Genomic DNA, 71,716 nt, shown 5'->3' on the forward strand with positions numbered 1-71,716 from the left:
CCACACTCTCACTCCTTCTCCCTCCTGGCGGGCCAACAATCGTGCTTCTCTCGGCAACCGAGAGTGACGCACAGCTCGTTGATGCAGTCGCCTACGGCCGAGGCTTGTCGTCGCTGCCCTCGTCATGCCAACAATAAGACGATCTCTTTCCTAGCGCCTACATTCCTCTTCCCCGCCACGAGCCGCCTTCTCGGTCGGTTGCTCTAATTTCCGAAGGTGAGCCGCTGTGTGAGAATGTTGGTGACGCGCACCTCCGCTGACGTCCGCATCTCCCTGACCTCAACAACTGCCATGTCGCCGGCCATGCCGTCCTCGGCGCGACGGTTGCTACCGTAGGGGTACACAACAGTAAGTTTAATTGATTTAGGTTGTAATTATTTGATTAATGGGTTAATTAAATTATTAACTTGATTTGATCATCAATTAAGTTTAATGGATTGATTAATTGTGGATGGATAAGGTTGATGAATGTTGATTAATTGATTTGGTCATTACCGCTAATTAATTTATTTGGGTTATTATTTTAATTAATAGATTATTTAATTAGTTAAGAGGGGTTAAATGATTATATTGATTAATAAATTAAGTAACAGGTTGATTAATTAATTAATAGAAATGATTAACATGTTAGAGACACTTAGATATTCTTTGTAACTTTATATGTAGATTCAAGTTCGAGACAAATCCTTACCTTGAGTTGAAGACAGTAGGCACGATCTAAATATCAGGTGGGTAGATCCTAGTTGTCTTTTTGAAAGCTTTGATTATAGTGCATGATTGATTACTGTCATATTTTAATTAGGTCGCAGTTACTCATTTACCTTAAATCTGTTCTATATTGCCCTTGAATTTAATACCTTATTATTTATCATTATATTTTAATCTATTATTGATAGCTATACCATCTTAAAAAAATGTGGAACCGCCACATCAGTGGCCCCCCTAGAGCCGGTCCCACGGATATGGAGGGAGGTAAATGCAGGTACACAGGTAGAAAGTGCATAGCGGAGACGTTAACCCCAGGCAGTGACACCCCGGGGATCGACCCCTGGGCCTTTCAGCCACAGAACCATGCACTCCCCATCTGTGCTACGCCCTGGGGACGATAGCTATATCATCTTAGTTGTTATTCATGATTGAGTTTATATATATATATATATATATATATATATATATATATATGCATGATATTACCATAGTCTAGTTGTAAGTTTATGTTCGTACATTTATAGCATAGTTATATACTTAGGTTTGTGCCTATAGGGTATTGATATTACATGTAGTATAGTTGTATACTTATGAGGGTATATATATTAGTGAGATTGTGCTGACCTATACTTGATGGAAATCACTCCCTAGTAGAGAGGTACCATATTCCTTTAGGCTTTTCCCTTCGGATCAACTCCTAGGATTACTTGATCTTGACCCTGTTGTTTATTATATGTGTGATGATAACATGAAATTAATTGAGACATTAATACTAGATGACTAGTATTCTCTCGATGAGATTGAGTGACTAGTATTTTGCGGACCTGATTGTCTATTTTTTACCTATATATTAGTAGGATTATATCGTATTATAGGATACCAAGTATCCTAGTAGACTCTTACTTATTATATTGGCTCATGCCTATATATTAGTAAGATTATACCTTAGTGTAGTATTTTGAGTATCCTATTAGACCTTTGGTTGTTATATCCTGTCGACTATTATTTCTCATTCGTAGTTGAAAGAGTCGTCAGCGACCAATAGTATATATTGTCGACCATTGTCTTCCATTAGTGGTTGAGAGAAACGTCAGCGATTGTTAGTATATCCTGTCGACCATTGTCTCCCATTCATGGTTGAGAGAGTCGCAGCGATCATGATGTATATATCTGGACTACTCATAGGATCCATTTACGATAGAGCGTTTCTCCCACAGACAAAGACCTTGATATTTTGGACTGTCCACGAGACCATTCGTGATAGAGCGTTTCTCCCACAGTTTGTCTTGCTCATTTGTATTTCTTGTGGTAGAATGATTACTCCTATGTAAGATGATTGATTTTTGTTACTTTCATGTGTACACGATTATAATGTGCAGAATTTATATGTACCCTCGATTTAACGGTCTTACCTCGAGGCACAGGTTAGTAAATGAGTATGTAGTTAGTTATGCATAGTTAGTGGTTGCTTATATTGACTCTCTTACTGTTATAGTAAGTACTTCACCTGAGACTGCATCCTTTGATCTCCTGACGATATATTATTCATGCACTATATTATTCTACCCACTGAGTTATTGTACTCACTACCATTTGCTTTTCCTTTGACTTTCAGATTAGCAGATAGAGGAGGTGTTGTGTCACTTCGAGGTCCTGGTTGTTAGTCCCGCTCGAGTTGGATTTATATTGAGTTGCTTCGTTTATTGTTTTCGTTGCTTATGGTTATAGTTTCTTTTTGTTCTGGATTTTTGAGTGTGTTCACATGTATATGCATATATATACGCATTATTAATTTTAGCTTGTTGTGTTGTCTTTAAGTGATTCGATATCAATAATTTCATATATTGTCATTAAGGGTACCACCCATTTTAGATGACAAGTATACCATTGGGGCGTGACAGAGCCCCTCAACCCCACCACTTAATATTCTTTTTTGGCATCTCATGTCACGGAAGACAGAAAATATTCTATATGCAAGATGTGCATTAGAAGTTTCTTCTCTGCTAAACGCAGAGATTGCAGGTCTATTTTAGGAAGAGTGTTAGAATATCTTTATGCTCTGTCCTTTTTTAGAAATGCTTTGAGATTCATATATAAACAGTAACGTTATAAAAAGGAGTCTCCCTCTATAGGCGCAGGTATACGATCTTACACAATTTTACATGCTCATAATTACTATTCATAATTCACTTTATTGTTCATTGCTCTTGATCCAATTATTAACTTAAGTGTTGGAGTATCCGCACAAGAGATCTTTTCTTTAGCCCAATTATTAACATTCTTTTTTACATACAGGATCACTCAGAGTCACCTTTTTTGATAATAAAAAATCTTTATTTGGTCAAAATCAAAATTATCTTTCACAGCCTATCATCTTCTTCATTTTCAAACAATATCACAACACATTGTACCATAAACTTTAATCCTTTAAAGTTTTTACTTCTGATGGACCTGTTCATCATTAGTTGATCATTTAATTTGCATGATTTTACTGGCACGTTCTATTATAATTACATGTCAGTCATCAATGAAGTTAAAATCCTAGATCATCTTACTGAAACCATCGTAACATGGAAGAGGTGTCCCATCGTAAAAATTAAAGAACAGTGTACCAATGTTGGAGAATACTTATGTAGATTATAGTTACACTTGATTTTTGATCTTAATTCAATTTGTTAAGTTAAGGTTATCCCCTGGACTGTGGAATGGCTTGCTTGCTCAAGGTCTCTCTACCTGTTGATGTAATAATTAAAGATCATTTTGTAAAATGCTTAATTATGGCATTAATTTGTCCGTTAATTGTACTAAACTCCCCATGGAAAATTTTAACTTTATCTTCCGTCCATATATCACAAAATATTTGTTTTAATTCCTTAATCTATACCAATTCATCTAATTGACTAGCTATGCATAATTTTATATAATTATACCTAATTAAACTATATATATACTCGATTTTAAATATTTTATATTTAATAAAATGGATTATATATCTACATATATACTACATATTCATACGTACTTTTTGTACTTATATTTTTACGTACTTAAAAATTATATATATATATATAGTGTACTAAATTTGAGTTTAAATGATGTTAAATTTAAGAAGAATTATATCTTATTTTAGATGAATGATATCTTATTTTAGATTTTTTTTTTTATCTATATTTTGTAACAGTTTTTTAAAATGTGTGTACAGATAATAAATTAAGTGAATTAGTAAGCTGTAGGAAGTTAAAATAAATATTCTTTATATAAGGATGGACGGCAAAGTTAAAATTTTACAAGGGGATTTTAAGATAATTTGCCCTTAATTTGTTTGCTTTTGATATTTATTGAACTTTTTCAGGTTCACGTAAATTTGATAACAGAGAACAGCTATCTTTTAAAATTCAGCAATTTATAAAAGGTACTTAAACTTTGAAAAATAACACCCCCAATTTTTATATTTATACAAGTATAAATCTATTTCCTAAAATACCTATATCCATATCAATGCAAAATTGTCACCAACTACCGTGCCTACTGACGGTCACAAGGGTTACGTGTGATGGTCAATCAAAGCCTTGGGCCGCAAAATTAAGACTAAGCCACAATCAACTTCTTAGTTAAGAAATTATGACTAAGTAGACGGTTCGATATTATTTGATTTATCATTTTAAAAAATTATGATTAAATTATGATTGACCTACAGGCTGTAAAATTACATTCAAGAGTCTGATTTAACTTTTAAGATGATTTAATTGGAGATTATCCTTGATAATTTTGATTATCCATCTAAGGTTATCAATAAAAACCCTGTTTAATTTAGGTAATTGATAATTCTTGAGTAATGTTTCATGCCCGACACGTCAGCAAAAGAGACATACAACCAGAAATCGAAAAACCTAGAAAAACTGAAGTTTTTCTTGATTCCTGAGTTATCAAATTTTTTTTATCCAAAATATCCTCCGATAAAAGAAAAATGTGAAAAAAAAAGTAAAATATAAAGAAAAAAATAAAAAAAACATAAAAAAAATTTAAAAAAATAAAAAATCATTAATAAATAATAAAAAAAATAAAAAATGGTAAAAAAAACTTTTAAAAAATTATAAAAATAAAAAAAATTAAAAATTAAAAAAACAAAAAAAACATTAAAAATTTTAAAAAAATAGAAAAAACGTAAAAAAATTTAAAAAGTAAAAAAAAAATAAAAAATGTTAAAAAACATTAAATAAATTTAAAAATAAAAAAATGTAAAAACCCTAAAAAATAAAAAAACTTTAAAAAATAAAAAAAATATAAACATAAAAAAAAACAATATAAAAAAATATATATAAATAAAAAAAACGTGAGAATATAGTAAAATAGAATAGAGTTTAAATAATAATAATAATAATAATATTATTATTATTATTATTATTATTATTATTATTATTATTATGTATAGTTGGTTTTGTAACTAAGGGTAATCTAGTAAAATACTAAACTAGGTTATTCATTAAAATCTTCAAACAAACATGTTTTTGTTGTATTAACTAAATTGAACAAAATAATATTTGGTTATGTTTTATTCCTCATAACTTTGGTTATGTGATTACCTGATAATTACATAACTAAGATTATACATGATAACTTGAACCAAACGCACCCTTAATTTCATGACTATGAGATAGGTTGTAGATTAGCTGTTATTGTAAAACGTGAAAATACTCATGCCAAACGTCATTCATCATCACCTGTTCCACGGTGAGATGAAGAGAATATTGAGCAACTCTCTAAGTGGGAGAATTATTTATTATAGCCACGACTCAAATCCATAACTATTGATACAAATTTACTACTTAGATTACGACCAGTGTTGAGAAAATCAGACCGGACCGGCCAGTCCGACCGGTTGAACCGCGAACCGGCCCTTGATCCGGTCAAGCCCACCATTAAAGCCGAAAAATACAAAAAAACTGGTAAAAACCGATCAAACTCGTTGAAAACCGGTCAAACCCGCTTAAACCCGGTCAAAACCGCTCGAAATCGATTAAAATCGTAGGTTTAATTAGGATTGAAGCATGATTTTTAATTATTGAAGCATGATATATATATATATATATATATATATATATATATATATATATATATATATATAACGGTTGAACCATTGATTCGACCGATCAAATTTTTAAAATTTCAATCCGATCAACACACCGATTTAGTGATCGATCCGATTTTCAAAACATTGGTTACGACCTGGTGATTGTAACTTAACTGTGATTTTACGGCTGGAGGTTGACTGTGGCTTGACCATGATTTTGCAATCAAAGGCTGCGATCAAGCATTGTGGCCGCTATAGCAGCTGTTAGCGGCAATTTGGCACCGATATCTATAGTCAGTATTTATATGATTTTATAATATTTTAAAAAGAGAATACTATTTTGAAAAAAAAAATACGTCTTTCCATAAATATAAAAATTGGAATATTTTTTATAAGTTAAATTTACTGTTCCACAAGTTGCCGATAAAACATGCCCCCCGTTATTATAACTCCTAATTTTCACGTGAAATAAATGGTAATTATAGAAATTGACGTTAAAGGAAAAATAGTCATTTTGATTTTGATAAATTTCAAAAGTGATTAAAAAAATAAAAAGCACAGGATCTTATATAATTAATTATAAAAAAAATAAATCCTAAATTGAAAAGATAAAAGAGTAAAAGATTAAATTATCCTCAAGACTATAAATAAATAATTCTAATAAATTATATATCTAACACTCCCTCAAACTCATGATGCTATAATTAGAAGCATTGAAAATTTGTCAGATAAAAATTGAAAGTGTGAATCGGAATGAGTCTTGGTAAACATATCAACTATCTACAATGAGGAAGGAATAAAAGATAGTGTGATAGTGGCAAGTTGTAGATGATGACGAGTGAAATGACAATCTATTTCAATATACTTCGTTCTTTCATGAAAAATTGTGTTGCGTGCAATCTGAATGATACTCTGATTGTCACAATGAAGAATAGTAGGTTTCTAAAGAAAAATTCTCATATATGCAATTAACCAACGTAGCTAAAGAATCTCACAAGTGGTGGTAGTTATGGCACGATACTTAGTTTCTGTGGAAGATCTGAAAATAACATCGTGTTTCTTTCTTTTCTAAGAGATAAGAGAATCTCCAAGAAAAATACAGAAGTCGGTGGTCGACTTACGATCCGTAAGGTCACCCGCCCAATCAATATCAAAGTATGCACAAAGCTCTAACGAGGACGTAGAAGAGAATAAGCGACTCTGAAACTGAGTTCCCTGAAGATACCGAAGAATGAGAAGAACAACAGTCCAATGAACTATGGTCGGTGCAGTGACAAACTGACTAACCACATGTACAACATACGCAATATCAGGATAAGTCACAGTGAGATAAACCAAGCTTCCTACAACTGTACGGTAGAGGTTAGGATCTTGCAAAGAAGAACCATCTGATGGAGAGTACCTAGCATTAGTCTCAAGGGGAGTATCAACTACCTTGTTGTCAGTGAGACGTGCACACTCAAATAGATCAATTATGTACTTTGACTGAGACAAGAGTTAACCTTTAGGTGAAGAGGCGATTTCGATCCCTAGAAAATAGCGTAGTAAACCCAAGTTTTTCATAGCGAAACAACGAGCTAATTCAAACTTCAAAGACTCAATTCCATCAAAATCATCATCAGTAATTATCATGTCATCCACATATAAAGATAAAAGTATATGACCTGCACGTGTACTCTTGACAAATAAAGTTGAATCATGATTACTGAGATGAAAGCCAAGCGAGGTAAATATTGTGGAGAACTTCGCAAACCAAGCACGTGGTATTTGTTTGAGTCCATAGAGAGCTTTGCGAAGCCTACAAACTTCATCGGATCGGTGAATAACTCCAGGAGGAGGCACCATATACACTTCTTCTTGAAGATCACTATTCAAGAAAGCATTTTGACATCCATTTGAGATATTTTCCATTAACGAACAAGGCAACGACAACTAACAGACAAACAATGGTCATTTTAGCAACAGGGGTAAAAGTTTCCTCATAATCCATGTCATACTCCTGAGAATAACCTTTAACAACAAGACGAGCTTTGTATCATTCGATAAAACCATCAGATTTAGTTTTGATCTTATAGACCCAACGCGAACCAATGGTGTGTTTCCCTGGTGGCAGAGGTACCAAATCCCAAGTATGAGTATGATGCAGGGCAGTTAATTTCTCGTCCATAGCATTCTGCCAAAAAGGATTACCGATAGCTTATCTATAGGACAAAGGCTCAGAAAGATGATGAACAGAGATAACAAAAGAAGGAAAGGAAGTAGAATAACAAGAATAAGTAAAATCAAGTAGTTTAGTAGACTTACGAGGATGTGTAGACCGACGAATAGGATTGTCCGCAATCTCTAGAGGCAATGAAATAGTCACGAGAGGAGGAGGGGGAGGTGGAGGAGATATCTCGAGAATACAAGATTTAGTGAAGCCGTCATGTGGAAGAGTAGTCATGGGGGAGGCTTCGTCGATTTTAATATTGAAGAAATCAATGCGAATAAGATCTGCATGAGTCATGCCATGCGGTAGAAGATGTATGGAAAAGAAAGGAATATGCTCAAGAAACATAACATGACGAGAGATATACAATTTGTTACTGACTGGATCAAAACAACGATATCCCTTTTGACCAACACCATAACCATGGAAGACGCACAAAACAGACTTAGAGGACAACTTATCACGCTCAACGTGTGATCGGAGAACAAAACAGGTACAACCAAAAACACGTAAAGAGGAATAATCAGGAACATGACCATATAGTTTTTGAAAATGAGATAAACCTGAATTGTGAGAAGTTGGAATCCTATTAATTACATGAGTAGCAGTAAGAATTGCTTCTCCCCAAAAAATACTAGGAACATATACAGACAATAAGAATGAATGAGCTATCTCAACAAGATGTCTATACTTTCCCTTTGCAACCCCATTATGTTCAGGTATTTCTCGACATGAGGTTTGATGTATAGTACCTTCTGATGCAAGTAAATGAGAAAAATTATTGGAAGTGTATTTGCCCCCCCCCCCCCCCCCAAATCATAATGAAAACACTTGATAACTGCTAAATGTTGAGTTTTGACAAGAGCTTTAGAGTTATTGAAGATAGTATACTACAAGAAATTTTGGATTTAACCACACCTATTAGACAATGATTTTTTGAGAAATTGTTGTCTTTTTACCATTTAACAATAATTTTATTGAAAACCGTTGTTGTTCACCATAATTTTTTTTTAAATGGCAATGATTTTTTAAAAAATTATTGTCTAATATATGTCAAAGACAATGATTTAAAAAAACTGTTGTCTTTTAGTGTTGCTTACATAATAATATACAGCAATTTTATTAAACTATTGGCTATTGAATGTTGTTGAATCCCAAAAAAATAATAATTTTGTTTAACTTCATAGAAAAAAAACTCACGAACAAAAACCTAAAACCCACTTCTCCGGGACTCTTCCATGAACAAAAACGAAGCTCCGACACATCGCTCTCCCCGCTTTGCTTGTAAAGTGTTAGTGCATCGATAAGAAATTTGAGATTCAACCACACTCAATAGACAATAGTTTTTCAAAAAACTATTGTCTTATTTCATTTAACAATGATTTTATTGAAAACTATTGTTATTGGCCTTTTTTTAAAGACAATGGTTTTTAAAAAATTGTTGTCTTATGTATGTCAAAGACAACGATTTTTTAAAATCATTTCGTTGTCTCATCTATAAGAATCCAAGGACAACAACTTATTCCTCATGTCATCGTATACAGCTTAAATGGCAATCATTGTTTATGTAATTTCAAACTATGTCTGCTTTACTTGTAACCGTTTGCTGGCCATATATTGGATGGCCTTCAAATCATCGTGTGCCTTGATAATTAGCATTTTGATACATTATTTTGGCTCTTAGATTTAACATTTTTTTTTACCTTCTCGTCTATTTAATTTTGTATTTATATTATGTCGTGTGAGTAGGATCTATTTTTGGACTTAATTATAAATTTTTTACAAATGTTGGAATTTAATCTCATGTTTTTATGTGATTTTGTAGGAAATTCAAAGAGCCATGAATTACGTTCTGATCGGATCGAATTTGGCTTGATTGGAGATCAAACGGAGGGGATACAGCTGAATCAATATGAACCGTTGATCCAGATCAATAGAGATCTTTCCCCTTCATTTAGATTTAAGTCATCTCTAACCCTCCATCCAAATTTGAAGCTATGTGGTCCGTCAAATTTAAAGAGAAAATCAATCTCAATTTAATCTCAAGAGATCTGAACCATTCATCTTAAGATTGGACGGTCAAATCTTAAGTTTATTCATCTCAAGTATGGATGGACCAGATTAAAATAGAGAAAATCCTCTCTTAAGCTCTCATGTGATGGTACAGTGCTTCTATCTCTTGGGAGGATCGTGTTTCTTCTTCTAAGGTTAGGGCTAACGACACATCCCACCTATCGCCTTCTCCCCTTCTCCTTCCTCCTTCACCAACAGTCAACGGCCAACTCTACTCATCCATCGCCGCCATCCGGCCATCCTTAACCCCCATCTCCTCTCCCATCGACAAACTTCATTTCATTTGCATCCCTCAACTCATGGACAGAGGCCCTCACGCGAACAACTTCTCTTGGACTCACATCAACCCCAACATCATCTTCTCATTGCCTTCAGCCACTGTTGCTCCGTCCAGTCATCTTCGATCATCTTTCTATTCAGGTTAGAAGAGGGAGATCCGACCCAGTAGCCTCCATCTGAAGCCATTCCGATGTGTTGGGTTGTTTCCTTTCTTTAGAGTTGTTTTGCACTGATTGTTAGTTATTTCTTTGAGTTGAGTTGATGTGTTTCAATTGTGTGTTGAATAAAAAATGTGGAACCGCCACATCAGCGGCCCCCTAGAGCCGGTCCCACGGATATGGAGGGAGGTAAATGCAGGTACACAGTTCAATTGTGTGTTGAATGGTTGTACTACTTGATGATCTCCAATGCTCAATTTGCACGTACTTTGCTTAGTTTGCTTAATGCTTTGTGCTTTGTGCTGATTGTTAGTTATTTCTTTGAGTTGAGTTGATGTATTTCAATTGTGTGTTGAATGATTATATTACTTGATGATCTTCAATGCTCAATTTGCACGTACTTTGCTTAGTTTACTTAATGCTCACCAAGTGTTCGCTGAAATGCCCCAACTGTCTTTGTCATCCTAGTTTTGCATTTTCTTAACTTAGACTCTTGTAATGCTTTGTTAATTGAATGTTTCATGGTTCTCTTATGTTTATGTCTTCATTTAATTGCAATTAGGTAAGGTTAGATTACGTTTCATGCTTAATTTCATTATTTGCTTACTTTATATTGTCTTTAATTTCCTTACAATCATAGTTTAAGTTAGACTAGGTTTTCTTACTTGCATTATTTTTCATTAATTATGATTAGATTTCAAAATCCAAACCCCCCATTTTTATATCAAAAACCCCGAAAGCAATAATCAATCCTAAGAACTATCATCCTATCGTTACATTCATTGGGAGACGACTTGAATTATTTCTATACTGCATTAGTATAGTTAAAAGGGGTTCAGAACTTAAATTCTTTTGATATTGTTTCACGACACAAAAAGAAACTCTATCATGCCTCCTTTTTAGAGTATTTACATTTTTATGTTGTATTTCTTTGATGGTCAAGGTTAATAATTACATTACAAATGCTTGTATCCCGTGACATTTACTGCTTATTCATATATTTCTCAAGGAATGAATTGCCCATGGTCAACATCTAGAATGAGTCCAACTGTGCCTTTGGTTAGTAGCAGAATACGTGGATTTGGATATAGACATCCAGGTATGTTATGGATGGCAATTATCATCCTTGAGGCCATAATAATGATCATGAATTCAGTGAGCTAGAAACCCAAGGGTAGTCTGCTCGAAGAATTAGAAGGTTGCTATGCATGTTCCAGTGATTTCTAGTGAGAGTCAGAACCTCTCTTCATTTCGGAATGAGAACCCTAGAGTACCGCTGGACAGGGAACAGTACAACTAGCTAGACTTCTCTGACAAATACTCTAATGCAAAGTTCTTTATCATAAAATCATACAGTGAGGATGATATTCACAAAAATATAAAGTACAATATATGGTCCAACACCCCTAATGGAAATGTGAGTTTATATATGCTTTTTGTTATGCATTTAATTTAGTCATAAAACACTCATATATCATCCATGTTGAATGTATATATGAAGGGTATTAAGATTGTTTAATTCTGAACAAAGGAAGGAAAGGAAGAAAGCTTGTACAATGAGAAGTGATCAAGGTATCTTGACTTCTACTTGACATGGTTCAGATCATGTGTGTTCTAGCTTAATGTTTCTGTAGGCATATGACTACTCCTATGTGACAAATGATCATCTTTACTTTACAATCCATATGCTTTTAAAGCTCATGATTTTCTACAATTTCTTAGGTCGAATGTATGCAGCTACATGATTTTCTACAATTACTTGATTTGCAGTTATTCTTTATTTGTAGTTATTTTCCTCATACTTTACATTTCTAATAAATAAATGGCTGACTACTAGTATATGATTATCTACTAATATGTGTTGGGATCTTAGATGGCTAGAGGGAGGGGGGGGGGGGGTGAATAGCCTCTTTGAAAACTTAAACACAATCTTTCTTAAAGAAAAACTTGTTAGCACAGCACAGCGGAAGTAGAAAACTAAAACGAAGGAAAACAAACACACACAGCAGACACAAGGATATACGAGGTTCGGGGATAACTTGCCCCTACTCCTCGGCGTGTCCGTAAGGAGGACGACTCCTTGATCTTTCGGTAGATCACACCCCGGACAAGATCCGGCTAAAGATGTCTCCTTCTCGGTGGAGCAACCTCTCAACAAAGTCTCAGTTGATTATAGATTTAAGCACAAGACTTACAGTGGCTGAGAAGAATAATCAGATGAACTTACAGCCACGCGGAGAAGAAAACAGAGCAGAGAGCGCACAATAACCTTCTCAGCAAAGAGCTCACAGCTTCACCAACTTGCTTTCTCAAAGGATTGATCACAAAAGACAGAGAATTCAGAATTGCTTTCTGAACTTCTCTTCTTCCTTCTTATGTCTCTCTGCTTTACTAGCTCGAATCACCGCCGCCTGCAGAATCGCTGCTGCCAACAAGGCGTAGCCAATCACCTCTCCTCCTCATCTGGTTCTCTGAACCCATGCCAATGGAAATCACTGGCGTCTCTGGATACGAACCAATAGGTAGAGGTCAAACTGAGCGCAGCCCAATCGCAATCAGATTCGCCAGTGAACGTTGATGTCTCAAATGCATCTGTTGCAGCAAGTCACAGTGAAAAGAGTACTTGTCTTTCTTCTCTTAATGAAGCTTAATTTGAATTCAACCATGAGAGTGTGACCTGCAACCTGCAAACTAAAAAGACTCACAGCAGATGGTTAAAAACAGATGGGTGAAAACAAATACGGCAATCAGAAAAAGTGCATGCAAAACAAACAATACCGTGGGTCGGTGCGGGCCGATCCATGCTTCGATATCGCTGATCGGTGCGGACCGATCAGCATTAATCTGATCGGTCCCGGACCGATCAGATGTTGCTCTTTCCAAACGCGCACGGCTTCGGTCTGCGGACCGATCGAGCACTAATCTGATCGGTCCCGAGACCGATCAGATGTCTCTCTTCCCAAGCGCTTACGGCCTCGATCGGTCTCCGCACCGATCGGTAAAATCCTGATGACTATTGATCGATTTCGATCGGTGCCCGATCGATAATCGCCGCAGCCATCGATCGATTCTGATCGGTCGCCGGACCGATCAGGTGTCCAAGGTTTCACCGGACCGGTGCCGATCGATCCGACTTCTTGACTCGATCCGGGTCGAGCCCTCTCGACCTAGTCCGAGAAACGAGCTCCCACCCTCTCCGACTTCATCGGTCCTAGAGAACGAGCTCGAGCCCTCTCGACTTCGCATGCCAAGCTTCCTTCTTGGACTTTTCAACACCGGATGTCCGATCACCCTTGATCCATCCGGATTTTCCCTTGCTTCACTCACCGGGACTTGCACCTAGCTTCACTCACTAGGGTTTTCACCGCTTCACTCACCAGATTTCCAATCTCGGCTTCACTCACGGGACTTTCCAACTGCCTAACATCCCAGTTAGGACTTTCTCAATCAGGTCAACCTAGTCAACCTAGATTAGTAATTAATCTGAGTTAAATATCTGATACAAACTTAAATCAGTGTCAACAGCAAAACAACATCCAGTCAGACTGTATCAACAATCTCCCCCTTTTTGTTGTTTGACAATACGATTTAAGTTTAGATCAGAAATGCTCATATACTCATAATTTTAGGGAAATCAGGATCCTCCCCTAGACGGATATACCTTAGTTATCTTCTCCCCCTTTTTCATATCGACTCGATGAAGTCAATTCATCACTTAACTTAGTCGAATAGGTGTGAATTAGGTAAGAGGATTCAAAAAGACTCAAAGTCATCCTCTCCCCTTAAATCAACCTTTCATTCATTACTAAACTTAGTTATCTTCTCCCCCTTTGTCAAACACCGAAAAGGAGTGAACAAGGTGAGATAACTTAAAGAGCTCCCCCTTAATCCATACTGTCCTCTGCTTAATCCCCCTAGAGTTCCTTCTAAGTGTATTTTAGGACAGTAAATGAATAAAGAAATAAAAGACATATGAAGAGTATAGTAACAACCAAGAAAAGAACAGCAAATATATAAAGAAGAATGAGTAGCATAACAGGAAGTAGCATACAACCAGGTCAGACATAAGTATCTAGCAACCATCATCCAAAACATACAATCAATATGATATCATAGAACAGTGTGTCTCAGTCAGCCTCCTCATCATGAGGAGCATCAGCAATATCAGCGGGAGGAAAGGATCCCTGAGGTGTCAAGCCGCTGCTCGAAGATGGATAGCCCGGGAAATCCTGCGGAGGTGGATATCTGGCCATCCAGTCCATAATCGTCTGATGGGTCGCCAGCTGCTGACTGCGCAAATCATCGTAGCGCTGGTCAATCCGGACGCGTAGCCCATCGAACTCAGCAGCCATCATCTCCTCGTGGCGATCAAATCGGCTCTCCAACTCAGCGATCTGCCAGCGCAGATCTGGATCCGCCTCGCCATATGCAGCAGCAGCAGCAACCTGTCGTCGAGGTAACTCACCTAGTGTCCTCCCATCCTTCCACCTAACCGCCCCAGCCTGTCCTAAGATTCCAGACTTGGAAAACGCACGTTTCCCAAGTCGACAATCCTGCCTAACCATCTTTACTATCCTCCCCCTAGAGACGTTAATACCCAGGGTTTCAAGCAATCAGTAATTACATGCCCATAAGGCATATAGATGGTATAACCGCTTGGCTCGCTATGGGATATGATAGAAGTATAGACACTTGACATGATATCAAAGTCAAGACGCCTACGCAACCCATAAAGCATTAGACAATGATACGGTCGAATCTCTGCCAATGGTTTAGAAGTAATAGGTAGAAGCCAGTTTGTGACAATTTTGAAAAGAATGTAATCAGGAGCAGAAAGGCAAAGGGCTGCAAATATAGGAAAATCGACATCTAACTCATCTAATCCATCCGGTCTCGGATGTCCAAAGAAGTACTCATAAATCGAGTCAGATGACACATCAAGAGGATGAGGCACGGGTTCAGGCAAAGCAGGATAGAATGAGAACATCGTCCCCGAACACATACGACAGCCTAAATAACCAAAGAAGGCAATTAAGCTGAAATCAACGGTTTGCTTAGCCACTCTTGATCTATAACTACCATCAATAGTCTGATGAAGGTTGTTATAGAATTCAGAAACTAGGTCAAGGTTGATATCCCTCTCTAAATATACCAAGGAATCAAGTTTATAGTAGGCTATGGTCTCCGTAATCGCCGGACAAAACTCATTCATGAATTTTTTATCGACTGATCTACATGGGAGCAACTTGAAGGTCCTTTCCTTAAAGGATTGTTCAAACTGTTGGTTGGGAAATCTTCCCGAACTGGATGGTTGAGGTCGGGAGGTTTCTTTGGATTTGGATTTATCTTTGGACTTGGAAGTACCCTCACCTACTGGTTTCTTCCTAAGGGGTTAGGAACATGACACAGATGAAGCAAAGGAGCACAACCCGAGCACCACCCCAAATCACTGAATCAGTGAGAAATGAAACCAATGAAGTACTAACGAGAAATAGAGCTGATGAAGTTACCTTGGAGCCATTTCTCTGGTTTTCGGAGAAAGAAAGAAATGCTGAGGCGGGAGGGAGTCGTCTAGGGTTCGGCGATCAAGGGGAAGAAGAAACGGGGGAAAAGAGAGTCGGCTAGGGCTTCGTAGGTAATGGGAAAGGAGGGAGTCGGGAGGAGTTAAAGCCAGGATCGATCTATTCCCTGATCGGACGGCTGTTCGATCAGGAGAAATCCTGAACGATCAGATTCACCCGAGTGAATCGGCGACACCTGATCGGTCAGTGGACCGATCAGGGATCATCCTGATCGGTGCCCGGACCGATCAGGGGGCTTTCTTCGTGCGCTGATCGGTCACTGGACCGATCAGATACCAAACAGAGAGTTTGGCTTCGTTCTGGATCGGTCGACAGACCGATCCAGACTTTCCTGATCGGTTTGTGGACCGATCAGTGTCTGATAACCCGATTTCAGTAATTTCAGTAACTGAAATACTGAGCCATGAAGTCTGAAGAATCCGGAACTCAAGAATTCATAACTTCCCTAAGACATACCCTAGAACTTAGGAATCACCAAACACTAATATATTCGAAATATGATTTCTTATGGCCTGAACTTGTTCATAATCCAAAAGTTTCAGACTCTTATCAAACAAAACCTCACACTAACTCCAACCATATGGAGTTCTGTCTTCTTGGTCCTTAGAAGTTCAAAACATATTTTTGCTAAACTCATCTCTATGATCAGGTTCAAATTTGTCAAAATATAAACAACTTGTCCTAATTTTTCAATCAAGGCATGAAAGCTGAAATTTTTGATCCTTGTTATGTTTAGTTTCAAGTTTGTCAAAATATATCCAAGTTGCTATTATTTCCTTTAACAACCTATAGTTTTATCAATCAAAGTCATGAAATGAACCAAACAACAATACCAATCAACACATCAACCATCAACCATAATTAGATAATTTCTAGGCAAAAGTCCAACCAAGATTCCTTGGTTGGAATATATGAGTAAGATCTAGGAGCCAAATACACATGAATTATGTAATGGCCTTCCCCATACTCAATTAATGTCTCTTCAACCTAATTATTCAAGGGATGCATGATACATTTTGAATAATTTGGTTGATCCTAGCATCTCACCCCATATTTAGCAAACAAAAACAATTTGTTAAACCTTATAGTTTGTGTGAGATGTCCCCAAGTTGCCCAAATTAATTCCCCAATTTTTCTTGTCATTTTAATGGTCCTTATTGATCATGATGTGGTCAACATGACTTATTGAGCCAAACACATTCCCAATTCCCTCCTTAAATGATTAAATTCATTTTCCGGAAGGGGTTTTGTGAAAATGTCGGCTAAGTTTGACTTTGACTCAACATATGTGAGTGCAATGTCTCCCCTAGCTACGTGATCTCTAATGAAGTGATGACGCACTTCAATGTGTTTGGTCCTTGAATGATGGACTGGATTTTTAGTTAGGTTGATCGTGCTAATGTTGTCACATAGCACTTGTACACCCTTATAAGAAAGTCCATAATCCTCTAGGGTGTGTATCATCCACAACAACTGTGATACACTCTCTCCCATGGAAATATATTCGGCATCGGTCGTGGAGAGAGCAACACAATGTTGCTTCCGACTTGACTAACTAACTAAAGATGAACCTAAAAATTGGCAGCCCCCACTAATACTTTTCCGATCCAATTTGCACCCAGCATAATCGGAGTCGGTATAACCTATCAAGTCAAAAGACTCAGTACGTGGGTACCAAAGACCTACTCTAATTGTGCCTTTAAGGTATCTCAGAATTCTCTTAACTGCAATTAATTGAGATTCCTTGGCACAGACTTGATACCTAGCGCACATGCCCACAGCAAAGAGTATGTCCGGTCGACTAGCTGTGAGATATAGAAGACTACCAATCATGCTTCTATATTGCGTTAGATCAATTGGTTTTCCACTCTCATCATTGTCAAGGCGAGTGTTTGTCGCCATTGGAGTGGACACTTCCTTAGAGTCACTCATATTGAATTTTCTAAGCATCTCTTGAGTGTATTTCGTCTGATGGACATAAATTCCATCTCGAGTTTGTTTGATTTCAAGTCCGAGGAAGAATGTCAACTCTCCTACTAGACTCATCTCAAACTCACTTTCCATGTGTGAAATGAATTCATTCAAATAGCCATTGTTATTTGAGCCATAAATTATGTCATCGACATACACTTGGGCTACAAAAATATTTTCACCATCTCTACGCAGAAATAGTGTTGGGTCTATTTGGCCTCTTACAAAGCCCTTTTCTAATAGGTGAGTTGACAACCTTTCGTACCATGCTCGAGGTGCTTGTTTAAGCCCATAAAGAGCTTTCTTGAGCTTGTACACGTGGTTTGGAACTTCGGTATTCACAAACCCCGGTGGTTGTTCAACATAGACCTCTTCTTTGATGAATCCGTTTAAGAAGGCTGATTTAACGTCCATTTGATAGAGCTTGAAACCTCTATGTGCAGCAAAAGCTAGCATCAAACGAATGGACTCTAATCGGGCCACGGGAGCATATGTCTCATCATAATCAAGACCTTCGACTTGGTTATAGTCTTTGGCTACAAGTCTTGCCTTGTTTCTTACAACTTCACCCTTTTGATTTAATTTATTTTTGAAGACCCATTTGGTTCCAATAATGGTGGTCTTCCTAGGTCTAGAAACTAAATCTCATACTTGGCTCCTTTCAAATTGACCTAATTCGTCTTGCATAGCTATGATCCAATCAGGATCGTGCAATGCTTCATCAACTAGTCTTGGTTCAATTTCTGAGATTAAGGCAACCTCATTGGACTCATTTCTAAAGAATGATCTAGTCCTAACCCCTTGTTGGATGTCTCCCACAATTTGGTCTTGGGGATGACTAGAGGCTAACGTAGACTGCCTTGGTGTTGGCGGTGCCTCATGAGTGGTCTCACTCGGCACAGGCGAGGACTCAGTATCAGGCAACGGGTCCGCCTGAGTTCTTTGTTGCCCTTGCTCATCATCATCAGAGTCAATTTCGACTCTTTCCATGTTTGGATCATTCAAACCTAGCCTTCTAAGTTCGAATTGAACTTCTTCTACATTCCTTGATTGATTATCAGGGATTTCTTCGAAAGCTACATCCGAGGACTCTTCAATCAATTTAGTCCTCTCATTGTAGACTCGATAGGTTTTGCTGGTAAGAGAGTACACGACCAGTATCCCTTGATCAGCCTTAGTCGTGAACTTCCCAAGATGATCCTTGGTGTTCAAGATAAACACCTTATAACCAAACACCCTAAGATGTTTAATTGTAGGCGGTTTCCCAAACCAAAGTTCATGGGGAGTCTTTCCTAAAAACCTATGTATTAAAACTCGATTTTGCACATAGCAAGCTGTATTCACAGCTTCAGCCCATAAGTAGCTCGGTAGTGAGTACTCATTGAGCATGCTTCGTGCAGCCTCTTGTAGGACTCAGTTCTTTCTCTCCACAACCCCATTTTACTGTGGGGTCCTTGGAGTAGAGAACTCATGCCTATATCCCCTTTCTTGACAAAACTCTAAAAACCTATGATTTTGAAATTCCCCACCATGATCACTTCTAATGGTTTTAATTGTTGTCGATTTTTTATTTTCAGTTCTTCTACAAAAAGAAATAAAAATATCTATAGTTTGGTCCTTATGTTTCAAGAAGAAAGTCCATGTGTATCTAGTAAAATCATCAACGATTACCAAGCAATATCTACTTCCATTCAATGATATTACACTACTGCAATCAAATAGGTCCATGTGCAATAAATCTAAAGCAGTAGATATACTTACAGTGCTTTTACCTTTATGAACAACTTTTGTTTGCTTACCCTTTTGACATGCATCACATAATTTGGTCTTGTGGTACTTGATGCTGGGTAAGTCTCGCACTAATCCTTGGTTGGCCAACTTCCGGATGTTCTTCATGTTTACATGTGCCAACCTTCTATGCCATAGCCAAGACTCTTCTTCTTTCGACATGAAACACTTAATCAAAGTATTAGTAACACTTTTAAACGATACTTGATAAATATTATCAACCCTTGTGTCTACTAGTACCGTGTCAAGTGTGTCAATGTGTTTAACCAAACATTGACTTGAATGAAATTCAATTGTGTAACCCGTATCACACAATTGACTGACACTTAGGAGATTAAAAGTCATCCCCTTGACTAGAAGGACATTCTTGATATGGAGACATTCGGATATATGAATGTCTCCAACTCCTACAACCTTAAGGCTACCATTATTACCAAAAGACACATTACCTCTACTTTTGTTTTGAATGGTTGTAAAGAGTGATTTGTCCCGGTCATGTGCTTGGAGCATCCACTATCAACAAACCAAGTTGATAGATGCTCCCCCACCAATGCCTACAAGACACGGAAGATAGAGGTTTTAGGTACCCAAATCTTGGGACCTAATGCTTCTACAACAAAAGACCTAGGAACCCATGCCTTGGTCATACCTTTCCTAGTTCCATGAGCCCTAGAAACATGTGATCTACTATTTTGAGTTCTAGACATTAGAGAAATGAAACTCGACTCCTTGGGTTGATACCCTAGCCCGACCTTGTTGTAGACTGCCCTTTGGGCATTTAGAATCATGTCTAGAGTCTTAGAGCTAGTTGAGAACTTCACAAGCATTTTCTTGAGTTTCTCAACCTCACCCTTTAAAGCCTTGTTCTCATCCTCAAGGACTTCTAGATGTAGGTCATCGACCTCATCTTCCCTAAGGGTCCTTAAGGTTTTTACTTCTTCTTTTAACAATTTATTTTCTGTTTTTGACTTTTTAAGCAATGAAGATAAGTGAGTGATAGTCTTATAACACTTTTCTATATGAGAAGAGGTTACCTCTTCATCATCCGACGATGATGAAGCCGCGGTTGAAGCGTCGCTCGAATCTCCCTCACTTCCGGAGTCCGAAACCTCCCTTGCCATGAGTGCTAATTGTCGTGTGCTCTTTTCCATCTTCTCTTCTTCCTCCGATGAGCTTGATGAGGACTCATCCCAAGTGGTCTTGAGAGCCTTCTTCTTCTTGGCTCTTTCCTCCTTCTTTTTGGCTCGTTCCTCCTTCCTCTTTAATTTCGGACACTCGCTTTGAATGTGTCCTTTCTTGCTACACTCATAACATATAACATTAGATTTATCAAAATTTTGATCATTAGTTTTACCTTTTCCTTTGTATCTTCGGCTTCTTCTCATAATCCTTCTTACGAAGTTCGCCATCTCACTTGATGATGATCCACTTTCATCATCGGATTCGGAGGAAGAGGTGGATGAGGAAATCTCCTTTTCCTTCTTCTTTTCCTTCTTCCTTCTTCCATCCTTGCTCTTTGGTCCTGCAAATAAAGCAATACCCTTCTCTTTTTGACCTTTGTTAGCAAGCTCATGAAGTTCCATCTCACAGAAAAATTCATCTAGTTTAACAATGGAAAGATCCTTGGATATCTTGTAGGCATCTACCATAGATGACCACAAGGCATTCCTAGGAAAAGATTTAAGAGCGTACCTTACTAGATCGCGATTCTCCACTCGTTCGTCCACAGAGTGTAGATCGTTGATGATCTCCTTGAATCTCCCATGAAGTTCACTTACCGTTTCATTGTCCTTCATGGTTAGATTTTGGAGCTGATTCAAGAATAGGTCCCTCTTGGCAATCCGAGAATCTCGAGTTCCCTCTTGGAGCTCGATGAGTTTGTTCCATAGGTCTCTTGCACTCGAGAACGGACCTACCTTGACGAGTTGGTCCTTGGCGATTCCACATTGCAAGGTGACCATGGCCTTGGCATCGGCTTGTGCTTTGCGGAGTTGTTCGGTAGACCACCTTGACGAATCGAGTTCCTTACCTTCTTCATCCTTTGGTGGTGTGAAACCTTCCTTGACTGAGAACCACATGACAATGTCGGTCTTGAGGTAATACTCCATGCAGCCCTTCCAATATTGAAAATCTGCTCCTTCGAAGTAGGGTGGTCGATTTGTGCTAAAGCCTTCCTTCATAGCCATCCTTGTTTGCTCTTTTGGGTGTTAATCCGAATCAAAGAGCCCCTTGCTCTGATACCACTTGTTGGGATCTTAGATGGCTAGAGGGGGGGGGGTGAATAGCCTCTTTGAAAACTTAAACACAATCTTTCTTAAAGAAAAACTTGTTAGCACAGCACAGCGGAAGTAGAAAACTAAAACGAAGGAAAACAAACACACACAGCAGACACAAGGATATACGAGGTTCGGGGATAACTTGCCCCTACTCCTCGGCGTGTCCGTAAGGAGGACGACTTCTTGATCTTTCGGTAGATCACACCCCGGACAAGATCCGGCTAAAGATGTCTCCTTCTCGGTGGAGCAACCTCTCAACAAAGTCTCAGTTGATTATAGATTTAAGCACAAGACTTACAGTGGCTGAGAAGAATAATCAGATGAGCTTACAGCCACGCGGAGAAGAAAACAGAGCAGAGAGTGCACAACAACCTTCTCAGCAAAGAGCTCACAGCTTCACCAACTTGCTTTCTCAAAGGATTGATCACAAAAGACAGAGAATTCAGAATTGCTTTATGAACTTCTCTTCTTCCTTCTTATGTCTCTTTGCTTTACTGGCTCGAATCACCGCCGCCTGCAGAATCGCTGTTGCCAACAAGGCGTAGCCAATCACCTCTCCTCCTCATCTGGTTCTCTGAACCCATGCCAATGGAAATCACTGGCGTCTCTGGATACGAACCAATAGGTAGAGGTCAAACTGAGCGCAGCCCAATCGCAATCAGATTCGCCAGTGAACGTTGATGCCTCAAATGCATCTGTTGCAGCAAGTCATAGTGAAAAGAGCACTTGTCTTCTTCTCTTAATGAAGCTTAATTTGAATTCAACCATGAGAGTGTGACCTGCAACCTGCAAACTAAAAAGACTCACAGCAGATGGTTAAAAACAGATGGGTGAAAACAAATACGGCAATCAGAAAAAGTGCATGCAAAACAAACAATACCGTGGGTCGGTGCGAGACCGATCCATGCTTCGATCATCGGTCTGCGGACCGATCAGCACTAATCTGATCGGTCCCGGACCGATCAGATGTCGCTCAGCGATACGTGCCGGTCTGCGGACCGATCAGCACTAATCTGATCGGTCCCAGACCGATCGGATGTCTCTTCCCAAGCGCTACGACCTCGATCGATCTCCGCCGATCGGTAAAATCTGATGAACTCGATCGATTTACGATCGGTGCGGCCGATCGATGTCGCTCGAGCCATCGATCGATTCTGATCGGCCGGACCGATCAGTGTCCAGTTTCCGGATCGGTGCCGACCGATCCACTTCTGACTCATCGGGTCGAGCCCTCTCTGACCTAGTCCGGAGAAACGAGCTCCCCAGCCCTCTCCGACTTCATCTGGTCCTAGAGAACGAGCTACCGAGCCCTCTCTGACTTCGCATGCCAAGCTTCCTTCTTGGACTTTTCAACACCAGATGTCCGATCACCCTTGATCCATCTGGATTTTCCCTTGCCTGACTTCACTCACCAGGACTTGCACCTAGCTTCACTCACTAGGGTTTTCACCTGGCTTCACTCACCAGGATTTCCAATCTGCCTGACTTCACTCACCAGGACTTTCCAACTGCCTAACATCCCAGTTAGGACTTTCTCAATCAGGTCAACCTAGTCAACCTAGATTAGTAATTAATCTGAGTTAAATATCTGATACAAACTTAAATCAGTGTCAACAGCAAAACAACATCCAGGTCAGACTGTATCAACAATATGTACATTTCCTATTGAATTGTTATGGCAATTTGATTATTAATATGATGCATTATTAATGAATTAAGTCTACTTTATGAGATTTCAGATTTTTTTATTATTCATAGGTATTTAGTTCAGATAAAGTAACCTTTCTTTATCTTCTTCTTAAAGGTGGAGTTTGAATGATCCACTTCGATCCAAGTACAATGCAAGCGTGGCAAGGATGAAGAAGATGAAGGATTATGAGAATTAAGAAACAGTTTTTTTTGTTACTCTTCTAATATTGTACATGGAAAAGTACTTTGAATTATCCAACTCTTCAAAACTGGATAACAGGATTAGGATGTTGTGTTGCTCTACTTTTGTTTTAATAGTGTCGTTAGTTGTCATTTTATTAGTTGTTTATGAAATTTTTTCAGAGTATTGTAAATATTATTTTCGAATATTAAAAAATTATATATTAACTTTTATTTTCAGAATTCGTATTTTGAAAGGTTGATAATATTAGAAAATTATATATTAAATTTTAATATATTTTTTTATTTTTATCTGAAAAAAGATAATGATTTTTCACCATTATTGTAGATAGTTTAAAACTGTTGTTGAATGTCCTGTTGTTAAACACACATGCTCAAAGACAACGGTGAAAAACTTTTGTGTTTGAAGGAAAAGACAACGATTTTTTACTATTGTAAAATTATTATCTTTGCCTTCAAAGACAACGGTTAAAAATCGTTGTCTTTGAGCACCCCCTTTAACAACATGACATTTAACAACAGTTCTAAAGGGGTTACGACAATGATTAAAAATTGTTGTTGTTAGGCTTTTTTTCTTGTAGTGGTAAGATAATCAGATATGTGTTTCATAAGATAAACTCAAGTATAGCGAGTGTAATCATCAATAAAAGAAACATAATATCTTAATGCCCTTTTGTAGTAACAGGAGAAGACCCCACACATTAGAATGAACAAGATCAAAAGGATTAGGGGAAAAAGAAAGACTTTTATAAAAGGGTAATGTAGAAAATTTTGCCAATTTACAATCACAATAATTTGAAATATCATGACTTTTTAAAGTTCCTGATACTTCAGACGATGCTAAAAATTATAAACGAGAGACTGAAACATGATCTAGACGAGTATGCCACAAATAAAAAAAAATCAGAAGAACAAGTCAATCGGAAAGATGACAAATTAACACTATAAGCTGCAACATCTGGTACTTGAAGCATATCCAAGACATAGAGTCCCCTTTACCTACGACCTATCCCAATTATCTTTTGAGATCGTGAATCCTGCACATAAACAGAAATTAAATATTCAGACTCAAACAATTAACTAACAGAAACAAGATTAAGTATGAGACTAGGAATATAATAGATATCAGGAAGAGATAAGCAAATTGTAACAACAGAGCCAACACGTAATAATGACATTGAAGTACCATCAGCTGTCATAATTGATAAAGATGAATTAGAAGATAAGGAAATAAAAGATGACAAGTTAGATGACATATGATGAGAGACTCCAGAATCTAAGATCCATAAAGATTAAGATATACATGATGTACCAGAGGATGACAAACTTATATGAGAAGAAGCAGACATGACAGAGGGCTGTGAAGTAAAGAATTGTTGAAACTGCTTAAGTATATGCAGATCTAAAGATGTGCCAACTATTGTATTACTAGATTGAGATAGTCCATTTGACAACTGTTATAGTTGATTATCAGATTTCCATGAAGCATTCTGATATAACAATATTGATTGTTGCTGTTGATATTATTGTTATGGTGGTCATTTTTATTGTTGCGGTAGTTTACCTTTATTCAACAATAATGGACACTGAGACTTTCAATGTTCTTTTTTTTTTTGCAATAAGCACACTCACCACTAGAAACCTTCGAAGTCGACCTATTTTGATTATGCGACATAGATCGTTGTGGTACTGCAAAAACAGATGGCGTAGATGGTGCAACAGTCCTCTTATCAACCCGAGACTTAAGATGAATCTCCTCAGCTAGCAATTCATGTACTACTGAATCAATAGAAGAGAGAAGACTACGATGCAAAATTACTTCACGCAATTCTTCAAAGTCATCACGAAGAGCCATTAAAAATTGGACCAGATGTTGTTCTTTTCTACGAGTGACATAAGCTGGGAATGCTCTCAATTCTGAAGATTTTGTGAGTGTTAATTGGTCTCATAGTTTTGACATGGTAGAATAAAAATCTTGGATACTCATATCTTACTATTGAAGTATACGGATATCTATTTTCAATTGATATTATTTGGATGATGCAAAACTCACCTCCTCTTGCCCTTGCCTTTCTCTTTAGAATGAGCTTCGAGTATTCGCCCAGCTTATCCGCTGCTTTGAGTTTGAAGCCGTGCCTTTCTCTTTGGAATTCACCTATTTGTCCGCAGCTAGAGCATCATTGATAAGATCGGCATAAAGTGATGGATTCTCGATCGCCTCATTCTCAGTGAATCCTCAACCTCTGTTTGGAAGTAGAGGAGGTCGACAAACTACTCTGATGGTTCATTCAAATTAACCTTTTTCTCAATGAAAATCTTGCTTAGCAAATACACGTAGCGCATGGTTACCGGCTAAGGTTGTCACGTTAAGGTGGTCCCCAGTTTTCCACAAATGAAATAAACAAACTCTCGGCTGGCGCCCAGCGCCTCCATCACAATGTTTCTCCAGTTTCGGCCTCACACCGTCCACTGAAGTGTCACTGCCCCACCTACCTTTTAATTTTAACTCCTTATCTCGACTCAACCCGACAGCTTGGAAGAGAGCGAGAGCGAGAGCCAACGGTCCATGGATACTCTGAAGCGCCAATGCCTCACGGGCTTCCTCGTCGACGCCAGGTTCGCCTCCCAACTCGCTTCTCCACCGTCGAGTGGGAGGGGTCGCATTTGGATTCCCTTTCACACGCAAAAGCTCGGCGGCGGCTTCTCTGTCACCCTTCGGAGGCTGCCGCCCATGATCCTTCCAGGCGCTTCTTCCTTGTCTTTTCCCTCCGATGCAGGATCTTCTGAGGTCACCCTTTGCCTTTTTCTTCTTTGAGTTTCGTGGTAGTTTTGGCCTTCGTAGTTTTTACCTTTTTGCTGGCTCTTGTCTGTAATCTTTCTCAATTTTTTGGGGTGCTCTTTTGATATTGTTCTCTGCTTTCGCTCGTCTTATTCGGAACTAGTAGCTTCTTTCCGGAAGCTTTATTCTCGACGCTTCTTTTTATTTTTCTGTGTGTTTTTCATTAGATTTTTCAGAGGATCCCAATTATTCATATAACAGCAGGACAAGTTGAGCCCCTTTGTGATTCCATGGCAATGGACAGCACCTATTAATAATCACTCGTTTTTAATTAGTTTGCGGCAACTTCTTGTTTAATTAATGTCTGAGGCCGGTTAGAGGATGAAACACATTACTGAGTTTGTTATTTGAAGCTTGATTTGAACTCGTTGGACTCTCGCAGGTGGAAGCAGACGAGATAACTCCTGATTCTCCTATTGAGACGACAGGTGAACCTTTGATCACTTGTTCTAATCTCTTGATTTTATTTACCTTATCATACAATTGCTATTTGTTAGATTCCTCCAAAACCGTCCGCGTAAGGTTTGTTCTGCAGAAGGAATGCCCCTTCGGCCAGCAATTTTTTATTGTTGGCGATCACCCTGTGTTTGGCCTATGGGATCCCACAAACGCTGTTCCTTTGGAGTGGTCTACTGGACATGCATGGACAACTGAGCTGGTGAGACAAGGATGTGCAAATTTACTTTGTGATCCTAAATACAATAGTTCCGATTTTACTCAAACTGAAATATATTTGTAAATCAGAACTTGCCTGCTGGGAAGATGATTCAATTCAAATTTATACTCAGAGGTCTCGCAGGGGGTATCTGTTGGCAGCCTGGTCCTAACAGATGCTTGCAAACATGGGAAACCACCAAGACCATTATTGTTGCTGAAGACTGGGACAATGTGGATAACCAGAAGATTACTGAGGAACAGCCAGCGCTCATCATGGTCGACAAACCGCTGTCCCTCGAGGCTCCAGCTCCTGAGGCTCAAGATACTGAAGGTGATGGAGATCTTCTTTTAGTCCCTGGTTCGGAACCAATTCCTGCATCTGGGAGTGCTTCAGGTTCCTCACAGGAAACAATAATGGAAGCAAATGTTCCTGATGCCGATGAATCTGAGCACTGCAACTTTGCCCAGGTAAATGTTTGATGAGAATTAAGTAGAGCTACATGATGCTTTAATAATGAGAAATAGGCTTATGCTTTCTTGTCTCAACTTCTGAAACTGCAAATGTTGTATTTCCTATCTCAAAGCTTCCCGAGGATCAGCAAGCGCTCATCATGGTGTCCCAGTACGCATTTACAGAACATCTTACTTTGCTCTGGAAAATCCTTTACGCATTTACAGAACGCATTTACAGAACATCTTTCTGAAAACATCTTGACAGGGAAGAGGTGTCCCAGTACCAAAAAATAAAGAACAATGCGCCAATGTTTGAGAATAATGTTTTCCCTGCTTGTAGATTATAGCCACAATAGATTTTTGCTTTTAATTTAAAATTTCAAGTTAAGGTGGTCCCTTGCACTGTGGAATGGGCGGCTTGCTGCATTCTATCCTGGTCTTTAGTGTTTACGTAATAATTAAAGCTCATGTTGTAAAATGCTTGGTGGCATTGATGTGTTTACTTTTGATATGTATTACTTTATCAAGTTCATGTAAATTTGATTACAGGAGTAACTATCTTTTAGCAAAGTTGAATAGTATTTTGTAAAAATATATATATATATACACCTTTATATAAATATAAAAGGAAGTGTAGATGGCTAGAATATTTTTTTTTTCTTATTTTTAAGGTTATTAAGTAATATCATATTTTACTAGTTAATTATATCTTTTCTCATATGTTTTCATATTTATTTTTTTTTTAAATTATCTTGATTAATTGTATTTCTAAAATGGTATCCATTGATTAAATCTTTAAAATTCATTTTCTAGCATATCAAATTACGACCTTTTAGATTTATCGATATAAAAATTAGATGAGCTGTTCAATATTCTATAAGTTAAATGTATTGTTCCGTATCGATAAAAATTACGTCCGACTATTATGACCCTCTACTTCTACTTTAAATTAAGTAGTAATAACCGACCAAACTTAAAAGTTACCAGATTGGAAGTCAGAGAACGACTATATTATTAGTTGAATTTGGTGTCATGGAACTTTCAGATGATACGTGGGGATATGCTAATTCATATGTCACATTGTCCAGTTAAAGATCTTGGTGGAGGTCAAAGTGGTCACTGACTCCTCTAATTCTTTTAATTCAGTCATTCGATTCTTTTCGGTCAGTCACTTTACTTCTCCAACTCGATCAGATCATTCAACTCCTTTAACTCTGGTCATCTAACTCTTTCAGCTTAGTCATCTGACTTATTCACCTCAGTTGCTCGACTTCATCCATTTAAGTCGCTCGACTCCTATAACTTAGATTACTCGACTCCTTCAGTTCAGTCACTTGACTCTTTTAAAGTAGTCATCAGACTCCTTTAATTCAATCATCCACGCATTCTATTGGAATCTATATTCTACATGGATAGTTGCATCATTTTTCTCAAAGAATATGGATAAAACATAGTCGTTTTCTCCCGGGATACATGAACAATATATCCATTTATCTTATGAAAATGTGGGAAATGTAAAGGCACAAAGGTAATCTTATATATAGTCGACCTCCCCGGGGTGTAAATATGAGCACACAATCATATGCTCTTCTACGGCTTCAATTTCTACTTCTCCTAGCCCATGTACTAACTTAAATGTTGGGGTGGTCATGCCGAATCTAACCTCGACGTCCATTCTTATCACTCGTTAATTATTTATATGAATATTGTGAGTCACCTCATCATCTCATCTACTACCTTCTCCACGATAATTACTTCTCGCCGACTAGATCACGATCTCAGAAAGGAACAATAATTTGAATGGATGAAAAACTCACCCTCCTGCTGCCTTTGCCTTCCTCATTAGAATCTTGTTAGCTTCGAGTATTTCTCAAGCTTATCCTCTGTATTGAGTTTGAAGCCTTGTCTTTCTCTTAGGATTTCACCCTATTTGTCCGCAGCGAGAGCATCATTGACAGGATGCATAAAGTGATGGATTCTTTATCGCTTCATTCCGACGAAGCCTTTGGATTCTTTTGCCACGCGAAACACTACTGTCTCAGTGAATCCCTCAGCCTTTGTTGGGAAGTAGAGGAGGTTGACAAACTTGTCTTCGATGGTTCATTCAAATCAACATTTTTCTTCAATGAAAATCTTGCTTAGCATTAAATACACGTAGCGCACGGTTACCGGCTGAGGTTGTCACGTTACGGTGGGCCCCAGTTTTCCCCGAAATAAACAAACTCACAGGTGTCGTCCAGCGCTCTTATCACTTTGATTTCCGTTTTGAGAATCTCAGTCGGCGAATCTCGACCGCCAACCGTAGTCCCCTCGCCTGCCCTCTCCATCTGTGCCGTCGATTTCTGCGTCACGGTCTCGGCCAACTAATCCCCGTCCACTGAAGTGTCACTGTCCCCACCTCCTTTTTAAGTTAACTCCTTATCTCGGCGCAAGCCCACACCTGGGAGGCTGTGAAGCGAGAGAGAGAGAGAGAGAGAGAGAGAGAGAGAGAGCGACGAGAGAGAGAAAGAGGGGAAGCGAAAAGTTCGAGGAGGATCGGCGATATCGGTCGATGGATGCTCTGGAGCGCCAATGCATCACGGGCTTTCTCGTCGACGGCAGGTTCGCACCTCATCTCGCTTCTCCACCGTCGAGGAGCAGGAGCAGCATTTGGATTCCCTTTCGCACGCAAAAGCTCGGCGGCGGCTTCTCTGCGACCCTTCGGAGACCGTCCGTGATCCTTCAAGGCGTTTCTTCCTCGACTTTTCCTTCCGATGCAAGATCTTCTGAGGTCCTTCGTTGGCTTTTTCTTATTTAAGTTTCGTGGTTCTTTTGGGCTTCGTAGCTTTTTACCTTTTCGCTGGTTTTCGTCTGCTATTTTTGGGGTGCTCTTTTGAGATTGTTCTCTGCTTTTGGTCGTCTTATTCGGAACTAGCAACTTCTTTCCGGAAGATCTCTGGCGTCTTTTCGTTCTTGATTCTTGCTAGTTCTTTTTATTTTTCTCTGTGTTTTTCATTAGATTTTTCAGAGGATTCCAATTAGCCATATAACAGCAGGACAAGTTGACGCCCTTTGTGATTCCATGGTAATGGAGAGCGCCTATTAAGAATCTCTCGTTTTTAAATAGTTTGTGGCAACTTCTTGTTTAATTAATATCTGAGGTCGGTTAGAGGATGAAACACATTACTGCGTTTGTTATTTGATGCTTGATTTGAACTCGTTGGACTCTCACAGGTGGAAACAGACAAGATAACTCCTGATTCTCCTATAGAGACGACAGGTGAACCTTTGATCACTTGTTTTAATCTCTTTATTCTATTTACCTTATCAAGCTAACAATCTGCTGTTACAATTGCTCTTTGTTAGATTCCTCCAAAACCGTCCACGTAAGGTTTGTTCTGCAGAAGGAATGCTCTTTCGGCCAGCAAATTTTCATTGTTGGCGATCACCCTATGTTTGGCCTATGGGATCCCACAAACGCTGTTCCTTTGGAATGGTCTACTGGCCATGTATGGACAACTGAGCTGGTGAGACAAGGATGTGCAAATTTGTTTTGTGAACCTAATTACAATGGTTCTGATTTTACTCAAACTGAAATATATTTGTAAATCAGAACTTGCCTGCTGGGAAGATGATTCCGTTCAAATTTATACTCAGAGGTCTGGCAGGCGATATCAGTTGGCAGCCTGGTCCTAACAGATGCTTTCAAACATGGGAAACCACCAAGACCATTATTGTTTCTGAAGACTGGGGCAATGCAGAGAACCAAAAGATTACCGAGGAACTGCAAGCACTCAGCATGGTCGACGAACCACTGGACCAGGCTCCCGCTCTTGAGGCTCAGGATGATGTTAGCCAGACTTTAGTTACTGAAAGTGATGGAGATCTTCTATTAGTCCCTGGCTTGGAGCCAATTCCTGCATCTGGGAGTGCTTCAGCTTCCTCACAGGAAACAATGGAAGCAAATGTTCTTGATGCTGATAAAGCTGAGCACAGCAACTTGGCCCAGGTAAATGTTTGATAAGAATTAAGTAAATCTACACTATGCTTTAATAATGAGAAAGAGGCCTATGCTTTCTTGTCTCATCTTCTGAAACTGCAAATGTTGTATTTCCTATCGCAAAGGTTACTGAGGAACAGCAAGCGCTGATCGACAAACCGCTGTCAGTTGAGGTCAATTTCGGTGGTAACAACCGAGTGGTAATGGACCAAGCTCCATCTATTGAGGCTCAGGAAAATGTTAGCCAGACTTTAGCCACTGAAGGTGATGGAGATCTTCTTTTAGTCCCTGGCTCGGCACCAATTCCTGAATCTGGGAATGCTTCAGGTTCCTCACAGGAAACAATTGAGGCAAATGTTCCTGATGCTTCTTTCGAATCAGATGAAGCTGAGCACTGCAACTCAGCCCAGGTAAATGTTTGATGTGAAGTAGATCTACACTATGCTTTAATAATGAGAAAGAGGCCTATGCTTTCTTGTCTCAACTTCTGAAACTGCAAATGCTGTATGTCCTATTTCATGGAAGTCCAAGATCTTTGTACTCTTTTCATTAGCTGCGAATAAATTTTCATGAGTCGGATGTACTGCTTTCTAGTTAACAATACTACGAAGAATGTGAAATACAATTTTGCTTGTTTCTCGCACCATTGGATGTGGGTCGAACCTTTGTTAACTTTACAAATCTGTTTCCATATGTTGCATGGTGTTATGGATCAGTCCTCCGGAGAGGGAGATAAATCGGAGGGGTCATATAGAGATCAAATTCAAGAAGAGGCAAATGATGTTGAAACTGAACAAGTAGAGAATATTGATGGGGTGATGAATGGAGACAAAAATCTTCCTAAAGAAGCTGACTATGATAATGGCATACGATGGGGTCGTAGAGCCATAAAACAGTTTCTCATGGTCCTGGGAATCATTTTACCCTAAAAGAAATTTCATGATAATCATGTGTAGTTTCTTGCGTCATGTTTTTGTTCGTGGTAGTGTGTGGTTAAGGATATGACTTTTAGCATTATAGCAGCTATTATTATTGCAAACTAGAAGCAGCGAAAGTTTTCACGGAGACAACTGTTGTTGGTGCACGTGAGAATAGCGTATTGTTGTGTTTTCTTCACTAAATTGTAAACGAACATTGTAAGATGCAGGACAGTATCTATCCATTTCCAATGTTGTAAGCCCTTACTATTATTTTTTCCCAGTTTTCTTGTGAGGTTGGTAAGCCACGGTCTTTACAGGCAAAAATAAAAAAAAAAATACTCCCTGTACTTTTATTATGCTACAAGTGCTTCACATTTTATATTTCTGAATTTTTCAAAATTATTGCCAAATATTTATGAGTTTTACATAATTATATTTCACTAAATAAGACGCCATATAGAACATGGAACCCCAAAAAATCCAATTTATATTACTACTATCATTTGTATTATTTTAAAAAAGATAAATTAGAATTTTGTTTTGAAGCTTATATGAAATTTTATATGACATGGGTAAAACCTGGGCAAGGGCATTTTAATGGCGACAGAGGATGAGGATAGGAGGGGGGAAGCCTCGCCTCATGTTCACAAACCAGAGGTCCCCAAACAAGATGACATAACATCAACTTCTCCGATCTGACCGGCGCCATGGATGCCGCTCGCCTTCTCAACCCCTCCTGCTTATTCTCTCCCGTTCCGTCCCCTCCGCGGCTCTCTCGCTCCCCCGCCTACTGGGTTCAGAGGCGACGACGCGCGTCCCGCGCCTCTTTCGTAGCCTGCCGTCGGCTGAAACCCTGCCTCGCCTGTGGCGCCGACACTCTGGTCGCTCGATCGGAACGGAGCTCGCAGACCCTCCCCTCCGACAAGATTAGGGCGGAGGGTGCGGACCTGAAGTCTTGGCTGCACCAGCATGGGTTACCGACATGCAAGGTTGACCTCAAGGAGAGGGCTTCGCATGACGGGAAGCACCACCCTATTCATTACGTCGTGTCCAGTGAGGATCTGCAGGTAGGATTTTGTGGGTCGCTGACGTCTGTTTGTTTTTTTAATCACTCTGCCCGGTTTATAGAGCTTATATTTGATTTTTTTTTTTTTTTTTTTTTCGGCAGGAGGGAGACGTTGCATTTTCGGTACCGAATTCATTAGTTGTGACTCTGGAAAGAGTTTTAGGAAACGAAATCATCGGTAAGTCCATAAGATGGTTTATTTTCTTTGGATTTTCTTCCAACTATGTAATTACTCCTCTGAAGACTCGACTGCTCAAGCATTTTCAGGGTCATGGTATTCACCTAAAACCAAAGGGAAGCTGACTCTAATTGTAATTATGTTGTCTTCCACTTAAGTCTATGAACTCTTGCCTCATACATGTAGAAAATGGTAGAGCTCTCAATGTCCATGTTTCAGCGGGCTATTATTCTGATTCGTGTAAAACAAGATTGACTGGAGTATAGGCCTATCTGACTTCTGTCACGGCACTTCAAATCCAAGGCTACTCATCTGTTTCTTAATAAATGTATGGTCATTTTATGCTGATGTATGGAAATGCATAATTCCATTAATCTTGAAAGTGGAGGGCGTGATTCATAAAGTGGTTGAATTAATATGACATTTTCAATTAGAGCCAAACTTGAGTTGTCATACATAAAATAGATACAGGAGTGTTTCACAAAATTTCTATAGGAAACAAACTTGTTAACCACTTTGAACGATCATATATTTTACTATCTAAATCCGTCTAATTAGTATGGTGATAATTCATTTATTTGTATTTATACTTTGTCAACTTATCTAGCTATTCTACCTTTAAGTTTTATTATGCTCCGCTCCCCTACTACTGTGACTATGAATTCAAGAAATTGCAATGATAATGATGAGATGAGGTCGATCAATACTCTATGACTTTCTTACTATGGATTTGAGCAGGCTAAAACTCAAGGTCTTCATGAAGAAGATTAAAAAGCTGTCAATGCTGAAAGGATCTGGCATCGTATGCTCTTGTGTGTCATTCATGGTTGTCAATATTAGCTGGTATCGATATTGAACAATTAAAAAATTTGGGTATTAGTCATGGTCTGAGTCGATAGCATCAGTGAGATTGGAATCTCTGAGAAAAAATAAAACCAAAAACAAAAATTTATTTAATGAATGATATAACAACAAGGATTCCAAATGACAAATTTATATTATATTATCATATTATTAATTATGTAATTAATGATATATCTAATATAATGCTAGTATGGTTCATATCAATACTATATGCACATATTAGTATGTATATTATGTAATTTAAAATAATGGTTTTTTGAATAATAAATTAATATCAAATGTAGTTTTAAATAATACAACAACAATAACAACCAAGTCTTATCCTACTAGGCGGGGTCGGTGTGTAGTTTTAAATAATCTTTATTTAAAATTATTCCCATTTAATAATTTTATATAGTTTTTAATATTACTTAAGTAAATAATTAGATATATAGTTTTGTTCTCTTTTTCTTATTTTTCATCACCTTCCTCCTTCCCCCCTACTTCTCGCACCATATATCGAAACACCAGTTCTGTACCAAAATAATATCATTCTAGTCAAAGTGTGAAACACTGGTATAGCCCAAAATGTTAATCCGTTTGTTCCAATAATGACTTATTTATGACTGGAAAATTATATATAGTATACAATTTATATATATGCACATCAATATGTGTGATGTAGTATACTTTCTTTTTATTACTATTTTAATGTTGATCACTTGGGCACTTGCTTATCGCTTAACAGCGACTTGGAAAAACACATAGAATGTTAGCAGGAGCCTATGTAATTGATGTTGCCTTATTTTGGAAGTAAACAAGCCAAGTGGAAGGGATGTTGCATAATTTTGGAAGAAAACAACTAAGTGGAAGGGGATTAAAGGAGTAAACTAAAATATTTGAATTCATCTCAATGGGCTTACCATAGTGTTCCAAGCATTTGTATAGCAATTTACTATTGTTTTTATTTTTTGAGAATCCTATCCTTTGTTCTAATTTTACTTAACACTTTCATTAACTATTTTAAAAAATGTTAAGCAAATAGCCATGCTGAATGTTGTTGTTGCCTGTTAGGGTTCTATTGTGAATAGTATACATTACAAGAACCTAAATGTAATATTACTTTGACGAACGATGCATATTCATGTGTATATATCCTCTGGATTTTGCAGCCGAACTGTTGACAACAAACAAGCTATCTGAATTAGCCTGTTTGGCACTATATCTCATGTATGAAAAAAAGCAAGGAAAGAAGTCATTCTGGCATCCATTTATCAGGGAACTTGATCGCCAGAGAGGAAGAGGCCAGCTAGCTGTGGAATCTCCTCTTCTTTGGTCTGAATCTGAATTAGCCTACTTAGATGGCAGTCACACAAAGGTATTTACTATTCAGCCCATGCACAAAAATTCTACATGTGTTGCTTTTAAGTTGGGTATGTGGTTAGAATCCTGTTGTGGCTAAATGAATATTATTGTAGCATAGATTCTCATGATAATTAACCATTCAGGCTGAAGTTCTTGAAAGAGAAGAAGGAATAAAGCGAGAGTATAATGAGCTTGACACAGTTTGGTTCATGGCTGGATCACTTTTTCAGGTCTTATTTTAATAATCAGACAAATCTGCCGTGTCCTAATTAGTTTTATAAAACTGATTGATGAATTTTCATTTTCTCACAAATTTTAGTGTGATACAGCAATATCCATTTGACATCCCTACAGAGGCTTTTTCATTTGAGATTTTTAAGCAGGCATTTGTTGCTGTACAATCTTGTGTTGTTCATTTGCAGGTAAATCTTCTGTATTTTGTTGATATTGATCATTCACTTGCCATTAAAGCATTTTTCTCGTTATCAATGATATTCCTACTGGTTGGCTAGGCACTTGTTTTATTATGTTCATTTACCATGTAAGCTTGTTGCACTGTCATTCATGCGCATGGTGTAGAAATAAATGTGCTTGTCCTACTAGTTCTTTTGCCCATGTTAACATGATATCCAGCAATCCAAATGTTTCAATATTTTGATAATTGACTCAAAAGTAATATTTGCTGTGCTTTTGCACACTGGTTTTTGTTGTCAAATTGTGAGTGAAAAAAGACAGAATCAATTGTTTTTCTGAAAAAAAAATAGTTAGATTTAGGTAAACTCTTAATTGTTTTGGCTAATTTTTCAGCAATCACAACACGCACAAGAGAGAAGAGTCTGTGTGGCTTGCTTGAATTCTAGCTTAAATGGATTAGCCTCACTATTGCTTGAGATTTTCCACTTAGCTAAACTAAGCCCCTCATCCATCTTTATCATTCAACATCAATTGGGAAAAGTTATTGACCATTGAGATAGAATATAGTATCATTCTCAGTAGCCTCGAAAGCTCCTGCCTAGTTATCAATAATGTACTGTTAGTTAATAACTTTATATTAGTGAATATGATGTTAATATCTATTATAATATATTATAACAATTTTTTTGGTATAATAATAATAATAATAATAATAATAATAATAATAATAATAATAATAATAATTCGATTATTGACATAATGATAATAACCATGACTAAACTAATCTTATTAATTATATTTTTAGTATTTATAATAAGCTATTAATAATTTGATAATTAACAAACCACGATATATGTTCTTATTATGATTGAACATCATTTATTATCCCATTATATGTATGAAGTTTTTTGTTTCTCTTTGACTTTTTCTTAATACTTGCAATTTCAACAATCCTATCAAACGACTGTGTATGCTTTTACTACATTGTTATATTGGCCTCAGGTAGACAACCAGGTGCTGGATCTACTGATTCTACTGCCCACGTGAATGAATGGGATATTCAATCACACAATTCTGATATACTATCACAAGAACCATTAGGTTTGGCAATGCCCATGTTAGTTCCGGTTAACACATCTGCACCAAACCTGTAGGCAGAAGTATTGGATATCAAATAGGGGTGTCAATTCAGGTAGGTCGGGTGGGTTCAGGTCGGGTTGAAGATTGGTTACCAAAAAAATTCCAACCCGATCCGAATACCCGAAAATTCTAACCTGAACCCGGATAACCCGAATAACCCACTCAACCCGAAAAAAAACCTTTTTTTTGTTATTTCCCTATCATTTTTCACTTTTATCTCAATATTTCATCATTGTTATACTATATTATGTTATTTATGTACGTTAAACATTTTTATTTTCAAAATAAAATTTAATTTAACCTAAAAACCCCCTAAATCTTAAATTTAGGTCAACCCAAACTGACCTGGGACTAAACCAACCCAAAAGCCTCCAATCCGAACCTGAAAACCCTCAATCCAAACCTGAATTTTTGCTGGTCGACTCAGGTCGGGTTGGCTGGTCGATTCATTTTTTTGACACCCCCAATATCAATCATTAAGGGGAGGTTTGTGTGGACTAAGTGCACGAACTTGTGATGATTCAAATAGCATATTGGTCCTTAAGTAGTCTACTTGATTTTTTTGCTTTTGCTTTTTGCTTTTTGCTGTTGTATCGGTTTTGTTGTAGTGACAACTTATTATAGTGTATAGGATACAATGAAGGTCTGCTTTTGGAAATTGGAAATGGGAGCGTGTCCAAGAATTTGGTGTTCATCCAAATAGGCTTTGTGGCTGCAAGAGGAAAAAATGTGGAACAAGAATAATTGAGACAAATATAATTTGTATATGTAGGTGATAACCCTGTGGTGACCATGCATACTAAATAAAAGATTCCGTGATAAATAACCCAAAGCTATGACTTATGAGCTTGGCCTACCTCAACATATATGGCATAACCTTTTGAGTGTTTTAAGTAGTCTACTTGATCTTTTTGCTTTTTGCTGTTGTATCAGTTTTGTCGTAGTGACAACTTATTATAGTGTATAGGATACAATGAAGGTCTGCTTATGGAAATTGGAAATGGGAGCGTGTCCAAGAATTTGGTGGTCATCCAAATAGGCTTTGTGGCTGCAAGAGGAAAAAAAGTGGAACAAGAATAATTGAGACAAATATAATTTGTATATGTAGGTGATAACCCTGTGGTGACCATGCATACTAAATAAAAGCTTCCGTGATAAATAACCCAAAGCTATGACTTATGAGCTTGGCCTACCTCAACATATATGGCATAACCTTTTGAGTGTATTAATGGAACATGGTATTTTCTCCATATTTTCACTGCAGTTGTGAAGCTTCCAAAATTTCTCACAATCTCATGGTGGACACTTCCTTGACATCTCATTGTTTTATCTACATGTATGTTTACTACTTTTATTTGTTAATGTTACTGATGATCATGTATTGGGATATTTGAAACAATCATGCTGTTCATGCATTGCAAATCTAAGTGCATTTTTGAACAACCAGCACACATTGAATATTACATGGCAGCAACTAAACAAATGAGCTTCTACAACTTATGTCTGTTGAGTAACCATAATTTGAATAATCCATTTGTTTCCAAGGCCTTTCTGAGTAGTCATAGGTTCTGTTTGTTCATGTAACTATTTCCCTTAAATAATAGCATTTTCTATGTAAAATAGCTTGTTATCATTTGGCATAGTTGAACACTATTTATGAGCCCTAGTTGTTCAAATACAACAACCAAGTTTTATCCCACTAGGTGGGATCAACTATATGGATTCTTTTACGCCATTGAGCTCTATCTCTTACTATATCATCATCTATACTTAAATAAATTTTATTTTGTTTTATTGTTGTTAACCAAGTCTTTTTTTTATCTTTCTCTTTCTCGTTTGATATACGTGTTTGTCATACTTTCACATCGTCTGGAGCATTTATTGGTCATCTAAGTACATGTTCATACCTTCATAAATGTGTCTTTTAGTTTTCCCTCAATAGATGTAATTCCGACTTTCTCTCTAATGCTCTCATTTTTTATTCTGTCCATTCTCATAGGTTCATACATGTTCCTTAACATTCTCATCTTTATAACTTTCATCTTTCGCTCATGTGCTCTAGTCATAGCACAACATTCAGCTCCATATAATGTAGCAGGTTTAATTGCGATTTTGTAAAATTTTCCTTTAAGTTTTAGATGTACTTTACGGTCACATAAATCACCCGACGTTCACCTCCATTTCAACCATCCTGCTTGTATTCTATGTAAAAATGATCCTAAATATCTAAAGTTTTCGGTTTCGGGCAATTCATCATCTCCTATCTTAACAGTTGTCTCATTATGTTTAATATTGCTAAACTTAAATTTTATATATTCTGTCTTTATTCTACCTAAAACATTTTCCTACTAGTATTTCTCGCCAAGATTTTAGTTTATCATTTATTCCTTCACGCGTTTTATCTACCAAAACAATATCATCTGCCAACAACATGTGTCACGGTACTGTGTCTTGAATGTGTGTGAGTTCGTCTATAATTAATGTAAAAAGATAGGGACTTAGAGTTAATCTTTGATATAACCCTATCTTTATTGGAAATGATTCAGTTACTCCATTTGAAGTCTTTACTATAGTCGTTACATCCTTGTACATATCTTTAATTAGTTCAATATATGTTATGCTAATACCTCTCTTTTCTAATACATATAATTTCTCTTGAGACTTTATCATTCGCTAACACCTCTCGTACATAGGCTTAGTTGTTCAAATAAAAGTTTAAAAAGTATAAATCAACATGCAGATTAAACTTTATTTATAGTTATATATTATTTCTATGTTCTCTCATTTAAAATTTTATTATTGTTATTTAATTTCAGAAATAAATCTCTTAAGAATATTTAAAAGTCTTCTTAAAATGTGAAATAAACGGATTTAATAAGGCATGACAGGTACACCTCTGAGGGATACAATAGGACCATATTTACTGACCTGGACTAGCCTGAGAATTTGGAGACCAAAGGCAACAATGGGGCTTGAGCACAAATGATCCAGCAGGCTAAATTACAAAGAAATACATGAATCCAGCAAAGTTGAAATCAACAATAATGCGATATACCTATTAATAGTTTCATGCTCACCTGATATCATATCTTACAAATTATTCAATTGTTTGAAGTAGAAATTATTCCAAACACTACTAATATTGTCATTTAGAATTGTTTCTTGCAACTAATCAATTCATAAATTATATCCTAATGTTTTAAAACAAGGAAAGAAACTTAAATATCAGGTTTAGTATCAACAACACAAGAATAACATCAAGGAGTATAAATATTATAAATGGAAATATTAGTAGGGGACTAATTCGCATTATAAGAAACCAATAAAAAGCCTAAGGCCAATCTGAAGATACTCCAACGCGGGGAACAACCCAATATGTAATCATCATACATATTTTCACATGCATAACAAATAACCATACTCCCAATATATTTCAAGGCAAGTATCCACCAAGCATTCATCATCTACCCAACATGAATAAAACAAGCAACCAATAGTAAGAAATCATCCAACCAACACGTGCATATCAAAGGACTTGTCTCACTTATAAAACATAGTTAAGTTTCACCTCTATCCTTAGTGGTTATCTCATATATATTTGTTCCATTTTACACACCTCTAAACATAGTTAAGCATTCCTCGGTTTGATAAACATGCATATCAAACGAGGAAGAGGAAGACCAAAAAAGACTTGGTTAGCAACAATAAAACAAGATAAAATTTATTTAAATATAGATGATGATATAATAGGAGATAGAGCTCAATGGCGTAAAAGGATTCATACAGCCGACCCTACCTAGTGGGAAAAGGCTTGGTTGTTGTTGTTGTTGTGTGTGTGTATATATATATATATCAAGCATTCTACAAGAGAACAAATTTTTCTAGGTTTTTAATATGAGCACTAGGAGGGTCGAGCAATCTCAAGATTATAAAAAAAAAAAGACAGCCCAGTGCACGAAGCTCCCGCCATGCAGGGTCCCGAGGAAGGATCCATTGTAATCTCAAGATTATACATAAAAAAATTAAAGGCATAAAGATCATCATACATTCTTAACCTTATGAAAAAAACCCAATTAAGCATGAAATCAACAATACCTCTTCATAGCTTTTATTGTTCCCATTTTTGAATTTAAAAGCATCATTTTAGGCTCCTTTTAGTATTTGGGAAAACCAACTTGATTCTTATGACTGAAATTACCTTTGATCCATGCATAAGATCCTCGTAAAAATTCAGTCCAACATTGGAAAACACTTGCCTTACTAAACAGGTACAATTTGATCCTTTAAAATGACTTTAAACCTCTACTAAATTTCAATCTGCAAATAATAGCCAAAGTCAACAAGAAAGCTTCATTTCCAAGCTTCTCAAAATCAATTGTAGTAGTAGGGAGGGTTACTACAAGAAGATTTCATGTTCCTCTCAATGGAAAGGCCGTGAATTCCTCGTACTCCATTGTCTTAGAAAGATTAATGTCACTAAATTCATTAATAATATATTTAGGTCTAGGTTTATCCAAATAATTGAAGGAGAAAACTCACATGACCATCCTAGCCTCCATACAACCCAAAAGAAATAGAAATTGCATAGTTTCTCACCTTGAATCAAAGAGGAAGATTCTTCTAGAGTTGCTTCCCTCTTCCACAGGAAGCCACAAAGTGCTTGCCCACCAAGGTGGGAGGAGGGGCACATGACTTGGGAAGAAGAAAAGATATTGCCAGATGAAAAGAGGTGTGCGACCCCCCTAGTTGAAAAAGCAAAAAAAAAAAAAAAAAAAAAAAAAAAATCAAAGAGAAAACCAACTCCAAAATTTAACCCAAAGCATATGTATATTTATGGTTACACCTTACATTAACCACATCTCACTCAATTTGGCTCCGAGTTGAAAGAAAGCCCAAAAGAATGTTAATTAAGCCCCCTAGTCGAAGGCCTCAACATCTACTCCAAAGAATCTCAGTTTGACTTTTTCTCAATCTAAATAAAAAATCATGAATAAAATTACATAATTACTTTTATTTTATTTATAAAAACAACAATAATAATTAGTGCAAATCATGAACATTACATGAACTTTTTTTGATTAATTTTCTTTTTCATTCTAAATATCTTGGCATTGCCTGTTGCTTCCACTGTTATGTTAGAGAACTATCTAATCCATGAGAAATATCATGTTATCATGAGAAATGTCATGTTATATTTTTTTTTCCTTGAATGGTAATTATTCAAATTCTTTTGCTTGTCTTTACTTGTTTGTTTATTTCATCAAGAGCAGAAGGTAAGTTTGGCCAGAAGATTTGCATTAGTTCCTTTGGGACCTCCATTGTTGGCTTACAAGAGCAACTGTAAAGCAATGTTAACTGCTACTGATACTGCTGTTCAACTAGTAGTTGATCGGCCTTACAAAGCTGGAGAGCCTATTGTTGTATGGTAATTGGTTTTTTATTTAAAACTAATTTTAGGTGTTATGCCATTGTCAGCTAGCCATTGATCTACACCTTGTTGTCTTTGTGTATTTGCAAGATCACATTAACAGATATCTCAACTTTAATGAATAGGTGTGGACCACAACCAAACTCTAGGTTGCTTCTCAATTATGGTTTTGTTGATGAAGACAATCCTTATGACCGTATATTAATTGAGGTGAATCTCACATTGACTTGTCTTTCTTTTGTAGTATCTCACTTGCTTTGTTAACTGGTATAACTTTCTTCCATAAATGGACTCCAGGCATCTTTAAATACAGAAGATCCTCAATACCAAGAAAAGAGAATGGTTGCTCAGAGAAATGGAAAGCTAGCTGTCCAAATTTTCCATGTACGAAGAACTGAACTTTCATTCTCTTAATTTTTCAAGTGCGTATAAAATTGTCTCTTTTTTCAGGTCCATGTAGGTAAAGAAAAGGAAGCCATATTAGAGATGCTACCATACCTCAGATTAGGCTACATATCCGATGCAGCTGATATGCAATCTGTTATTTCTTCTCAAGGTCCTACATGTCTGGTACATTGGTCTATCCACTTGGCTCTCCTTTAAATTCGAAGACTTCAATTTTTTTATTTCTCATATATTTTGCCTTTTCTGTTAACTGTGAAATCATGGATTCTGTAGCAATCACTTGAATATGCCTTGTTCATCCTGTCATTTACAGTTATGAAATAAATAAAACTGTCTGAAATATTTAGGTTATGATCTGTGTATAATAACATAATCAAGATTTCTATACTTGTGTGCTTTAGATTTTTATTTATTTTACAGTTGACTTATAAATATATATGTATTTAATTGTGTGTTCTGAAAGTGGGTTTCTATTTTTTTTTTTGATTATATAGAATTGAAAAAAAAAAATTCAACTGAGCCAACCCGAATTTATCATATTTTTGAACTTTTTATTTATCAATTATCTGTAAATGCTATTTCTTGTTTAATTTTTATGTTATTTTGTATGTATATTATTTTTTGGTTATTTAAGTTTAATTATGTTTATTAGTTTTGCAACATCTACATGTTTTATAACTTTGAATGTATTTTTTTTTAGCTTGGACCAAGTATGGTTTAACATGGCTGACTTGAGTCCATCCATCTTTGAGATTTAGTAGCATTTTAAAGTTTAAACATTTAATATGTTCATTTTATTGTTTTTGTATATTGGGTCAAAATGTTAGGTAGATTATAACTTATGAGAGGTCCCAGTGATCTGGATCGAGTCAACTAGTTGAAACCTAATCTGAGAGTCAAACTATTAAATAGTTTTTTTTGCCCCAATCTTTTCAAGGAATTGAGTCTCTTAGGGTGAAATAGAAGTCATTTCTTCTTACCTTTAAGATATATTTGTATTTGACCGAATAAATTTCCATTCTTTGAATCATTTTTTATCTACAAACATGCAAAAATGTTGAAATTTTTTTCTTAGCAAGTACTAAGAAGGTTAAATTTTTGCCAATTAGTATAATTTTGCCTGCTATTTTATGAGGCAGTAACCTTTGTTGTCTATTTGAGATTTCCAAGTGCTAGAGATGTTCCTACTTGTGCATGGAGCACTCATAAGGCAGACTTCTAAAATCAAAAAATGCTAAACACTTTCATATGTCGATTTTCAACTCTCAGCCAAAAGAAATGAAGATAAATTAAGCCAAAGCATGATTTTATGTTGAACAGTTTCTTTGGCTCCATTTCTGAATTCTGTGTCATGGAATGAAGCCTTTGTTATCTCTTCTTGTACCTATTTTGATCCTTGGTTGTGACCATTTGAAACTCCAACTCAATTAGTTCATTATTGCAGTACTAGCACAACCATGTTTAGTTTGTCTTAGTTTGTTATCATTGTAAAAGTTGGTTTGTTTATTAGTTCAGTCAAGGTGGTAGAATGTATACTTACATAAGTTTACAAAGTCTTTTTCCTGCTAATGGATGCTGCTTGGGATGTTTTCTTATTGTATCACTTATTCCAGAGCTCATGTTTGGATAACATTTGGTTATTATCTTACAACACAGCTAAGCCCATGTATGGAGAGAGCTGTTCTCGACCAACTTGTAAACTACTTTGAGACTCGGTTGGCTGCCTACCCTACAACATTGATTGAGGATGAAGATATGGTAATGAAGTTGCAGTTTTAGTACTTATGCCATAGTATTCAAATATGTGTTAGTAAGCAGATTGACATCATTTGTTTACCAGCTGGCAGATGGCAACCTCTATCCAAAGAAGCGAGTCGCAGTTCAGCTAGTTAAACTAGAAAAGAAAATGATTCATGCCTGTTTGCAGGCTACTTATGGTTTTATACATGAATTACCAGATAATACAATATCTCCTTGTCCGGCTCCTTTTGTGCCACAGTTGAAAATTTAGGTATTTCTGAACTCACTTTTTTGCTTCCAGTTCCAGTCTTCCAGATTAATCAATTGTATTGAGTGCACTTTTCTCCGTTTTTTGAAGCTATTGCACAAGCAGCTAATCCTTTCAGGGATAAGGAAGATTATAAGTAAAGTTCTTCAGCAGCATCAAATCAGCACTACCTAGTTGTTTTAGGATGACTTTCTGAGTAAGCTCATAAAAGGTGAAGTTTTGAAGTACATTTCGATTATGCTTTATCAGCTGCTATTCTATTTTGTCATAGTCACAATTTCTCCCTAGATTTGATGATGCTCATAGTTTCATTATTAGTTTGGATGGGGATGTTCATCAGTTATAATACGTGATGGGGATGATAATTTGGAAACATTAAATTGCAATAACTGATGATTAATACCCAAACACAAGTGCTGGCCCAGAGGGAAAATGGAATGATAACTTAAAGTATATTAGGATAGGATTGCCAAGCGTTAAACCAATTGCATTGTAATTCTCCCTAAACTAGTGAAATAGGGTATTCTTCCTTAAATTTGTAACTTCACAATTTTCAGGCTTCCTTGCTTAACTATCTTCCCTCAAAACAATTTTCACCTAATTATGGATACAATCCCTTTCTGATCTTCAATTGTTACAGGTAGTAACTATTAATCTTCAATTGTTGCTGCTTGTATTTTTTTTCCTGCCCTGCTTCATCATTCTGCTTTATACATGTGCTTTAAGTTTACTACTTCATGGAGTTAAAAACCTCAGAAATACTGAAATGTAGTGGGAGTGTGGGACATTTTCAAGTATTTGGAGTATTCCTTATCCATGATGCAATATACTAATCCCAATGGGTGCTGTTTGGCAAGACGCCAACATAGATTAATTCGTTGTCCAATAGTTGTTTAGAACATAGCCTTTCTATATCGCACGCCAAAACCTGTTGCCAGCTATTTTACTTGGCTACATGACCTTTAACTTGACCACCTGAAGGCAGTTATCTTCATTGACGTAACAGAAAAATTGGATTGCAGTGGGACATTTCAGGGTGTTAGCAGCAGATCCCTATTTGGGCGAGGATTCAAGGTCTTCTTGATCTGACATACTAATCTAAACTGGTTGCACAACAAAGCTTAATTTATTTTAAAATTTCTAGTATCATATGATGCCTTAATAAATAACTAATAAATTCAGATTTGTTATGGACTATGACATGTAGATTGAAAATCTGGGTATTCCTATTGTTAAAATATATATGCTAAATGTGATTATTTAATGTCCAGCTATTAATATTAGTAGGTGTAATAATGAAAAAAATGATATTTGTTATTAACCATAACATAGATAATTCAATTAGATAATTAATTTACAATAATATATTATAAATACCTGTGTCTGTTTAGATAGCTTGAGTTAAATTATCTAAATCTATGACTGAATTTTAATCTTATTTTTTTAAGGTTAGTTATCTAATGATACAGCCTTGTATATGGCTTAATGGAAACTCATTGAAAATTATATATAGCTGAACCCAAAAAATTTGGCTCGACAATAATGACGATAATGATGAGCCTTGTTAGGTTTGTTAGACGCTTAGATCTAAACCCATGTCTAGATTCTTACTTGAATTTGTGGAACATATGAGGAAGCTGAGGTAACAATGATTGAAGAAGAAACCCAGAAAAACTTCATAAGAATATCAAATTTGGTCCAAGGACATCAAAAGCATATGAAATTAGATGCGTTGGCCAATCTATTTGTTAGAAAATTTGATGAGATACATCCAAATCTTGCTCAAGTAAGCAATTCCAACTCGTCTGCATGATTTGGGAATTGGAATAATGTTGAAGGGGATAAAATAGTGGAATGAGAGGGTGCAGAGACCAACAAATCAGATCTTACCTTTCTGGCTTTCTCATAATATGCGATTGGGTGTAAAGATGAGGAACCAAAGAGGAGTAAGCTATGGCCATAAAGGAGAAGTGTGGAAGACTATGGCTTAGGAGAATGCAAATCGTGAGCTCAAAAGGAACAAAATATCAGAGTCAACGGTATTCTAAATTTTAGCTTTAGTTGATCTTAATATTGCGGTAAAGAATTACTAATTTGATATAGGTGTTAAAGGTAAGATTTAATCTGATTAACTAATGTTACTATTATCTCAATTAGATTTGTTGATAATTGATAGTCAAATAATCGAGTTTTGTTGCTAATTGTTAATTTGCTAATCATTTATTATATTTTTGTGTTTAATGCTTTCAGTATCTTTTATTTCCATTTGTAAATGCATCTATGCTTTCTCCTATTCTACATATTCATAGTATTTTATTCAAAGAATTTAGGTACTATCAGCATGTCTAGTTCACTACATATCAGGAAGCAGTATGCACGAGCCTGTTCTATGTTTCAGCGTGGTGTTCCAAACTTGTGGCTTTCTTTTGTTTCACTATCTCTCTGACATCGTGCTTATGCCAGTAAATATCGTGCTAGCAATGTACAAGTTAGGTCATTTTTTTTAATTCTTGATTGCAAAGATGCTGCTTCTTTTGTGCTCTCTTCTGACTGCTAAGTTTGCACACTGTTTTAGACTAGAGGACCATATTATTGCTTTGATTACTTGTACATGATCTGTGTTAGACAAGTAGATGATTGTTTTTTTCTATCGTGATTGTGTTGTGGAATCTAGTAGTATTTAGTAGTGCCCGGGGGTGTGGTATAGTGGTATACTTAGAAGAGCAATAAGAAGATCAAAGTTGGAATTGCAAATGGGATGAATACATCCGATGACCGAGCTAACTAGGCATGGCTAGCATACCAACCTTATTTTTGAAAATACTCATCATTATATGCTAGTCTCTCTCTCTCTCTCCCTCTCTCTGTTTGTGAAGTCCTCCCTAATCCACTCTACTTCTAATTTTTTAATGATATGGCAAGTTCATGTAAGAATAACATTGCCCTGTTGCTAATGATCAACAGTGTCTCTAACTTGCTTTGAGTTAAGAATTGTTCGCCTCATCTTGGTCGATATTTTCTTTGCACAGCAGGTGTTTATCCTGATTGGGCATGTTGACTAAATGGAGTTTTCATCGGTCAAATTTTCCATAAAAGGGATTTTGGTCACCTCAACTAGTTTAATCAGCCAAAATAATGTTTGGTTTATATAACTTATAATTCTACAAGTTAGGTTGTCGATAACATAAAATTTTGGTTGACCGATATAAAGTTTGGTTGTCAATCTTGGATGCATGGAGAAGGCTCCTTAAAATCATCATAGGTAACCTAAATTTGAATCATATTATGACATGTTAAGATGGTCCACATGCTATGTAAGGCATCCACGTAATATATGGTCTCTTTAAAAAAAATATAGGACACGCTACATATCTATTATATTAATATCATTCTTTTATTAATATATTTATATTTATTTTAATATTAGCACTGTTATTTATGGATCTTACTATCTATTTATTTATCTTTTTTTATTTTATATTAAATAAATAAATAATTTTTTTTTTTTCAATTTTGCTTGTTCAAATTATTGAATGTTGGTGTGTGGATGAGTGCTTTAATATCCTCCCATCCCATAACACCCCTGTGAATGCTATTGCAAGTGTTATTATTATTATTATTATTATTTTATTTCTGGGATAATAGTATAGTGGTAGAATGCCATTTTAATTAATTATGTATTTAAGGATTGATGGAATACTAAGCTGATGGATCATTTATTATGAGTATTTTTTGAAAAGTTTTAAGGGGCCAATCAGTTAATTTTGTAATTTGTCGATGAGAAATTTCGATGGGACGGATCAGTTAGTTAAAAAAAAAAAATTTATAATACCTCTTGTTTTTTCGAATTTTACATGGCACGCAACGCACGGAAGGAATCAAGTCCTCGTAGAGCTATTTGTCAGGCGCGTTAAAAGCAAACAAACAGGCGACACTCTTTCCGACCGCAATCCATCCGACACGCTAGCGAGTTGCGCGCGCGTTCCATCATAATTGCCTGCGTGCGTCTCGGGAAGAGGAATGCGACCGGCAATGTTGTACATTCCTAATGTCCTTCAAAGGAATATTCTTTCTATTTTTTTATATATTAATCTCCCGATATTTAATTCACTCAAAATTATAATGCTTCTAGAAAGTCCTCCCCCCTCCCCCCGGCCTTCCCCCCCTTCTTCTTCTTCCTAATGCTTGTTTACTTTAAAAAGTAAACATGGAGGGGCGAATTGGAGTTGGAGTCAAAGTCGTCATTTGTCATTTACCAACCTTGTGACGGGCAAGTTCATCCCTAAATTCATTTTTTGTCAAAATTTGAGAGAAAACTCTTTCAATTACTACTTGCCATTTATTTATTTTTTAAAAAAATAAATTAAATATCGAAGACGTTATTTAGTAAATTTGCCTCTCAAATTCAATTGGTATTTTGAGTCTCAAATTAGAAAAGTTGCATTAGTAGATCAAAGCTCTGACTATTAATTAGCGTAGACCTTTTTTTGTCAACCCATGCCTAATCCTTTCATTAAACCACAAAATATGAAAAAAAAAAATAGAGATTTTTTTTGGTTTGATCATGAACAACTCCTCATAAGTATTAAAAATGATTCTCTATCAAAAGTCATTTTCAGTGTTAATTCAAGTTAATCTGACTCCATTTTTCATACTTCAATTAATTATCACAAGGGAGAAAGAAAGAGAGAAAGAAAGTTAGTTTAGCCATCTTTCATATATTACCTGAAAATGCATGACATTTTTCTTCCATGAATGGCTTCTCTTTTCTTCTTTGAATGCAATTAAATACATACACTTGTTTTGTTTGAAAGGCCAGATTCAAGGCATGTGCTTGTCCACATGTTCTTGTTTACGTCAATAAATTAAGAAAGGTCATTCAGGTGTATACGTCAAAGGCATTAAAAAAAAAGGGATAAATTTACGTGCAGTCTTTAATCATAAATTTATCTTTATATATAGTCTCATCCATAAAAATCTTTATTTTCACTCTTAGTCAAATATATTTACCTAATTGTCCATAATACTTTTCGGTAGGGATGTCAATTCGGATGGGTTGGATCAGGTTGGGTCGGGTTAAGTTTTCTTTTTTAACCCAACCCGAACCCGAGTTCAACCAAAACACCTCAACCCGAACCCGAACCCGACCAACCCGATCAACCCGAACCCGACCCATATAATCCGAAAATTCGATTCAAAACGATTTTTTTAGACTATTTTCCCTATAATTCTTCACTTTTATCTCAATACTCCATCATTATCATACAAACATGATATTAATATATATAAAAACATCTAAATTTTTAAAATAAAATTTGATTTAACCCAAAAAAAACCCATAAAACCCTATATTTAAGTTAACCCGGGTCAACCCGAACCCAACTCGACCCAACCCGAAATTTTTTTACTCTCCAACCCTTCAACCCGAACCCGACCCGAACCCGAAAATGCCCAACTCGAACCTGATTTTTTTCGGGTCGACTCGGGTTGGGTCGTCGGGTCGGGTTCATTTTTGACATCCCTACTTTTCGGTATAAAAAGTCTAAAAATCAGTATATTTCCTTTTAAATTCAGTACATTAAATTAGAATCTAGTATATTTTCTATCAAATAAAGTACAATTCCTTTTTCACCTCAATTGGATAGAAAATATACTAGATTTTATTTAAATGGTAAATGGTACTGAATTTATGAGGAATTATATTAAACAAGAAAAAAATCGTGCTCAATTTAATAGAAAATATACTCAATTCTAATTTAATATGCTGAATTTAATAGAAATTATACTTATTTTTAGACTATTTGTACCGAAAAAATATGAGGGTTAATTTTGATAGAAAATATATATGATTCTAGTATAAAGTACTGGATTCTAATGTAAAATACTGAATTTAACTCCCTACATACTCATTTTTAAATTTTTTATATTTAAAAAATTGAAGGATAATTTAGGTAATAATATTAGAATGAAAATAAAGTTTTTTAATGATCAGGGAGTGCATGTAAAATTATGATTATGATTAAAAAATTTTCTCTATTTTTACCAAAAAAAAAAAAAATCTTTTTCTATTTTTTTTAGTCGGCACGGAATGACGGAACTCTTTTTCTAGCTGTGGAGGCATGTGATTGTCCACGTGTTCTTCTTTACGTCAGTAAATTAAGAAAAGGTTATTCAAGTGTACATGTCAAAGGCATTAAAAAAAAGTTATTTTTCTAATTAATTCGACAACAATTTTATTATGCTAATAATAATAATAATAATAATAATAATAATAATAGTAATAGTAATGAAAAAATAACTTTAATCTCTACATTAACTATTAAAATCTCAGTATATTTAAAATATAGTTATATAACACTCATGTGAAAAATTTATAAAAGATAATTATATCCTTATATTTTTAATAATATTAAAAGGAAAAAAAATATATTGAGTTGATATGAAAAAAAATTACATATGTCTTTAGGTCGACTCCTTAATTATGATTAATTATATCGATGATGTACACAGGGAGAAAAATATATATAAAAGGATAAAAAAATATAGAAATATCTATTGATAGTGCCCTTTGTTACTCGCTTGGATCTGTGGTTGATGTATGTTTGTCGATGCTTTCGCTCTCGGTGTTCTGCAAAACAAAGCTTGTCAGTTAAGGATTGCATCTTTGATGGTCAAGTTAATGATGAACTGAGACGTGAAACTCGCATGCATGCACGAGAAAGTAAAAAAGCTCGAAGAAGATGAAGAAAATTTGTCTTCGCGTAAGAAAAGAAAATTATACCTTTACCTATTTTTGCGAAACCTTATATAATCGTTGACAAGGACGGATTTAAAATTTAAAATTTAAGGAAAAGTGAAGAAAATAATTATTATGCATTGTATATGAAGGCTGCGCAACCGGGGCAATAAAAATATATTTTTTAAACTATTTTATTTGTATAATTAAATATTAATCTTTATATATTGTTGAAAGTTATTTATAATTTATTGGTTTTAATTAGTAAATCAGTAATAATGCACATGTTTAAAATATCAATTAGGATCTTATCTAGAATTAATTAAATATCAATAAAAGAAATAGAAATAGATATAAATTATCAATAAATTTAATATAAAATTTTCCTCTTAAAATTATAAAAAAAAAAAATCAAAAAGAAGAGGATATAATTATCTTTAATTTTTTTTTCACATTTGACTTTGATTAGAAGAGGTTAAATGTTATTTTTTCAAATATAGGAGGATACACTACTATTTGATAGAAAATGAATATCATTTTATTTTAAATGCGAAAAAAATGGCCTGGCGATGCCATATGCTACTTGATCCCTTGCATTTTAGTGGCCTTCTAATTAAATATTTAAAAATTTAGGCGAGATGGGGTTCTTTGTAAAATATAATTATGGATAAATTTTTTTAAAAAACTCCTTATTTTAGTTATTGTAAAAAATGCATTCGAGTTTGTTATTTTGTAACCAAAAATATTTTTATTTTAGCACTATTATAAAAAATCTCTTACTTAATAAAAAATACTATATATACAGAGCAATATTATATCAAAAATATTTTTTAATTCGATAAAAAATAGAATGAGATATTAATTTGATATTTTTAAAATTGAAGTATACTTTTAATAAAAACGATAACAAAGGGGCGTTTTTGATATTTTTTCCCCTGTCCTCTTCAATCTCCACCTGAAAATATCTCATGCCGTCTCGTTGAGAAAAAAATCCGGGGGGAAATTTCGAAAGTTTTAATATTTTTAAAATCATTCTCGTATTTTATAAAATTTCAATCGGTTGCGATTTGGTAAAGGAATTCAATCGGATGCAGTAAGGTCACCGACGGTGAGCAGATCTTAAATGTCTTCGACTGGACCTCGCTTAGCGCATTAAACGCGGCAGTTCTCCGCCAGCTCCTGTTGCCTCTGTCGGCTTCCTCCTCTCCGCTGCCTCCGCGGCCGCTGCCGCCGGGACTCAGAAAGTGGGGGAGTGCGAGATGGGCCAGACGCTGAGCTGCGCTGGGTCGAGCAGTGATCTCGGCGGTTTCTTCGCTTCCGTCCAAGCCGGCCACTTGGAGACTGTGGGCGCCGCCGTCCAAGAAGATCCCTCCTTGCTCCTCCGGTCGACCTTCTTTAATCGCCTCTCCGCCCTTCACATCGCCGCGGCCAATGGTCACGTTGAGGTACTGTCGAATATTCCTCTCCTTTCTCCGCGTTTCCTCTTGGCATAAAAGCTGTGTGTTTTAGCATCTTTGAAGGTGCTTGGAAATTGTTGCAGATCTTGTCGATGATCCTGGAGAAGTATTCCAATCCGGATATAGTTAATCGTCATAAACAGGTACTGGGATAAAATAGATTCAGATTTTTAGGGCGTCTCCAGTGTTTAGAAGACGATGTTTTTTTACCGGAACTGTATGCAATCTTTAGACTCCACTGATGCTCGCTGCGATTCATGGGAAGATAGCATGTGTGCAAAAGTTGTTTGAAGCTGGGGCAAATGTGCGTTTTATGATCTCATTTGTTGTTTCCACTTATTTGCTTGATATGTTCACTTTGATTTTTTTTTTTTATTGTGATGGAAGGATGATGATGTTTCAGTTTTGTGTGGTTAGATTCTGATATTCGATTCGTTGAAAGGAAGAACTTGCCTTCATCATGCTGCCTACTATGGTCATTCAGATTGTCTGCAAGCCATCCTCTCTGCTGCCCAATCCACTGCCGTTGTTGATTCTTGGTGCGGTTTTTTTAAAGTCCCTTCATTCATTTTGATTGATGGTCCTTGGCCTTGTTTTAATTACTTAGCTCTGCAATTTTCCTTTTGGTATACTGTTATTAGGGGATTTGCCCGGTTTGTAAATGTTGGGGATGAAAGGGGAGCGACGCCTCTACATCTTGCAGCACGGCAAAGACGGACTGAGTGTGTCCGTGTACTCTTAGACCATGGGGCTCTTGTTTCTTCTTCCACTAGGGAATATGGGTATTTTGACTGATTTATATACTCGATCATTTGCCATTATGTTTATGTGTCAATTTTCTGTTTTGAGCTTGAAATCCATATTTTTCAGTCATTCTGGGAGCACTCCTCTACATTTGGCAGCTCGCGGAGGAAGTTTGGATTGTGTTCGCACATTGCTTGCATGGGGAGCCGATCGGCTCCAGAGGGATTCATCTGGGTGGGCATATTTCATCTTTTCAAATTGCCTATACTCTTGGAGAAATTGGAACTGCTAGCTTTACAATTGAAATCTTGAACAAACAGACAGTGTAGATTCTTTGTTAGTTGGCCTTTTGGTGATTATCTTCCAACAACCATGAAATATCTTTTTAGGAATTTTTAGGCAGCATTTAGCCTTTTTATATTTTGTCTGTCTTTTGTTAGTTGAGATGAATTATAATGAATCAAAATTTTTCATACATCAGGAGAGTCAATTTAAGGAGTCTCTTTCTCTCTTAATTTTCTACTCATGTACTAACAAACTAATTAAAATTTCTGTGTTCATGGAAGTTTTGTCTTTGTTTCACTGTTATTAAACATATGCTGATCCATATTCCACAGGCGAATACCCTTTTCTGTAGCTATAAAGCACAATCATGGAGCTTGTGCAGCTTTGCTAAACCCATCAGCAGCAGAACCTCTTGTTTGGCCTTCTCCATTAAAGTTCATCAGTGAACTTGATCCAGATGCAAGAGCTCTTCTAGAAGTAGCTCTGATGGACGCTAACAAGGAAAGCGAGAAAATAATATTGAATGAAAGAAAAAAATTGTTATCATCTCCTGCAAATGTGGATGAAGCATTTCATGATGATGCTTCTGAGGTATTACAACATCTCCTTGATTAAGCATTTCTAATGATTTCCAACTTATAATGGATTTTAGGCTAGTAGATCTTGCGGCACCACAGAGGCTTTGGTGAACTTTATGGCCATTTAATAGTTATTTCACTTGTTGAACATATCTGTCTAACAACGGACAACAGTGCATTGTTCACAAATGCATGATTGTGATAAGAGATCATAATGATTGAGCTAAGTTTGAGCATGCCTTTAACCTTGTTTAAAGCACAATGATGGATACTTTTATGCTGTACACTTGAATAAATTGTTGATTGGTGCTTTATCACCATTCATCAAGACACAATGTTTGATGAGAAGAATGGTCTTGCAGGCGAGTGAAACAGATCTTTGTTTCATATGCTTTAACCAAGTCTGCACCATTGAAGTACAAGACTGTGGGCATCAGATGTGTGCTCGCTGCATGTTGACTCTTTGCTGTCACAACAAACCCAACCCCACGACGTTGTGCGTACCCTCTCCAACATGCCCTTTCTGCCGCAGCAACATTGCTCGCTTAGTGGTCGCCAAGACAAAGGCAATAGACGAGGGAGAGAAGGCCACCAACTCTAAGCTGCAGAGATCCAGGAGGTTGAGGAATTTCAGTGGGGGAAGCAGCAGTAGCTTCAAGGGCTTGACATTGTCTATGGGATCATTTAGTAAGATGGGGCGTAGCTCCGGACGCATAATGAATAGTGAAGATATGGAGGACAAACCAATGTAATTGTGTCTCAGTAGTGCTATAGCTACCAGTTTTGGAAGCTCCAGTTAATCTTGCTGATGCAGTCCATTCCTTGAGTAGATTCTCACTCTAAAGTCATCAAACATGCAGTATCTGCAGATTGGTGTTGCCAGTCTATCAAGATTGAAGATTGTGTTCTTTAAGAAAGTGTGTATTCAGAACCAATTATCATGAGATACAGAGAGAGAGAGGGGAAGAGCCATTTTTCAAGCTTTCCCACACCATCACTATGTTGAAACTGTAAGCCTGCTTGCCTACTTTGCAATATTAATGAGTCCATTTACCATTTTTTTTTTCAGATGTTTGGCTTATGTTGTGGAACAAGTATTATTATGTAATCATTTTGTTTGTCCAGAAAATAAGTGAAAGTGGAATTTGTGATGCCTCTTGAGAATGATATGGTTAGCTTCATCGTGTGAAGGTGTCCACTAAAGAGTAAAGACAGGGATGGGCTGCCTCAAAGGTCAACTTAATTGTGCAGAAAGGAGAGGATACCAGTTGTTGTCTTGTAGATTTATAGTTGGTCAAAAAGTTTGGCAAAAGCAGTGATGGTGCCCACTAACCGTGTCGATGCAGAAAATTGCATCAGCAAGAAACCATATTCAAGATTAAATTGCTTGTTTCTCTTGGCATCTTCTCATATCCAAACAGGTCAAAGGCTTGGTTATGTATTTTAATTGTCTCTGTCAAAGCGAAGCATACGAATTTTGATGGTTGGAAAGCAGTTGTTTGTGGAAGTGGAATTCTCATTTCATCAGCATACGCAATGATTAGGGTATCTGATGCATCATTACCTGCTGCTTGCAACCTTTTTGTGTTCTGTTCTCTTCTGGTAAGTGGAGAGAGCAATATGATAGGTCCTCACTGTGAATTTAAACATTAGAGAAAACTCAATTGTGTGTTTTCTGAACATCTTTTGATATATAATTGAGTGATTCATGGCGAACTCCAGAGCACCAAGGGTTGAGCTGCGACATGAGCGACTAGACCGGTTGTATACTGTAGGTGATGCTATGTATGAGATTGATGAATTACTTTGTCACGCCAAGATTGGGACTTGGTTCATCAAATTTTGTTGAATGACAAACAATAATTATATTCCAAATGTATTCTCAAATCTTACCCTTTTAGTTAGCATACTTTGTAAGAAAATTGGTGCAAGGATATGCCAATTATATCGAATGAACTCATAGATAATGGAACGAGCAGTGTTCTGGTACATCTGAGACGAACTTTGTCTGCATCAAGTTGCATAACCACGAGATCCAAGAATGTGATGCTGAGAAAGTTTCAGATTCACCACAGATGCAAGATAGCTAGCTATGTTGAAATCGAAGTAGATTACACTGGCGAGTCAATTAAACCATGCCCAACTTCTGTTCTTGACTTGAATCCTGATGATGATCTAAGACCAGAAGATTACGAGTTACCTCAAGGTAAAGTATGCCCCTTATTGAATTAATATGAACAAGATAGGTCATTTGAATTTAAAAGTAATATCCAATAACCAGCAAACGCACTCGAGAGTGAAGTTGATTTTTCTAGTACATGAGTAGTAGGCTTGATTCCTTGATTGTCTTGATCAATGGAGATATACTGATTTATTTTGTATTTTTGTTTTTAATCTCTGAAAGTATCTGCCAATAATTTTATTTTCTTCCTTGCTTCCACCTTCCCAATCTCAAAAAAAAAAAAAAAAAGGGAAAAAGAAAATGAGTAAACAAGCGAACATTAAGATGACATAGTTCTGAGTATAGGACATCTACTCTGGTCTTCAATGATCACTGTAGCAAGATTGATATGTATGTTCAATGAGAATACGAAGTCTGTAGCACTATAAAAATTTATAATGATCTTCTGAAGCGATCTTCTGAAGAAGAATAATACTTGTCGTTGGAAGAGCGATCATAGAATCAGAAAACTCTTCACAGATCTATGAAACAAATCTCTCTCTTGCAATTGGATGTTTTCCTTTTCTCTCTGTAGTTCTTTCTTGCGTCTCTCTTCCAGTTTAGGATAAATGACTTGGATGTTTATATAATGAGAATCCACTAGGGGTAGTATGGTAATTTGTCCTAATTAAATGTGGGCAATCCCACGTTTGTACGTTCCCATTACTAATATCTTCCACTCATCCAAATCAAGTCACCAAGGCTAATTAGTCACAAATACTAAATAGAATTAAGTCACAAAGACTATACAAGATTCAAGTAACAAAGACTATACAAGAATCAAGTGACAAAGACTATACAAAAATCAAGTCACAAATACTATACAAAAACACACATTTTATACATTAGGAAAAATGATTTGTGCAACAACAACTATACTAAGCGATTGATGCTAAAAAAATGGTTATACCTTACATAGATGCTCTTTGAGTGATCAATATTAATAAAATTGTTACACTTTATTCAGTCACTCTTCTAAATGAATCATTACCCTAAATTAAATCATTTACATTGGTATAAACATCTCTAATTACTCATAACAACAATTATGTCGAGAGCATGTTCCATATCTCCAATTAATATAGTTATTTACAATCACATTTTATATATTCATAAAAAAAAAATTAGTCGATTAGTGAATAAATGATAAAGATGTAAATCTATCTTAATCTTCCTTTTCAACTAGAATTTATTCATTCTAATCAATCATTTTTTTAATTATACTTTATAAATCGAATCATCAATAGTTAGTAGGTTACATGTTAAAATAAAATAGTAGTCACCAGGGTCGGTCTTGACTTTTGGGGGCCCTTGGGCAAAAAGAGAAAAGGGGTCTCTATAGGATTTTTTTTTTATTTATGTACAATTTAAATATAGTTTAATAGAAAAACCTAAAAATTAATATATTTTATTTAAAATATGATAAACTCCATATAAAATATATTTGTCAAAATTTTTCAAAAAGTGCAACACCGTATAAAATATGTTTTCTAAGTTTCTCAAAAAAGTGTAATACCTATAAATATAAAAAAAAATAAATATGAAATAATCATTGAAAAAATCTATATCTTCTAGAATTTTGAAAAGCAAAATCATCAATAAGGCCTTCAAAATTAAGTTTTTCTAACACTTCATTTTCGATATATAGAATTATCAAGTCATTTACATTCAAATCATTATCATCATTTTCTCTTAATTCTTCTTACTCATTCGTTGAATGATTATGATCATCATTTTCTCTCAATTCTTCCCGTTCATTGATTGCATGATCATTTAGTTCTTCTTGATTACTCAATTGTTGCTCATTCTTGACTTTCCTCTTATAATTCATCAATTGAATCTTTAAATGAAGAGCTAGTTTTAAAAAACTTATGAAGAACACCTTTATGAGTTTTAATAATCTTTTTCACTACTTTTCTTTTATTTCTTTTCTGCTCCAAGATTAATATTTCTTTGGAAACATATTTATACTATAAATTTCAAGTGTAAAAATAAAATACACAAAATCAGCAACAAAACTAACAATAAAACAAACACAAGCAGTGAAAATAATAGTCAAAGAACAATAAAGTCTAGTTTGTACTTGAAGCATTCGATATAATCTATTATATAATGATTAAAATTGGGATGATTTATTTAAATTCTTTTAAATCTATAAGAAAAAAATATAAAATATTGGCTCCAATATAATATTAAAAATTAATATTGAATATTGACAATAAGAAAAAATATAGATAAGTAGATAACTTACGTTGTAAGTTTATATATTGATGAATGATGAAATTAAAATTTCAATTGCAGAATAAATTTTTCTGATTTAATTAGAAGAGATTAAAAGGAGAAGAATAGAAGAAATTAACGTTCAGTATTCATATTTTACTCTTTAGAGTCTTATATAACTTCTGTAAACAAATTAATGAATAAAGAGTTGTACAAGAAATAAAATCTTGGAAAGAGAACAAAGAATCGTTTACCTTCCTTCTTTTTCCTTTCTTTTCTTTTTTTTAATATTTTTTTCTTAAATTTTAATAGAAAATATATATTTTTTTGAACCTTTATTAAAATAATTCAACAATATATATATATATATATATAGACCTTTATTAAAATAATCCAATAAAATATATTTTTTAGGTTTTTATTATATATGTATATTAAATTTGGAAGCCCCTAAAAATCAGGAGCCCTTGGCCGTCACCCCCGGTGACATACCTTAGGGCCGACCCTGGTAGTCACTGATTAGACATTCTGACCTACTAATTAATCTTTGCTGCATATGTTCTTGGTGATCTTTGTTACACTGCACAAATCAATGGACGAACTACATTTTACCCTTCTGTAATTCATCAATCATTTCAAATTCCTTTCCACCTTAAGCAAATGCTTTTGCCTACCGAATCTGTACCAAATTGCAGTGAAAAGTTCAAAAAGATCACTAAAGCCAGATCAGCCACCAAATTGCGATGGCGACGACGATGCTGATGCTCATGAGATTCTTCTCACGCTCGCACTCAACCATCCAGTGTGACCTCAAAGGTCCTACATCGATATGCTCTCCTTTTATTGAAATGATAAAGACAATAATGGCGGAGACGGTGATGACAGTTACAGCTAGCTAGCTAGCTATTTCCTTTAATCAGCGGTGAGAATTGAAGCATGCTGTTGCTTTTAATTGTACCTTTATTCAATCAGTAGCAGAGTGATCATGGTGGTGGCCATGCTGCTTCTTCACCTCCAGTTTATCAATTCAGAAGACCTTAAGTAGACGACTATTACAAGCTGAACCTACAGCCTATAAATAGGGTGTTCCTTTCTCCACCATGGCTCAAGGCAATCAAGCACCTCTCTCAGCACTTGCTAACTAGCTCATAACAAGAAGATGTCTTGCTGCGGAGGAAAATGCAACTGCGGCTCCAGCTGCAATTGCGGCAGTGGCTGTGGAGGGTATGGATCGATGTTATCAATTTCTGTAGATGTTTGTAGAGATCATGATAATATATAATTGAATAATGCAGGTGCAAGATGTACCCGGACATGGCTGGGGAGACTGCAGCAGTCGTAGACTTTGGTGCCAGCAGCCACAAGTCTGTTCTTTATGACACCTGAGTTGTTCGATCGATTTCCTGATGAACTGACTGACTATAAGAGTTGTTTGCAGGAGCGTTGAGGGATTTGAGATGGCGTCTGGGTTTGAAGGTGGAAACTGCGACTGTACCTACTGCAAGTGCGGCGGCAGCTGCAGCTGTGCCTGCTGCGGCTGCAACTGATCGACGATACTCCTCTGCAGAAACTCGTGCTCTTTCTTTCATGAACTGCCAGGAATTCATCACGAGAGTGAGAAAGAGAGAGAGAGAGCATGGAAATAATTAAATAAAATTTCATTGAGAGGACATGTACCGATCATTGTCATAGAATAAATTATAATATAATATCATCATATATGTATGCGTGCGTGACTTTTCTTGAGGTTAGTAGCCTTTTTCGTGTTTATTATTGTCTTCTCCTTGCGGCGTGCTGGGAAACAGAGGAAGATATTGAGGGAGAGGATTAGAGAAGGGATGAGGGTTTGTTTAAAGGTCCAGAAGGATTTTAGTACAAATAAACAAAGGCAATCAAGAGATGATTTGGACTAGCATAAGCATAGGTTAGTGAACATAGAGAGAGATTTGTTGGAGATTTGGAATGAGTAAAAGAGAACCAAAGACTTGTTTATTTAGAGCCTCATGGAGATTTATGTGTTTAGTGATCCAATGTATTTCAGTTACTTCTGATAGCAGAATATATAGAGATTGAGCTTTGAATAAATTCTTGTAAATATTTAGAGTCCAAAATTATGATTTGTAGTCCAAATAGAGGTTGTAAAATGTCAAGTAGTAGGATTTTGATTCAACCATGACAAAAGTTATTAAGGAGTTTGATACAATGAATAAGGTAGGGTCCCTGAAGTTAGGGTCAAAGTTAAGAAAGTTGATTGATGTGGCGGTTAAAGTCAAGAAGAGGTCAACACTTGGAGCTAGCACGATCATGTGGCTTGGCCGAATAGTCCAACAAATCAGACCTTTTGTCCGATCAAATCCTGAGTCCCTCCGACTCAATGGAATCTCAAGCCGTCCTAGTTCAATTTAGAATCGAGTCCTCTTAGTCTGACTGAACATACTAGACGAACAGCTTGGCAAGACTCCTTGTCTGAGCGGATGTTGAGTCATCAAAGAAATCGAGTCCTCGAGACGGTCATCATTCTTTAGCCGACCCGACCTCGCCCGAGAACCAGGTCCAACCAGACTTTATAGGGGACTCGACCGACCTACCATCAAAGCATATTAATAACCCATTAGCCCAACGACCTAATATTTCTTTTTGGTGTTTTGTGTAACCCTTGTCAGAGAAATAAGGGAGTATGCCCTGGGCCATCTGTACAGTGGAAGCTTCTACCCTATAAAGCACAGAAATAGTGGATTTATTTTAGGAAAGACTATGGTGTGTCAGATTGATTGGTCTTATTTCAGAAATGCATTGATATTCGTACAGAGAGAAAACAATAGTTTATAAGGGGTTTCCACTTACATGCGTAGATAAGCTTCACTATCATAGTTCACTATTCATCATCTTTGTTCTTCATTTCTTCCTCTATCCTTTGTCTGACTTGAGCGTTAGAGTGTCTGCGCCGGAGACCCCTCCGTGGTCCGATCACTAACATTTTTCTCTTCTAGTTCTTCTCTTTGACATGCAGGTTCGATTGGGGCACCAAGTCCCTCCTGCTCGGAGTCTTCTCACTGTCAACTTCGACGCCACCTAGCCAGTATGTCATTTTTTCCGATTTCAGACAAAATCAAATTTGACATCATCTGTGGGAAGCTTCACCTGTTTCTAAAATGGGAAGATGAAGGAGTTGGACGGTTCACAACAATTACCTTTTTGCAAGAGGATATGGATTTGTTCATGGTCGCCAAAGCATAGAAAATAGCATAACAACAACAAGCTACTGGACACCCTTTGCAATGACCAAGCATTCTCAGTGACAGGTGTTGGAGCAATCCCGATGGTCCGCGGGACCATGTGTTTTGGTGTTTGGGCAAAAAGTTTAAGTTAGGTTCACCCTTGTATTTGATATGTGTATTTGAGTTGTGCAGGTTTGCAGGATACACATGTGACTCAGGTTGATGGCTTCGGGTCCGGTGAAGGATGGAGCATCCGAGGGACCGTGGACAAGGCAGCGAGGACAAGGGCCGAGGGAAGCGACTTCGAGGCATACGCAAAGGATGGCATTGGGGACGAGCCGCGGGCTTGAATGCATCCGAGGGACGAGAGCCAAAGGAAGTAGGCTTGAAGGCAAGAGGTCAAAGCTCCAAATGAAGCGTCAAATGAGTCATAAGGGTGAGGGTACGAGTGCATGAGAGATTGTACTCGGAGTTAAATCCTAGTTTTAGGGTTTTACTATAGCAGTACTGTAGCGCTACTGTAGCAGTACTGTAGCAGTCGACTGCATATTTTAGCAGTCGACTGGGCAGTCGACTGGCAGCGAACAGAATGTCTCTGTTCGCTCGGTTAGTATGGAATCGAGCCGTTGGGATGTAACGGTCGAATTTCCACAGAGGACAGTCGACTGCATGTTTTAGCAGTCAACTGGTAGGCAGGGTTTTCCAACTCGTGGCCTATATAACCAAGCCTTGGAAGCTTGGTTGAGGTTGACGAAATAGAGGTGGTTAACCCCTATTAGTAGTCTACCTGTGCCCTAGCTTGTAAGAAGTTCTTGTGAGAGTTGTGGTGAGGTTTCTCCATCCACAACGAGCTACGTGAGCTAGTCGGAGGTCTTCCGGGGAGTAATCCACCGACGGATAGGGATCGTCCACCTTACGGACACGCCGTGGAGTAGGAGCTTTATCTCCGAACCACGTAAATGATCGTGTAGCTTGGTTTGCATGCTTTCCTTTAGTATTTAGCTTTCTACTTGCTTTGTTTGCATTTCCGCTTGCGCACTAACGTTGTAGAAAGAAGCGAGTATTTGGGGGTGCCGTCTATCCAACCCCCCTTCAAGCCGGCCGTCCGATCCCCAACAACAGGACCTCACATCGAGCAGAGGACCAAGGCAGAAGAACTGATGGAGTGACCCCCGTTTCCTCCTCCGGCCAGTTTCAATCAGATATCGGCATAACCCAGTGGTTTTCCTCTTGGGCCCCCATCTCCGATCGCATACCATAGGGCATTATTCTACACGCCCCTTAATGATATGGGCAGAGCGGAGAAGCCCCAGGGATCATCTTTAGGAGATGTACCCACTCAGGATTCGCAGAAAGGGAAGACTGTAGGCCCCAATGACTCCCCGAACGGTTGAGTATGACCATTCTCCCTGGAAGTATTGGAGGATAAGCTACCGCCCCATTTCTGACCCCTTGCAATTAGAGAGTATGGAGGAGCAACTGACCTAGAGGACCGCCTGCTCATGTTAAAAAATGCAGTGATTCTCCATCAATACACGGATGGTGTCAAATGCAGAATATTCTTGACTACTCTCTCAGGCTCGACATAGACACGGTTCAACCGACTTCTGGCTGACTCCATTTGCTACTTTAAGGATTTTCGTAAGGCGTTCCGCCAGTATTTCACCAATAGTCACCAATACACAAGACTATGCTAAGTTTATTTTCCCTCAATCAAGGGCTCAAGGAGGCGCTGAGGACGTATATCAAATAGTTTAACTAAGTGTTGATGGACGTTCCCTCGACTACTTTAGAGATATTAGTGAGTGTCTTCTCCCAGAGGCTCACAGATGGAGACTTCTTTCGGTCCTTGATAAAGAAGCACCCTAGGGATTTCGTTCACCTGGTAGAAAGGGTGACCAAGTACATTAATGTGGAGGAAACTTAGTCTGCTCGAAAGAAGGAGGTGGTTATACCTACTCTTGTCTATGTCTCAGAACACCGAGATCCTCTCCCTCCTCTTCCACACAAAGGAGCTCGATCGGGTCTCCAGCTACATCCTCATGAGCAGAGGTCAAACACGGTTCAGCATGTGGAGGTCACCCGGACCTTGTTCGTCAAGCGCCACCAATAGGTTCAACCTTTCTGCACTTACCACAGGATGAGGACTCATAGCACTCAAGAGTGTTATAGATACAACCAAGGGATGCGCCAAGTAGCCAACCAAGGGTTTCGACATTGATCGCCATCTCCAAATAATAGATGCTATAAAAAATGGAATGAACCCAAGGGCGGGTCCTAGGAAATACTGATCGAAACCAATAGGAACCCCAATAATGAGACAACCGAGCCCCGACACAAATCTTTGCTAAGCCTCCTATAGGATCGTTATGCACGTGAAGGGGGGGGGGGGGTGAATCACATGATTTTAAAAATAGCGTCTTTTTAAATGAATAAAAAGAGATGAAGCGAAAACACAATAGTGAACACATAGTAAAAACACAGTCTGTTTTACTTGGTTTAGAGCTTTCGGCGACTCCTACTCCAAGACCCAAGTCTTGCAGACCTATCAATGGATAATCCACTAATGATCTCTTCCAGAATTGTTAGAAGAGAGAATCGAGTACAAAAGAATAAATGATAGTATAATAAGCTACACTTTCTTTAAAATGCTAAGTAAGTGAACAACTTTAAATTTATCAGTTACCAACAACTTAGCTAGAGTAGGGAGCTCTCGTGTGTTGATGATAAGCTGCCGGCGATGGTGGAATATCTCAGAATAGTAGCACACAACAGTAGAACATGTTTGTAGAAGAGCTGTAGCAACTTAGAAAATTATTGCATATGAAGCACTGCTTGAATGTCTCTTTTATTGAGCATTGAGGGCACCTCTAAGCACATTGGAGGCGCCTCCAACCCCAAATCTCATCTCGAAGACCGTGGTCTTGATAACCTCCTCGAGCTTTAATCTCTATCTGTTCGAGGGCACCTTCAATCGATGAAAGGCTCCTCTAATCACATAGGAGACCCCTTCGTGCCTTTCTCCTCCCCACTGTCCAGGGCACCTACAATCGACCAGGAGACGCCTTGAGCACTGTTCACCAAGGTTGAATTTGCTTTCTAACTCTTCCAAAAACATGTTAGTCTAAAATTAAAGTTTAACCTGTAAAACTAAGTTAGCACAATAATAAAATAGAATTATTAATTATACCCTGTCTGTCCAAGATAAGGATTTAGTCAAGGTCTCAGTCTATTTTTCTAAAATAGACCTAAACTAGATCTGCGCCTAAGGTCCCTAATTGGGACTCACCCTCACTAGAATACTCTCCTTCGGTGACTTACATTACTTACCTTGTAGAATCGCTTGACTCCCTTATGATCCACTAGGTCTTTCTATCAGTTGTTAGGTTTGCAGACTCAACTGGACTTCGGTTAGCTGTCAAGTCCTGCGGATCCAACCAAACTTCTTGTCAAATATTAGGTTACTCCTTGACCTATCTAGACTTCTACACCAGTTATCATGTCCTCTAGATCTAGCTAGATTCTAGACTAGTGTCAGACACATCAAGTCCTGCACACTTGGTAACAAAGTTAAATCACAACACATCTAATTTTAATTCATTTGTCATTTATCAAATTTAGGTTTGATCATTAGTGTCAACTATATCAACACCTCCATGCCAGCCAACCCGACAAGAAGAAAATCATGACAATACCACTCGAGGTGACATAGGTATGAGATAGCTGGCGGCCTAACCAATGGAGATTCTAATCGAGCCAGGAGGTCACAAGCTCGTCGATTGAAAATTTATGCAGTCAAGTGTAGCTGAGAGCAGACGCATGGGCCAGAAATCAGCTTTGGTCCTAAGAACTTAGAAGGCATGGAAGTACCACATGATGATGCCTTAATCATCAAGGTTGTTATAGCTAACTATAATATATATCGTACCTTTGTGGACATAGTAATCTCTGTCAACATCTTCTTCAAAAAGGCATTCAAGCAATTGTAGATAAAGAAAAGTGAGTTGTAGCCCATGACAACGCCTCTGTATGGATTCACCGACAATGGAATGCAGCCGACAGGACAAATCATATTGGTTATATCTCTAGGGGAGGAGCCCCTAATGAAGACCCACCGATCGACCTTCATTGTGGTGGGCTCACCCTCTGCTTACAACATGATTTTAGGTTGATGGTGTTGAATGAGTTTTGAGCGGCCATCTCAACCTTCTGTCAAAAGATCAAATTCCAGTAGATGATCAGGTGGGAGAAGTAAGAGGAGACCAATTGGTAGCATGCAAGTGCTACGTAGATATGATCAAACCGTAGCTCGCACAACTCTAAAGATGCAGTGAGGGGAGGTCAACTCCATTCATGAATCATCCCCAACGCTAATTTATAAAGAGAAGGAGGATGTGCAGATCCATTCAGGTCGATCGAAGGCCACAACTCAAATAACGGCTGATCTGACTCTAGAGATCAAGGCTTCTAGTCGCATATTTGGCATGTAACAATGACATATTTGCTTGGACACCTCGAGAGATCACTGGCATCTCACCAAGCGTCATGGAACACATGTTCCATATCCTCCCGAAGGCTCAGGTTGTCAAGCAAAGGAAAAGAAATTTTGGAGCCGAACGGAACAAGATCATCCGAGCTAAAGTCAATAATTGCTCGAGGTTGGGCACATTCAAGATGCTAATACTACAGGAGGGCAAGAATGTTGCTACACCACTCTTGAGAAGTTAGCCTATGGACTAGTCTTAGCTACTTGGAGGTTACGACCCTATTTGCTCTCTTATCTAATCATAGTATTAACTAATAACACCTGGACCGAGTGCTCATCAACCCAAAAGCTTCTAAAAGATTGATCAAGTGAACCACGGAGTTGAGCAAATATGACATGCAGTATCAACCCTAAATGACTATCAAAACTTAGGACTTAGCCGATTTTGTGACTAAGATACAAAGCCTAGAACTATAAGAAACTTGAACAATCTATGTGGATGGATCGTTCATTCGACAAGACAGCAAGGTCAGAATTCATATGATATCACCCCCACGAAGACAAACTGTAGTTGTCTGTTCAATTAGATTATCGAACCACTAATAATAAAGCGGAGTATAAAGCACTTATAGCTTGCCTACAAGCTATAAAGAATGTGGGAGTCGCCTAAGTCCTAATTTACTCAGATTCCCAATTGACATCTCAGCAGTTATCAAGTAACTTGAGATCAACAGTGAAGGGCTAAGGTTGTACGTGAAGGCCTTTGAAAAATTAAAAGTAGAATTTTAAGAAGCGACCTTACAAAAAATCCCCTGAGCAGAAAATTAGAAAGTAGACAAGTTAGCTAAGTTGGCTGACTCCTTAATCCCTTAGACTCTGGACAAGCTTATGTAGCAAACATTATTAACTCACATTAAAAGGCAAGCCGAACTAGAATTATAGAGTGACTGGAGATCACTGTTAATTTCATACCTCCAGCAAAGAAGTTTACCCACTGACGTGGAATAAGCGCGTATAATCAAGAAAAGGGTTTGATGGTTTCATTGGTTGGTGATCACTTGTACAAGAGGATTTTCTCTCACCCTTTGCTCAATGCATCGAGTCGAATGATGCTTAGTACATTTTATAAGAGGTTCATTAGAATTTTTGTGGAAGCCACTCGGGGAGTCGGTCGCTCGTGTTAGAGTGTATACTAAAAGCCTAGCTTTTGGTATAAACATTTATCTAGAAATAAGAATCACATTGGTCAAATGTCAACATTTATGATAAATGTAGTTTCTCAATTAATTTATATTGTAGATAACATGGTGTGTGGTGTCACATACAGAAGATCATGTTATCGGTTCCTTATAAATTATAAACAGTAGCTCACGACCAAGATGGAAAGGAACAAACCATTGGAAGGTCGTAGTGTAATTAGGTATTAGTTTATCTTAACTATATAATTACACTAGTACACTTAAAGTGTATTGAGTAGGACCATTTGAGGTCGTTCCTTTTATACTGACTTTATAAAGGAACAAAAACCTCAGTTATTATAGAAGTGTGTGCTCTTAATCCTAATATAATAACAAGCACATATATTTGATATTTATTTCTTTAATTTATCAATGGGTGAGATTTAGTTCGATAAATTAATAAGCCCGATAAGTTGGGAAATGATATCACTTATAGTGTGTGTTGTTGATTATAGAAGGAAACTGTGTCCTAGTGATCTAGGTTGAGAATGTCCCCAAGAGGAGCTCATAAGGATTGTCATGTTAAACCCGGCAGGTGGACTTAGTCCGACATGACGATAAAGTTGAGTGGTACTACTCTTGGAGCTAGATATTAATTAAGCGAGTTGTCAGTAACTTACTTAATTAGTGGACATTTGTTATCTTAAACACAGGGAGACTAACACACTCATAATAAGAAGGAGCCCAAAATGTAATTTGGGATTGGTACGGTAGTTCAATAATAGTTCTTTAGTGGAATGAATTATTATTGATGAAATTAAGTTGTGTGTTCGGGGCGAACACGGGATGCTTAATTTCATCGGGAGACCAAAACCAATTCCTCCTCTCGGTCCCTATCGTAGCCTCTAGTATATAGAGATTTATACCCACCGCATACCCACCTTCTTACCCATCCAATGGGGCCGGCCAAGCTAGCTTGGAACCCAAGCTAGGGCCGGCCAAGACCAAGTGGATGAGCCATGTAGGTGGCCGGCCAAAGCTTGGGTCCCAAGCTTAGGTGGCCGGCCACTAGAATATTAAAAAGGATTTTTATTAAAATTATTTCTTATGTGGATATCATGATTTTAAAAGAGAGTTTAAAAATTAAAAAATTTCCTTTTATAGTTTTCTACAAAAGATTAAGAGAAGAGATTAATCTCTTTCCTTATTTGTAGTTTAAAAGGATGGTTTTAATTTTTGGTAAAAACTTTCCTTATTTGTAAATCATCTACATGTTTAAAAGAGAGTTTAAAATTTGAAATCTTTCCTTATTTGTTGATTAAAGGAGGATTTTAAATTTTAAGAAAACTTTCCTTTTTAACCATGTTCATGATTTAAAAGAAAGTTTAAAAATTAATAATTCTCTTTTATTAGTTTCTACAAAAGATTGAGACAAGATTTGATATCTTTCCTTATTTGTAGATTAAAAGAGATTTTAATTTTTAGAGATAACTTTCTTTTTATCCACATGTTTAAAAGAAAGATTTTAATTTATTAAATTTCCTTTTTATAAACCAATCATGAAGGGATTAAATTATTGAAGAAATTTTATAAATTTCTGGAGACAAATTAGCATTTTTAATTAATTAAAACTCTCCTTGTTTGTAGCTTTTATGTGGCCGGCCAAATAAAATTGAGAAAGAAAATTATTTTAATTAAATATTTTTTCCTTTTCAATGGAAAAAGAATTAAGGAAATTTTTATTAAATTTTCCTTATTTACCAGGATCAAGGATTATAAAAGAGGGGGTAGAGGAGGCTTCAATGCGAACGACTCTATTCTATTTTTCTCCCTCTTTTCCTTGGTGGTGTGGCCGGCCCTATTTCTCTCCTCTCCTCTTGTTGGCCGAAACTTATCTCTTGGTGGAGCTTTTGTTAGTGGCCGGATCAAGGAAGGAGAAGAAGGAGAGAAAGCAAGCCTCGTTTCTAGCATCCCTTGGAGCATGGTGGTGGTGGCCGAACCTCTTCATCCTAGAAGATGTTTTGATGGCCGAAACTTGCAAGGAAGAAGAAGGTGATTGGTGGTTTCTCATCTCGGAAGAACGTTGCCCACACAACGTCCGAGGTTAGAAGAGGAATACGGTAGAAGATCAAGAGGTCTTTCTAGAAGGTATAACTAGTAATTTTTCCTTTCCGCATCATGCTAGTTATTTATGGAAATAATACCAAATACAAGAGGCTAACGATTCTAGTATTTCAAATATGTTTTTCGATGATGTGTTCTTTTGTTTTATTTTTCCTTGTGATTTGATTGTTCTTTTCGGTTAACCTAAAGTTATTTTAGGAAATTAAATATTAGCTTTCCATAAAAGGTTTTGTCTAGTCGGTGGTGGTTGCTCCCATATCCAAGAAGGTCATGTGCCTCACCACGTCAGTACTGGGAACCAATTATGGAAATTAATATTTAATGGAATTAATAACTTAAGGTGATTTGGGTCGAACGTGTTAAGAGGAGATCCAAGTCAAAACCTAAAAGAACAAATAGATTAAGTTTTGGATCAAACTTGTTAAGTTCCGCAGGCGATCCAAAATTTAATTTAAAAGAACACATGGTAGCTAGGAAAAGGTTCAGACCTTTGTACAAAATTTTTGTACAGTGAAACCTCTAGGTTTTCCGAGTAGCAACCAACAATTGGTATCAGAGTTAGGGTTTTGCCTCTGTGTATTTGGTATTAGTTTAATTATGCACATGTCATACATAATTTAGGCAGGATAATAGTAGGATGTGCTAACTTTGTGGATGTAGGATCCAACTATTATGGCTTATAGTTATTATGTGTGTGATTGGACCCTTGGACATGTCAAGGGCATTTTATTGTGTGTGCATGATTGTATTATAAAATACAGCAGGAGCT

General features: G+C 36.9%; 5 protein-coding genes across 8 annotated transcripts; all 5 read left to right on the forward strand.

The window, feature by feature from the left end:
• Nucleotides 1-26,515: 26,515 nt before the first annotated feature.
• Nucleotides 26,516-28,524, forward strand: LOC122052719. The gene is made up of 5 exons (XM_042614394.1): nt 26,516-26,793; nt 27,227-27,272; nt 27,342-27,502; nt 27,589-27,969; nt 28,086-28,524. Exons 1-5 carry the CDS (start codon nt 26,572-26,574, stop codon nt 28,203-28,205), a joined length of 930 nt encoding a protein of 309 aa, XP_042470328.1. The 5' UTR covers nt 26,516-26,571; the 3' UTR covers nt 28,206-28,524.
• Nucleotides 28,525-30,377: 1,853 nt separating this feature from the next.
• Nucleotides 30,378-33,123, forward strand: LOC122052718. Of its 2 annotated transcripts, XM_042614392.1 has the most exons (7): nt 30,378-30,724; nt 30,953-31,018; nt 31,168-31,213; nt 31,300-31,460; nt 31,547-31,942; nt 32,059-32,343; nt 32,650-33,123. In XM_042614392.1, exons 1-7 carry the CDS (start codon nt 30,506-30,508, stop codon nt 32,860-32,862), a joined length of 1,386 nt encoding a protein of 461 aa, XP_042470326.1. In that variant the 5' UTR covers nt 30,378-30,505; the 3' UTR covers nt 32,863-33,123. The 2 variants fall into 2 exon arrangements, with proteins under 2 accessions (XP_042470326.1, XP_042470327.1); XM_042614393.1 differs by lacking the exon at nt 30,953-31,018 and having other exon boundaries at nt 30,379-30,724.
• Nucleotides 33,124-33,421: 298 nt separating this feature from the next.
• LOC122052721 (ribulose-1,5 bisphosphate carboxylase/oxygenase large subunit N-methyltransferase, chloroplastic-like) lies at nt 33,422-48,310 on the forward strand. Of its 2 annotated transcripts, none has more exons than XM_042614396.1 (13): nt 33,422-33,920; nt 34,022-34,097; nt 36,113-36,318; nt 36,449-36,535; nt 36,635-36,727; nt 43,130-43,284; nt 43,413-43,497; nt 43,585-43,671; nt 43,738-43,857; nt 45,349-45,450; nt 45,533-45,703; nt 45,791-45,911; nt 48,024-48,310. In XM_042614396.1, the coding sequence occupies exons 1-11, from the start codon at nt 33,561-33,563 to the stop codon at nt 45,701-45,703; spliced, it is 1,542 nt and encodes a 513-aa protein (XP_042470330.1). In that variant the 5' UTR covers nt 33,422-33,560; the 3' UTR covers nt 45,791-45,911; nt 48,024-48,310. The 2 variants fall into 2 exon arrangements, with proteins under 2 accessions (XP_042470330.1, XP_042470329.1); XM_042614395.1 differs by having other exon boundaries at nt 48,031-48,310.
• A 5,246-nt stretch (nt 48,311-53,556) lies between these two features.
• LOC122052722 (E3 ubiquitin-protein ligase XB3-like) lies at nt 53,557-56,510 on the forward strand. Of its 2 annotated transcripts, none has more exons than XM_042614397.1 (8): nt 53,557-53,881; nt 53,977-54,036; nt 54,126-54,197; nt 54,311-54,432; nt 54,535-54,675; nt 54,764-54,871; nt 55,255-55,513; nt 55,863-56,510. In XM_042614397.1, exons 1-8 carry the CDS (start codon nt 53,696-53,698, stop codon nt 56,250-56,252), a joined length of 1,338 nt encoding a protein of 445 aa, XP_042470331.1. In that variant the 5' UTR covers nt 53,557-53,695; the 3' UTR covers nt 56,253-56,510. The 2 variants fall into 2 exon arrangements, with proteins under 2 accessions (XP_042470331.1, XP_042470332.1); XM_042614398.1 differs by having other exon boundaries at nt 53,591-53,881; nt 53,946-54,036.
• Nucleotides 56,511-61,003: 4,493 nt separating this feature from the next.
• Nucleotides 61,004-61,666, forward strand: LOC122054112 (metallothionein-like protein 2C). The gene is made up of 3 exons (XM_042615944.1): nt 61,004-61,165; nt 61,237-61,305; nt 61,380-61,666. The coding sequence occupies exons 1-3, from the start codon at nt 61,101-61,103 to the stop codon at nt 61,486-61,488; spliced, it is 243 nt and encodes an 80-aa protein (XP_042471878.1). The 5' UTR covers nt 61,004-61,100; the 3' UTR covers nt 61,489-61,666.
• Nucleotides 61,667-71,716: the final 10,050 nt, after the last annotated feature.

Source organism: Zingiber officinale, chromosome 3A (genome assembly GCF_018446385.1).
Source record: "Zingiber officinale cultivar Zhangliang chromosome 3A, Zo_v1.1, whole genome shotgun sequence".
Lineage (NCBI taxonomy): Eukaryota > Viridiplantae > Streptophyta > Magnoliopsida > Zingiberales > Zingiberaceae > Zingiber > Zingiber officinale.

Coding starts and splice junctions, on each gene's coding strand:
- LOC122052719 (XM_042614394.1), top strand. CDS start 26,572: ATGGATACTCTGAAGCGCCAATGCCTCACGGGCTTCCTCGTCGACGCC. Junction 27,503..27,588: donor ATGCATGGACAACTGAGCTG/GTGAGACAAGGA, acceptor TTTGTAAATCAG/AACTTGCCTGCTGGGAAGAT. Junction 27,970..28,085: donor AGCACTGCAACTTTGCCCAG/GTAAATGTTTGA, acceptor CCTATCTCAAAG/CTTCCCGAGGATCAGCAAGC.
- LOC122052721 (XM_042614396.1), top strand. CDS start 33,561: ATGGATGCCGCTCGCCTTCTCAACCCCTCCTGCTTATTCTCTCCCGTT. Junction 43,285..43,412: donor GGAGAGCCTATTGTTGTATG/GTAATTGGTTTT, acceptor TTTAATGAATAG/GTGTGGACCACAACCAAACT. Junction 43,672..43,737: donor TAGCTGTCCAAATTTTCCAT/GTACGAAGAACT, acceptor CTCTTTTTTCAG/GTCCATGTAGGTAAAGAAAA.
- LOC122052722 (XM_042614397.1), top strand. CDS start 53,696: ATGGGCCAGACGCTGAGCTGCGCTGGGTCGAGCAGTGATCTCGGCGGT. Junction 53,882..53,976: donor CGGCCAATGGTCACGTTGAG/GTACTGTCGAAT, acceptor AAATTGTTGCAG/ATCTTGTCGATGATCCTGGA. Junction 54,198..54,310: donor TGTTTGAAGCTGGGGCAAAT/GTGCGTTTTATG, acceptor TTGTGTGGTTAG/ATTCTGATATTCGATTCGTT.
- LOC122054112 (XM_042615944.1), top strand. CDS start 61,101: ATGTCTTGCTGCGGAGGAAAATGCAACTGCGGCTCCAGCTGCAATTGC. Junction 61,166..61,236: donor TGCGGCAGTGGCTGTGGAGG/GTATGGATCGAT, acceptor TGAATAATGCAG/GTGCAAGATGTACCCGGACA. Junction 61,306..61,379: donor TTTGGTGCCAGCAGCCACAA/GTCTGTTCTTTA, acceptor AGTTGTTTGCAG/GAGCGTTGAGGGATTTGAGA.
- LOC122052718 (XM_042614392.1), top strand. CDS start 30,506: ATGGATGCTCTGGAGCGCCAATGCATCACGGGCTTTCTCGTCGACGGC. Junction 31,214..31,299: donor TTCTCCTATAGAGACGACAG/GTGAACCTTTGA, acceptor GCTCTTTGTTAG/ATTCCTCCAAAACCGTCCAC. Junction 31,943..32,058: donor AGCACAGCAACTTGGCCCAG/GTAAATGTTTGA, acceptor CCTATCGCAAAG/GTTACTGAGGAACAGCAAGC.